Raw genomic sequence first — 72,089 nt, 5'->3', positions numbered from 1 at the left:
CCCTCGCATAAAGAAACTTCATGGACGCTACCTGGAAGTCTATGGGCCGTATCAAGTGATGCTGAACGTGGATGGAATCAGTATCTACACTAGGACTTATGTAACAACAGATAGTGACCAAATAGGGCAGATCTATTTGGGTGAGGAGGAACTCAAAGTCCGCAGGATAGGCCATGACGCCATGATGGAACAAGATGCAGTACACATTGGGTATGAAGCAGATGTGACCGCACATCTGCTCGACACCAACGGAAAGAAAATCGGAGTCACAGGGCTGCTGGACACAGGAGCGGTAGTAAGTGTGATGCCAATAAAAACTTGGGAAAGAATGAGCTTCACGAGGGAAGACCTGATTCCAACGAATCTCCGACTGGCTGCCGCCAATCGAGGAGCAATCTACGTAGCCGGAAGAACACCAATAACGGTTCTCCACATGGGAGGACGGGATCTTTGGATGAGCTTCCTGGTGGTAGAAAATTTAGACGACGCCGACCAATTCATCTTGGGCAGAGATTTCGTCAGGAATTTTGACGTGATGATTGACTTGAACAACGGTCTGATACGGATTAGAAACCCGGACCGGAAGTATGTTAAGAAACCGATTAATAGGATAATAACAGACGAAAACAAGGTACCAATTTTTTTAGATAGAAAAGTGAAACTACAGCCAGGACAGGCTGTGGTGGCGACTTTTAGATTGATAAATTTAAATTCGTTAAGCCATAGTAAACAGGTTTGTTTAGTACCGAATCCAAATAACCAGAGTTCGGTGATTTTAGGCCGAAGCTTCTCGGTAACGCGAAACGGACTGTGTGTCAGTGTGCTATTGAACACACTGGACACCACGGTTTCAATCCAGCGTGGAAAGAAGCTTGGTTACGCTTTGCCGGAGAGGACCGACTATGAGGAGACACAAAACTTGAAGAAACATAGTGTGAAAGACGGTCCTTATCATGCCAATAAAGATAAAATTTTCAAGTGTTTTCAATGAAATCCGAAACGGACGACGGCTTATCGAGCTGCTCGAATTTTCCGGAACGCCCCTCGTCATATGAACTAGAATCTGACAAACCACTTTTGCCAGAGATAGAACATTTAAAAGGGAAAATAGGTGAGGGAGATTTCGAAAAATTGCGGGACCTCTTAAATCGGAACGCAGATGTATTTTCAAAACATAAGGCGGATATCGGTTGCTGTAATTTCGTCGAACACGAAATTGAACTTGAAGAGGGCGCCGTTCCCCATAGGGAGGGCGCAAGACGAATGACGCCACACAAGTCGGAAGCGTGCCGAGCGGAAATAGAAATGTTGCTTGAATACGACATGATAGAACCCTCGAAATTGCCATGGGCTTGCGGGGTCGTAATGGCGAAAAAGAAAGGGGGCAGCTTAGGTTTTGTTGCGACTTTCGTTACTTGAACGCGGTAACGATAAAAGATGCGTACCCGATACCGCGAATAGACGAGAGCCTCTCTAAGCTTGGTGATGCCAAGTTCTTCACCACATTGGACTTGGGTTCTGCCTTCTGGCAGGTCCCTCTGCGGAAGAAGGACAGAGAGAAAACAGGATTCGCGTGCGAATTAGGGTTGTACCAGTGGAAGAGGATGCCCTTCGGCTTGTGCAACGCAACGGCCACTTTTCAAAGACTGATGGCTCAGGCTTTGACCAGAGTGACAAAGAAGTACGGGAACCTTGTGATGTGTTACGTGGACGACGTGGTCATAGCGACACCAACCCTGGAAGACCATATTGATTGGCTCGATGAGGTCTCTGGATGCATGAAAAGAGCAGGCTTGAAGTGCAAACCATCGAAATGTGAAATCCTTAGGGATTCAATCAAGTACCTGAGAAGAATGGTGGACAGGCATGGTGTGAGGCCAGACCCGGAAGCAGTAGAAGCAGTGTTGACATAGAAGGCTCCCAGAACGGAAACACAGCTCCTGAGCTTCCTAGGGTTTGCCAACTACTACCGGGAGTTCATAAAAGGATATGCGGACAAGGTGTATCCGATGCAGAAGCTGATGCGCAACAAAGGGAAAAAGTTCGAATGGAACGATGAAGCAGAAGTTGCCTTCGAGAACATAAAGCGGGAACTGTGCGAAGCGCCAGTGCTAGGCATGCCTACAGAAAATGGCATGTATGTTCTTGACACAGACGCATCGGTAGTAGCCATCTCAAGAATATTGCATCAGGAGCAAGAATGGAATGGAAGAACGGTTCTCCGTCCCATTGCATACGGCAGCAAGGTCTTGAGTGACACTGAGATGAAATATGGCGCACCAAAAGCAGAGATGTTTGCAGTAGTCACATTTGTGGAAAAATACCGCGCATAGTTAGGGAGCGCTCCCTTTAAGTTACGCGTAGACAACAGAGCGTTATCCTGGTTGAAGACCTACTCGATGGATCAGAGTTATATTGGTAGATGGATAGTAAGATTGGATGGCTACCATATGATAATCGAATTCAGGATGCGTGATAAACACCAGAATGCTGACAGCCTCAGCAAGAAAACTGAGTTTTATGAAAGATTGGAGCAGAAGCAATCCAATCAGGCAGAAATAAAGAAAGGATTTTCGTTTCTGGACAAAGAAACTTATGAAGCGCTTCCCTTAACGAGATGGTTGGTTAAGTCTGGACATCCAATTCCAGGGCATCCTGAGTTACCTGTAGAGAAAGCTGCCGAGATAAAGATCCTATCCAAGGTGGACCCGGTCGCCTTGGATCTGTTGCTGCGCTCAAACCTGGTCCAACAAGAACTCTCTCGCATGAAGATAAACAGCCTCTCATTATTGGATAAAACGGTGCAGGTCACACCGCAAGTGATGTGGATGCTGGGTGGATTGTTAGAAAGAGAAGTGACCAGAGATGACCCCGAGTGGAGAGCAGCAGTGGCTTCACTAACAGTCAGGGAGAAGATCAAGATCATGCCGTCCAGACGACAACACGAAGAGAACGAGAGGGATTGTAGGACAATAGTTCAGCAACTAGTATCCTCAATGCCCCACGAGATTTTAACCAGTACTTCTTACGGACGGAAAGAACAGGGGAGCAGTACGCGAAGGAAAACCGTTACTTTTGTGGGCCAGGATAAAGAAGGTGAGAAGGTAGAACAAAACCTGCTGCAAGATTGTTTTTCCGGGGAGACGAACGATGAGAAGAGCCAGCGAGTACAAGATCAACACCCGGGACAAGAAAGTTTGTCCGGGGAGTCTGAGATAGATGAAAAAAATCCTGATGAGAAACAGGACATGGGGAACAAGGTTTTGTCCGGGGAGTTCAGATGGATGCAAAGAAGGCACAGACAAGATCGAGAGGAGCGTGCAGACTCCATCACAACCTCTTCAACAGATGACAATTCCCGAAACTCAGGAATTGACACCTATTCAGACAGGAACTCGAGCTCGGGATCAAAACTGTCCAAACTAGCGATCCACACACTACTGGTGGAAACTCGGGCAAGGGATCTGGACAGAGAGGTGTACCAGGATCCTGACAGTGATCGCTACCTTATACCAAGCGAAAGAGTCTTTGACAACGCAGCGGATGATTTGGAGACAATAGCGGTATCGAAACGTTCGATAAGTCTGTTGCCACAAAAAGAGGTAATCAGGACAGAACTCCAGCCGTTCAAGCAAGAAACACAGCTGCTGGCGAAGATTCGGTGCGTTAAGATGGAAGAAGACACACACCAGCCCAATGAGCTGAATAGTCAGATGAGGGTCATGAAGACGTACTTGAAGGCGAGATACAGACTCTCGGATCTTCTAAGGGCGCAGAGAAATGATCGCATGACAAGCAACCTGAAAAGGTGGATCGAGAATGGTTCTCCGGATAAAGGGGACCTCGAGGAAGACAGTTATCGTATCCTGAGACAGTACTTCATGCAGAAGGAAGGGAGGTTATATTTGAACAAGGACGGGATTGTGGCTTGCAAAAGAAGGGAAGAAGACAGAGTCCTATACAAGTATAACGCGATAGTTTTGCCGCAACTCTATCAGACAGAACTATTATTCAGGTCGCATGATCAGATGGGCCATCAGGGGATCGACAAAGTATATCAGAGGATCGTGAACCGCTTCGAGTGGCCTGGAATGAAAAAGGCATGCGAGAAGTGGGTAACAGCATGTCTGTCATGCCAACAGGTCAAGGATCCAAAGAAGTTGCGATTTCCTTTACAATCGATCGAGTCGTCTAAATTCAACGAGGTGTTGCAGATAGATCACCAAAATATATGCATGACAGACACTGGTTATATTCAGGTGTTGGTCATGATAGATCATTTTACGAAGTATGCAGAGGCCGTGCCCTGCATAACTGCCTCGGCGGAAGAGACATGCGACCACCTGATCAATACGTGGATAGCGAGACATGGTTGTCCGATGACGTTTCATTCGGATAATTGAACAGCTTTCGTAGGAGAGCTTACGAAAGAGCTCATGATACGCTCACAGGTTGCTCAGGCTCACTACACGACATACCACCCCCAGACGAATACAGAATAGGACGTTAGTGTCGATGCTGAGAGTATATTGTTCCAGGTACATGACCGGTTGGGACAGATACCTTCCACAGGTGATGGGAGCCTATAATAGCACGCAACACTCCACCACTGGAGTTAGTCCACACATGATGCTAACTGGACACGAGAAGTCTTTACCCTTAACCTTTTTCTACCCAGAGTATGAGGGAAAGAAAACGTCTCCACAGGTCTACGTGAGGGATGTGATCAGACGTCAACAGGAGTTGAACGATTTATGTAGACGGAATACTCAGCAAGCACAGGCAAGGCAGAGAAAAAAATTCGACAAGAAAGCAGCTGGTGCAAAAGCTTACTCGGTGGGGGATTACGTATGGGTCTTTCAGAACGTTATACCACCGAAGGGAACGAAAAAGCTCCTAAAAAGTGTTATAGACTGAGTACTGGCCGAGCCGCTCATTACGAAAACATTAAGCTACACAATCAATCGACAGAAGACTGGTGTATACCTGCAGACATGGAAGAAGGGGATTATCTAATGATGGATCCTGCTTGTTAGGTCAACGAGAAGGGCACCAGGGAGAAGAACGATTGAAACGAAGTCGTGGAGGAAGGAACGAATACACCGCTGGACCTGGATCCAAACGAGGTGATCGAAGCGGACGATGGAACCTTACCCTACGCAGAGGAGGATTGGCAAGATCCCGAACAGATGGAGGTTCCCAAGAATTTGGAACCGGATCTTCCGTTCACGATACAGACTCGTCAGAAGGACGGGACAAGACCCAGAAAGAAATATGACCCTTACGGTGACGACTTTGTAGTGGATAGGATAGATCTGAAGAAGATAGTGGAAGAAGTAGTGGGTCTAGAAGAAATAACGGTGTCACAAGACATTGACATAGTCAATGATCACGACGATGAGTGGGTCGACGACCGGTCGAAACCCGAGATAGAATTCGACGACGAGCAACAGCAGTCATATGAACAAGACTTGACGAACCTGCGTGTCTTAGAATGGCTGAACGAAATGACGTCGGACCCAGAGGAGACCAGTGTCACAATTCAAGAAGTAGATCGTGAAAGCATAAAATACATGAAGACCGAACGAAATGATCCTTGCTGGGCTGCCCAGGAGGGGCGACTACTCATTCCGGGTTCCAATCTCGATTTGATACCCGGTATGCAATCGACGGGGACGTCGATGGATTTTTTTGTCCGGGGAGTGGGGGTAGGACTTACCCACACTGAAAACTTGATAATAAAAAAATTAAGAATAGCAAGAGAGACAAGAGACTTAGAAGCAGAAACAGGCGAAGAACCTAAGACACCTGACATAGGGAGGGTAGTTGAGTCAAATTTTAACCTACCAAATGAATACTCAAGTAACATAATACTAACAGACAGTGATTTTATACTGACAAATAGAACATGTGCGATAGCAATCACAGCAGACATGAGTTTTAGGACAGCGTTAGTGGCAGATTTTAAGAGAGAACATAAAAACATAGAGTTCCTATGGAAGCAAAGACCAGGGATAGGGGGCGTAGCGGCCTAACATCCGGCGGCCTCACAGATACCGGGAAAATATCTATGCTTCTTGGTAACGAGGGCGACGGAGAAGCAGCACGTGGACCCGGAAAACCTAGTCATGTCCTTGACGAGATTGAGAGACTTCCTCGTGGAAATGGACGTGAAGGAGCTTTCGCTTCCAGTGTACGACCCGAACAGAGGACGACTGCACCCTCGAGAACTGTACGCGCTGGTACACGTGATATTCTCTGATACTAATTTACAAGTATATTTACTTAAGAAATATTATTTAAGTATAGGCTGAGTGACGGGCGTGAGGGTATTAGGCTAAAGACTAAGTTGTGTTATATGTGTGTTATGTTATGTTATGTGTTATGTTATTAAGATCTTGGATAAGAAGGGGTTAGTGACCACGAACAACTGAATAACGATCTTAGGAATAGATCCAAAGTTTGGACTGTCCAATCTTAGGTCGAATTCCAAAATTTTAGAGACCGATTGATTTTAATAAATTTTAGGATAAAAATCTTTTTATCTGACTGTTTTTAAATAAATTTTAACGAGAAATTAAGGTGAAAACTGACAAGTGTGATTTTCGTGACTTCTTTTCTAGATCCTGATTGATCATTTAATTGCTCACTTGAGTCAAAACCTTGAAATCAAATCAAATCAAATCGAATCTGAAGAACAGTATGAAGAATTTCAACTTGGTTGAATTGATGGACCTGGCAGAGGCATATGTAGGACCGATGATAGATGCGATCTATCGTCGGCTAATGGATCGAGACTTCGCTCTGGAGGACCCAGAGGTAGTCAGGTTGCTGACCGCCCTGATCAACATCTTGGGGCATGTCAACCGTGGGGACCGCCACACGGAAGTCCTTTTGATGGCAGCATATAGAGAGAGGGGAATATTAGACCGCCCGAACATGAGAGTGATGAGGTGCAGAAACGGGGCTCTCTCAGGGAGTGACTTGGCGAATGAGCCTGGATTGGGAAGTTCTAGGACTTACCAACCAGGTAAAATGCCTATGCCCTCCAAGCCCGAACCTGGGCTGACGAGAATGCATCAGGAGATGAACAGCGAGGCTGCCTCGTCTGGTTCACCACTGAGAGCAGCTGTGCCACCAAAGTGGGCGAAAGGTGAAAGTAGAACAGAGGGTTCAGACGAACCAAACCATGCAAGATCTGGATGGGATAAAAGACGATCTGGAAAGGACAAAAAGGGAGCTGGACGAGGTGACTAAGACCATGCTCATTGCGGAGGACGACAGAGACATGTGGAAAAGATTGTTCGAAGACTGTAACAAAAAGCAGGGAAGAAGTTGAGCGCTTGAGGCGGGACTACAAGGAGCGATCGGACCGGGCGGCATGGAAAAAGACTACAGCCGTGGAAAAAGCGATACCTGCAAGGAGTATTCCTCGTGGGCAGTCCCCGATGGAGCTATTGACGCCTCGAGAGATGAGTCAGACAACGGAAACACGACTCCCGACAGCAACAGGTCGAGTGACAATCCCGGATCCTAGTGACACCTTGGGTGACCCAGTCGTGGAACAAACGGTGAAGAGGCTGATAGAGACAGCTGGACGACTAGTCGCCAACAAGAATGCACAAGGTTCCGGGGTGACTGCACCCTATGGAACGATCGACGACACGGCAGAGTACGACTCTCCCAAACCGTGATCAGACAGGGAGTTAGCGACACGACGCCACCAATAGGGAGCTCTAAGGCCCCAGAGAGAAGAATACAGAAGATGCCAGCGAAGAAAATGTCTCGAGTAATAGACGTACAACAGAATAATCAGTTGAGATATAACTTCACGGGAGTACCGGAGACGGATCCGAGAGCTTGCTTCAATCGAGCGACTTGGAACCCGGCAGTAAACCTGCAGCAACCGCCACTGGGGACATCACATCTGATACTGGGAGACAGCTTAGTCAGAGTACTCTCGAATTTGAGGAACTCTTGGGTCACCACGGTGATGGCCTTTGGAGGCGCGACGATAGCCCAGTTATATCGGATGGTGGAACTAATGAATCCAGGGAGGATCCCCAATGTGATGATCCTGGTTGGAACGAATGACATCTCTAGAGGTTCGGAGGAGCAGGAAGCACTATGGGAATCAAAGATGGTGTGCTTGTTTACTACTCTCTGGCAGAAATTCAATTGCGCGGTACTGACCGTTTGCACTGTGCCAATGAACACAAGGAGCTTGACAGCAGCAGGGAGAACGCACAACGAAGGAGTTGTCAGGTGGAATAATATCTTGAGGAATCTCGCAAGTCGGAATGCCGGAAGAATTATCCTCATGGACATTGAACATGAGTTGCGAGCTATGGATCAGGCCAGGTTGACTACGGACGGCATCCACTTCGATAGTATAGAAGGACAAGCTTGGTTGAATCGAGTCTACCAAGAGCGGTTGGATGAGTTAGAAGCAGAACTCTTTGACACAGGAGTGCTGAAGGAGGAAGGAGCATCGAATGACACGGTGAGTACCACCTTTGTGCCTCCTAGCCTGGAAACACGCTTGGGGACGGTCCCGGCCGTCACGAACTACAGACAACAGAGCTCAAGCGAACCAGGTCAAAGGACAGACGTTCAGGATCGATTGGGAGAAGCGCCGGTGAGGAGGACCATTCATCCTAGGAGAAGAATAGGGCCAGTTAACCCAATGGAAGAGGCAACTGGCATGTCCAGACCAGACACAAGATCGGAGACGACAAGTACCAGTCGAGAGGAGAGACACCCGGATAGAGGCTCATTGATGTGGTCAAGACCCATACCATCCCCCTGGCATGTGTACAAGGACGAACTAATGAAGCTGGATCTCCAGAGGGTGAGCTTCATCGAGGACGCCAGGAGGATGCTCAATGGAGCGAGGCTATCCGTCAGTAGACTGTATTCAATAACAGGTGTAGACTGTTTAATAGCCGCTGGCATAATTTTCAGCTCGACAGCCTTGAGATTTGCTGACCTAGAGGGACTGCCCTCTATTAATACAATGGGACCAGTGAACGCAAGACCATTGCACGACGTGAGGTTGAATCATGATGAAGGGAATCGAGAAGAGGGACCTGGAAGATTTTTGGTAACAAGGGTGCCGATCGGACAACATGTGAAGATGTTCAGGCAGTTGAGCTCACCCCCAGGTCATGTGAAAGATAGAATATACCCGAAACAAGTGAGTCAAGATGGTGACGTCCAAAGGTACGGCGGATTGAAAGCGATAAAGAAAGATGAGACCATCTTTGCCGCGTACGACAAAGCAGAAATGAGGAAGGCCAAGATTATGATAGTAGCGAATTCAGAGTTCGTGTACACTTCCAAGTCTCTGTTTTGGCCGGATGTCATAAGGTTGACAGCGGTCGACCTGGACCTACTGCAAGCCGTATCTCTGGCAATAGGGGTACAAAGACAGTTGGACAAGAACCCAGTCACGATCGTGTTTGCTGGCATCAATGACCACTTGCACAGTAGAGGTTTTCTGAGCAGACTCAGAGATCCTGCAATGGTAGAAAATGCAGTGTGGCCAGCGATAAAGGATATCCTGGAGTCAATGGGTGAAGTGGTGGATGCGACGAAGGAGGGGTCGTTCAAGAAGGTGACACCGAGAGTAGTGTTCGCGCTGTCTCCGGGGTATGCATGTCTCCCGGATGGATTGAAGTTCGTGTATGCGATCGTGACCTTGATTTCGGAAGGGAAATATGATGTGATCATATCAGCCCCAAATCGCATGATAGTGACGGAGAACTTGAGACCACTCAGGGCAGAACTACCTGCGGTGTGGTCAGATATCTCGAACGCGATTACAGGATTCAAGGACCATGCGCTGCACATGTTAGTGTTTGATGAGGTGCTGGGGTTGGAACTGTCCAACTTCAGTCGACAGCTCAAACTTAAACCGGGAATAGACGACGACCATCGAGTGGTCACAGCGATGTCAAACGACTTATGGTTCCGAGCAATGGAAGTAACAGGTGAAAAAGCGAGAAGGAAGAATTCACAGGAGACTAGAGCTCATTTGGAGGCGATGGTTCTGAGGACCAAACCGGAGGCCAACCAGTGGTTACATCTAAGTCCCCGAATAGCGGCATTGGGTGCAGATGCTTTTGAGCAAGGCCCTATAATGATGAAGAAAATCCATGCCTACTTGTTGAAGGAGGTAAACCTAGCGGAAAATGCTGAAGAAAAGACGGCTGAGTTTGTGAATAGAATGTGCCAGATTACCTTGGAAACCTTCTGGAACCAGGAAGTGAAAGGGAAGAAGGCTTTGAACGAACAGATAGCATGCTGGAAGGGTTGGGAGCCGGATGGACCGCGTCCTTCTTGGCGAAAGTTTACCCGAAAGTTTCTCATTACTTGATAAAGGAATTCCTCCAAGAGGTAGTGGAAATATCGATTGTGGAGCTACTAGCCTTTTTTGTGACGTTTGGAGCTGAGCGTTTTGTGAAAGGACCGGCGGTACTGCTCACCGAAGGAGTTCAGAACCTGCGGTTGGATGGACTTCTAACGTTGATTGCGATTACTCACGGAAACTTGGGAGGATTGTTGAAACTCACACATTTTCCAGAGCAGATGAAGGAAAGGGTGAGAAAATTGGACATGAAGAAAGCCACGGACTCGTGGAATAAGATAAGAGACCTGAGACACACTCTTATCCAATATCTCCTACAACAAACTTGCTTTGGAACGGGAGAAGATGAGACTATCGAGAGAGAGGAAGATGTGAGACGACATGTTGGGGGCATGCCCCTACTAACCGATCTGTGCTTGGGCATGAGGACTGATCCCTTAGCGTTGATCAGAGGGGCCACGGAGTTTGTGACAGTGATCTATGGACCAGCAGTCACATTTGCGTTCCCTGATGTCAAGGTGGAGGCGTACAGGACGGTAGTGCGCTGAACTGGTGTGAGCAGCACGTGTTGCGGGAGCTCATGAGCGAAGATCTGTTGTTTGCGAAAATATCAGAGCCAGAAATGACGGTCATCAAATTTGACGATCACTTCCGTGATCGCATGGGAGAATTAGAACGAGGACACATCGAGGTGTTTCCGAAGCTTTGGAATCTGAGACCCTATGATAAAACGAATGGTGAGATAACCAGAGTGCCTCGTTTCACTGCAGCATATCACAAGGTGAGAGAAGAGACGAAGGATTGGGGTGATTACGAGAAGCTGCCGGAAGAAATCCCCGAATTCCCTCTGATAAGAAGGATGTTTGTCGGAGCAGTCTCCGTGGTACAAACTCCTAGGTTGAGAGCATTTGAAACCAATGAAAGGAGAATAGGGAATTTCGTGGGAACGATGGATCCATACTTTGTGGGGAGAAATGCCGCCGTGTTACAATACACACGATTTGCCTATACGGATCAAGCGACGAGAAGGCGAATAAGCAACGCCGCGACTCCCAAGCCTGGAAGATTTGACGAGGAATGGGCTGGATTAGGCTTAGCGCCTATGAAGATGAGAGGCAGGACCGAACTGTCTGAGGCCTCCTTGATCCTGACAAGTGTGAAACCGGAATTGAAAGTAGGAGGAACACTGCAGGCGAGAACCGTCCTAGCACTCTTCGGCTGCGAGGAAATCAAAGTGGTCCATGGAGAAGAGGAAGATGGATCAGCTGGCACACTGATCATACCGAAATTCCCGGAAGGGGCCGACAATGAAAAGCAAGGGCCCTCAAGCTCGAAGAAGGATATGTCAGAAGGAGATGACGGACAGGGAGGAAGCCGTCAAGCGGAAGAACCCATGCAACAAGATGCAAGTCAAGCTGGTGGGGAAGACGACAGTGCATCGACAGGAGGAGTATCCAGCTTGGATTTTAATATCTTCAGTGATCTTCAGAACAACGCGGATACGTTCGAGACGACTGAGCCAGCGGATGAAGGCATTTCGACACTGGAACCTCCGTCAGCCTTTACGGGAATGAAACGGAATTTGCCGGAGAGCAGCTCTCCTGGCAATTCGAGAAATAATGAACAAAGAATCCTCATGATATCACCTAGGAGAAGAAGAGTAGAGGGCTCTGCCAGAGTACCTTTCTTGGGAACGTTGCCCAAAGAAGAGTGGGAAGTACATCATCAAGACCATGAAGGTAGGACGAGATGCAGATTGGACAGAGTGGCGTTCATGGAAGAAGTCTGGACAGTGGTTCAGAGCCATGGGACCCAGTCCATTTTGAAAACAATTCTCAACCGACCATTGATGCAGGAAGTCCTTGACAAACTTGATGAGTGTGAAGGGAGATTGAGTGAGTTTTTGATTGACTCAGCCACTGATGAAGGTGAAGCGAACTCTCCCATCAAGATGACACCGCAGGATGGTAAAGGAGAGGTGGTGTATCTGTCAAGAACCAGGAGGGGGACGATGCGATCAAAATTGGTGATTGATAAGATCAATGAGATGAAGATGAAGTTAGGCAGCAAGGTGTTGCCGAGGAGATTAGGAAAGACGAAGGTGGATTCAGAGATATCAATGAAAGCTGTCAACTCAGCGAAACGAAAACGAGTCGAAGAGGCCATGGATTTGGGACAAGGTGATTATCAATTACCTGGCACGGACAGAATGTTGACCGATGTAGCGATGGTGCCACCCATTCTCATGGCAGGGATAAATTCAATGGGTTACAAATCCAAAAGGAGTGACCGCACTCTGACTGGAGCAACCTTAGAAATGAAAATAATTAGCCAATGTGGAGAAAGCACGATGAAAGACTTTAAACCATCTCCCATGAACCACGGAAAGGAAAGTGTCGCAGGACAACTAGTATCAGTGGAGTATAACCGACTGACAGTGTCGGAGACTGTGTCAATAGATGAACCCGCCGGTGGATACATGGAGATTTTAGAATACCGAAACTCGACTAGAGGGTATGTGATGGCTCTGGAAGACGAAATGGCCATGGAAGGTTATCTGGAGACAATGTTGCGAGGCACCACCTTCAAGCAGAAGGCGTATGGAACTTTAGCGTCATCCGAGATGCAGGCGGAAACAATCGAGCAGTTAGTGAGCCTTCCATGGAAAGCAGTGGTGTTGAAGTACTTCGAAGAGGAGATGAGGACTGCGCCGAGAATATACGCTCTCATGGCAGTACCCTACGTAAGAACCGAATTACAACTGAGGTTCGCCTGGTGCATGATGGGATTAACTCGCGGGGAATATGACTCAGAAGAAAGGAAAAGGTCAAGAGAAGAGAAAATTTTCCTTATGACGAACCTGAGGGATCTGATAACCCAAGAGGGAGCAGCAGTAGCGTGCGCGAAGCGGAGAGACGCTCTTTGTTTCATTCGATTCCTGATGGAGCAGATTTCAGTACCAGCATTGAATACCTGTGCCAAGATGTTGAGGGAGGGCGATGAACGAGCAAAAGCTTTACTCTTGCTGGCACTGCTGGAGATGCATCAAAGCAAGCCGATGAGGGTGAATATGAAAGAACCTGAGGAGTTAGAGCCCATTGGAAGATAGACGAAATCAGGAGATTTTCAAACAAGGAGCTGAGACTCACTAAAGAATCTATGGGGGCACTACCGAAATCCAGTGAGTACTGTGGACTGATCAAGAAGAAGTCATACAGCTACGTGTCCGGAATCATAGAGATAGCGTACAACCCTTTCCTGAGTGAAGACATACGCGATTGCTTCTTCGATTACGAGCAAGCAGTGTTGCTAAGATTCTGGACGTCGAGAATTGTAACGATTAAGAGCGCTAATAATCCGCAGACCAAATTGGGACTGGTCTTGGAAGAAGAGGTGACAGCATCTTCCGTACCAAAATCCGACGAAAGAGTGGAATTTGGGTTGGGATTCTCAGATGAACTACTGAGAACGAGCTTGATGGTAGTGTGGGAACTGATGAGACCATCATGGTGTCCTAGTCCCAATGCTGACTCGATATTACGGACGACACAAGATGTGCAGAGGGAGCTGAATGCAGATTGTAACCTGCGTGACCTGAACATCATATATAATGTGATGATAACAGCCTCTAGGAGCAACGGGGAAGACAAAGCGGAGTTGCCTGGCTGGGGACCAGAAGACTGGGTCAAACCTGGTAGCTGTCTGGCGGAAGTCTGTGGACTGGAAGGTCACGTTTGTGGAGGTCTGGATTGTGTGAAAACCCTAGAGAGACAACACAAGCAATTGACGATATTGTTTGGGAATGTTGTGATGAAAGCAAAGACGAAAAAGGAACTGATCGCAGATTGCCATGGAGGAACCGAAGTGAATCTAGTGACTGCACTAGGATTCTACAGCATGTTTGGTTCTTTAGAGTCACTATTGAATCTAGAACAGAAACATGAGATGGGCGCAGCGATCAGTGTAGAAGTGTTGCCAGGAGTTCTGCAAACTGAGCAAAAGTACATAGGAAAATGGAGGGAAGCGATCGAGACGGAAATGAACATCAGACATAGTGAGTCTTATTGTAGACCATCAGGAGCACGATATTTGGTGGGATCGACATTGGCTCCAATGTGCAAGAGCAGATACCCGGAGCATTTCGTAGCTGTGGATGTAAAGAGTACGAGAACGATGATGGATCAAGCCTTCTCAGTGCCAAAGTGTGTGCGATTAACGAGAATGTCCAAAAAATCTTACGAGTTGCTATGTAAAATGTTCTCAGCAGTTCCAGAGAGAACAAAGGAGGAGTTGGAATCGATACTGGGAAGGAGGTTCATGGGATATATGAGTGGGAACTTCAGTGACTTTGAAAGACAGAAACAGAGAGGATCAACCGTTACGGATAACAATACAGTAGACGAGAATGACGAAGTCTACCGAGTGATGATGGAAGTGGAGCCATTACTGGAAGCTACGGGAAAACGTAATTGGAGGAGCATCATGTTGACACATGACGAATTTCCCTGCCACTGCTTGCTGCAGACCTGGTGGTATCCCGAGCGTAGTAATCTGGTGTTGATCTGGGACTCTGGAGAGCTGTTCTCCATGGGTTTACCAGACTCATCACGGCCCATAACAATAGTGATAGTGGGAGTTATGATGGCGATACGATGGCTGGAGGCTCATGTGAGAGAAAACAATAGACAGGAGGCACCAACGAGAGAACAGTTGCAGAAATTGGATTGTCTAAAAGATTTAGATCTTTTTGAGACAACGAGCAAGATTCTAAACATTCCGATGGAAGTGAAAAAGATATGGGCAAGAAGACGATTGATGCCATGGTTCAGAGCTAACATGACTGCATGGTTGTACCAATATGCCAAGAAGCATATGTCGAAGCACGGCTGGGTGTACAGTGGGTATCAGCTGGAGATTGGAGCAGAAGCTTTCAAGCGAACTTTCGTGACTCATCGGAATGCAGTGACCACCGCTGTAAAAAGAATTTCCAGGACGAGTGAACGTAGTGGAAAGGAGAAGGAAGAGATGTTGAAGGAAGATCTGGAGAGAAACGTGACGTTGTGTCTCCACAACAGCTTCTGCCGAAACAGAGAATCTAACGTGGATCCCCTACCTTGTTGCAAACAGAGGGTAGAAGAGCAGAAGTATTGGAGGACTGCTTCCAACAGCGTCAGAATAGCTAACGATGTGTTGCGAGACACAGAAACTGAAAATGCAGAGTCAGTGTCACAGGAGGAAGAGATGGAACATTGACAAACGGTCGAAAGAACAAGAGGCAAAAAGAAAAAAATTTAGAAGAATTTAGAAGTTTTAGAACTTCTAAACGACGAAAAAAGAAGAAAACAAAGAAGTGACGTAGAAGAAGGAATTAAAATTCAGAATTGTTTTATGTGTGTGAAAAAACTCAAGTGAGAAACCAAGCAACCAAATTGTAATTGAAAACTGAAACATTTAGTTGAGCTTTGAACATTAAAGAATTTGTTGCATTTATAAATTTGCATTTTGATTTTAGTTGGTGGCTTTAGAGACACTTACTATTTATTTAGAAAGGCTTGAGTAAAGAGTATATTTAAATATTCCAGCCTGCATGACTGTTTTTAATCAACTAGGAGAACTAATCACTTTGTGGTGATATGAAAGGCTTGGGTAATCTCTCGAAGAAGGAGATTGTCTCATTGTTCTTTCTAACCACAGAGTTTCTTAGTTTTAATATTCAGGACAATAAAAAGCAAGATTTCCGAAGGGAAAAAGCATAGTAGGATAATTTTAGAGTGTTGGTTGGCAGGACTGTCCTGCAAACCAACATCTTTTAAAAATCTAGGAGAAATTTTTTTTAATCAGGGCATTGACAATGGAAGTCAGAAAAGATGTTTTTATCTTAGGTCATATCCTCAATGTGCAGATTAATGAAAGAATTTGAAGGCTATAGTGATGTAGTATGATGCCATTTATATTCTGCAGTGAGTCGATATGACGCGGATAAAAGTAATTTCGTGCATTTTGTAAATTCTGTTCGATGACACTGTACCAATTTTACGAACATTGCGAGATTCAATGAGGACATTGACCAGACTGTCCGGGGAATATGTGACATTCGACCAGAATGGACAAAAATGCAGACGCAGCAATTTCGAGTTTTTAGCAGAGAACCTTCCGAATTGACGGTTTTAAGAGATTAACAACGTTATTGGGACCTTTAGTCAAACGGTGAAGGCTAGAATATTCTGGTGTTTCAAATTTTTAAATTTTCGAAGTATGACGTCATATTTCTGAGAAACGTCAGAAACGACCATTTTGGCAGGAAACCGAAATAAAACACAACAACATTAGTTGCGATAGCGATAACGACAAGAATTTCGATTGGAAAACAACAACAAATTGCAGAAGTGGCAGAGACCGTTCCGAGTTGCAACTATTGTGTCGCTACAATAGTTGCAAGGCCGTTGCGAACGACGGTGAAGGGTGGAAGACAGCCTTCCGGAAGGAAGATAAGGGTCTTATTACTCCGGATTCGAGAATCCGGAGGGGTCTCGGGACTGGAACTTTTATCATCTTATACAAACTTTTAGCTTCCCTATTATGTCCTGAATTGATTTTAATTAACATCTGAATTCATTCTGCTAAGATGAGAAGCTAGTAGTTGGGGAAAGGGTTGATCCATCTTCGATGGAGATGATGATTTTTATCTACTGAACAAAAACAATAATAATTCAATAAATAGTAGTAGCCCTGATTTTAGGAGTGACCTCGTGGTCTGGGGATACTGAGACCCAGGCATGAGCTCACTATTTCTGCATGTAATTAAGTTAATCTGAGTGTTTTGACCGAAGCCGAAAGCAGTAACGTTTTTGTCGACCCAATGTTAGAAAGACCACCGAAAGTACTGGCTTGGTAGAGACGGTGAAAAGCATGTAGAGCTCTGTTTAGACGTTGGCCAGTCGATCTTAGAACCTAGCTTTATTTTCAGTCGATTTGTATCTTCCGGGCGAATGTTACATTCAGCGATGTCTGCATATTCAGATTCCGATATTTTACCACACCCTAATCGGTACCAATTCAAACAAGCTTCGCATTCTATCCCTTTAGTCCAATATGTCACCTTTTTCTGACATCTAGGGCAGACCGCCTTCCGCCTTGTTATCCTTTTTTAGCACAGTCAATTTTGGTAATTCTTTCTTTAATGCAGTTTCGTATTCTTTGAGCCACAAATTAGCCAGTATTACTGCAAGGGAGGCGCCCATTGCTAAACCGTCTTTTTGCACATACCACAAACCACTGCATTTAAAATTTACCTTACTCAGTGCCAAATTCAGTAGTTTTTTCATTGTCTTGCGAGATGTTTCTGTAGGGTTGACTTGCTCATATAATCTCCTCAGGGCTATTTCAACGGCTTCCTTGAGCGGGACATTAGTGTACAAACTCTTTACAACAACGAAGATTATACTCTCATCAGAAGAGTCCAGTTCAGTTTTCTCCAAGATCTCCCTGGCCATTTGAGTGTTCATTTCTATGTTTGCCCCCTCAATTTCCTAAAGTACTTTGCCAATGTTTCATTTAGGTTGCCATATGAGCTACCAGGTAAAGAAAGGACGGGACTAAGTGGTGTACCTTGCTTTTGTACTTTTGCTAATCCATGCAGCCTAGCCGGCTGTGCCCCCATTGATCTCAACCTAGTATACAGCGCTTCGCTAATCTCGTCCTTCTTTTTCATGGCGAGTAATTCCTTGTTTATGTCTTTTTCAGTTTTTATGATCACGTTGTTTATCATATTCTTCCTCTCACTAAATTGTTCTGCCTGTAAAAAAACTTTCGGTTTCTTCTCATATGTCTCCTTTTTAATTAAAGAAAAACCCACACCCGCACTGCCATTACACATCAAACGGCACTGCCAGAAGACTGTTTTCCTTCAAATACATTCTGGCTTTTTCAACACCTTTGTCAGAGGGGGTCTGTTTCACATTCTTAGCATATCTCTTTGCAGCTGCTTCAATCTCACATAGGTTTTTTCTCCGGGTAATTTATTTAACTTCAATTCAGACAAAAAACTCTCAATGTCTCTCAAAACTGTTTAATTGATAGAATATTACCGAAGGCCACCATTTCTCATCTATACCCCTTCTCAATACCTCCCTTGCTTTTGCTTGGTTACCCGATGCCTTGGTCCTATCCGCATATGCCTGGCTTATCTCAGATCTCAAGAGTCTCAATTGAAAGCTGTGCACCGCTTGATCCGAAAAAATAACGTTATCAGGCACGCGTTATCGAGACATTTTTTCAGAAATTTAATTCTCAGGAAACTGCTATTAAATTTATTAAATTGTTTTAAATAATCTACCACAAGTTTCTAAGTGAGTTTTCTTTTCAGGACCAATCTAAGGAGTGATGGTGGTAACAAAATTGCGGTCATCTCTTCTTTGCAGGCCACGAGCACTTAAACTCAAATCCAAAAAGGCCAAATTACCGTTACTATCCAGTTCTTTTATGGTCAATGGTCAAGCTCTTCTATGGTCAATTTCTTCTATCAAGTTTTTCTATGGTCGACTAAGTAATGACTTTGTCGACCCGATGTTAAAGGACGACATATAGATTCGGCTTTAACAGAGACGGTTAAAAGCATGTGAAGCTGTGTTTAGGAGCTAGCCAGTCGTTTCATAACCTAGCTTTATTTTCCGTCGGTATGTACTTACCGGCGAATGTTACAATATTCATGAAACAGAAACTTAATTTAAAGATTTTTGTTTCAGAAATTTCCGCATGTCAAACCGCCCGAGTTTCAGAATTGAAGATCGAAAATCTATCTCAGTTGAATACAAGCACGAAAACTGTCTCGGCAAAACACTGAGTAGCAGTATATATAAAGGATCTTATAGAAATGAATCCTGTGCAATCAAAAAGTACCATGCAACATCCGACTTCGATGACAAGGGTTTTATGCGAGAGGTTTCATCTTTGTGTGCTCTTCAGCATGAAAACATCGTTAAAATTTTAGGCTATTTCGTCCCACATGAAGACGCTGTAAATCAACATTTTCTTCTTGTGATGGAAATAGCTGAGCTTGATTTAGCAAAGGTGATTTATCCTTTGGTGAGTACTACTATCTTAGCTAAAGTTTAAACTCATAGAAAATCATTTATTTTTAAATTTAATATTGCAGTTATTGCTTACTTTTTAAAAGAATAGCGTAAAAAGTAAAAAAAACACTTTTTTAAACGCGCTTCCCTTTTTCCTTTAAAATTAAGCTCCTATATAACATCAATTTCTAGTTAAATGTTTAACTTAGACAACAGCAGACGTTTTTATGGGCTTGTTTCGTATATTTCGTTTTTTTTTCGGCGTCATACATAAACATCAGAAAGTTTCATAATTGCTATTTTAGAAGAAGGCAGATTTATAACGACATTTCATCATGATGCTTTCCTTTTGGAACTGATTTTAGACGATGATTGAATCAATGTATACTTTGAAACGTTGCTTACATTGTCGTCACTCTCATTGTGTAAAAAGTTTAAATACCAGATTTAATATGAAGTATGATTTGAATTTATTGGAATTTCCAGGACCATATTTATTGCTTTCGTGTTTACATGGATGCATAAATATGGCGTTGAAACTGCCGTATCGAACCGGTGTACGGACCTTCGTCTGACGTTAGGGCCATTTTTAACAGACTTTTAAAAAGTTTTATTGGTTTCTGCGTAGTCGAATCGTATTGCGTTGTTTGATGAGAGAACAAATTGTTCCGAGCATTGAAAATCGGGAAGAACTTTATTTTATTATTATTATTATATTGGATTTACATTTACAACGTAAATGAGGGGACTGTTAGTCCCGTAGATAAATCAAGTCAATCGAGTCCCGAGAGGTCAATGTGTCGATCTCTGCAATTTGAGCAATAACACAAGAATGTCCAGGTACATGGACTGAGTTCATCATAGTGACTGTGGAAAAACGACCACATGAGTTTGAGTAGACGATACTTCAAGTCAGGCGAGAAGGTTCTGATGTCGATAACGTTTGCTATTCTGATGGCTCTCCAAGGCGTTCTATACCAAAAATTGTTGCGCTGGCGCTCGAGCTTAATGATCGGGATATCAAACAGTAAACGAGTTGCTGTGCGTCGTGAGCCACTGGGTGCGCAGGAATAACAACTGGTGAGATCACAGTCATATAGTCCACTGACAATTTTTGAAAGAGTGAGAAAGTCAGTTAAAACGGCAAAATACGCAATGGGTAAGATGCCAAGGGAACTGATTGCTTCACGGTACGGTGTGTCAGGGAGCATCCATCTGACAACTCGTTTCTGGAAGGTTTCTAGTTGCTTCAAGTCCGATTTGTTTGGAGACCAGCATTGAGAAGCATATAGAATGATAGGCATGAGAAGTGTTTTGTACAAGTGGAGCTTCACCTGCGGAGAGAGAAGATGACTGACACTGCGGCGTATCAGGAAGAATGTTGCATTTGCTTTAGTTAGCTTTTTCTTTATGTGCTCGGTCCACGACAAAGTTATGTTGATTTGTAGTCCGAGATCGTTCACTGATGAGACTAAGTCGAGAGTTGTATTGCAGAAGGTAATGTCGCAGGGGTAACAATTCTTAAAATTTGGTGTGTTTTAGTTTTTTCTTTTTGTTTCCACGCAAAATAATCAGGTAACAAAATTAATTATTGGAGTGAGCCGAGCGATATATCAAATTAAAGCCCGTTCAGTTGTGATTTGAAAGACATAGAAAAAGTTTTCCCAGTGTCGACAAAACCAGTTTGAAAGTTAAGATTTTGGTCTAATTTCGAGTGAATGAGGTGAGCAGGCTTATTTAATTTTTCAAGCAAAAATACTAACGCAAATAATCATCGTAATGGGTGGAGTGGTGTATCATATAAGAGCCCTATCAGTCCTGACTTGAACGACCCTAAATAGTTTTCAAAAAGTTGTCCCAGTGTCGAGACAACGGGTTTGAAATTTTTGAGTTTTAGTCGATCTTCCAACGATTAAAGCCAGCTAGCGGGTTTATTATAGAAGAATAAGCATGAAAATTAATTGAACTACATTAAAATTATTTTCCGAAATTTTATTAGCGCCATTTTTAGAAAAAATTTCCAAACCATTTATTCAAAAAAAAAGTTTTTTTTTCAAGATTCTTTTGTTGATTTTTGATTGTTTTTTGTTTTTTTGATTGTTTCGACTAAAACTGTTGCCTAATTTTAGATACACTAAAAAGCAACACTAATTTGAAAAAAGTATATGAAAAAGCGTTTTACGTATTTTATTTTTAGATTATGGCCAGAACATTCTGTGATACTCGCACAGCCACATGCTATCCTTGATTTTTTGTGCGTTTGTGGGTTTTGGGGAATTAGTTTTTCAAATTAGTGTTTAATGAATCAATGAACGCAGTGAAGACTCTTATGAAGGTCGTGATTATTTTTAAGAGTCGATGAACGTAGTTGACTTTTATATTGGTCGCGATGATTTTTTTGTTTTGTTTTCAGGAAAAGTTCGGGCTGAAGTTTTGATTTTTTCTTTAGTTCAGTTCAGTTCCTTTGTTAAAAGGGAGGCAAACTGCACTATGGAGCAGAGAAAGTGGAAAAGCCACGAAAAACGTGATTGACCTCTTATTGCGAACATGGAATTTAACGATCCGATTTCTCTGCAAACACCTAATTTTACCTATTGATCGAGTTTTCCCTTATGGATTAATTTTATCAAAAAAAAATTGATTTTTTTCTGCCTCCAATTCATACAGTTTCTCTAAAAAAAGCGGCTTGAATTACTTGAAATTTGATTTTAAAAATTGAAACAATCAAATTTATTCATTCTGTCTTACAGTTTCAAAAAAATCTAGATAAACACTCATATCCGAATTCGTGGAAAAAGAGTTGAGTTGAATACTTAAACACCGGCGAACGGGTTTAATCTGATGTCAAGCTCGGATGGAGATGACAGGTGAGGTTAATGAGGCCCAATAGCTGCTTCTTTTTTTAAAGCTTTTTCTCTTTTTCAAAGAGCATTTTTGAATTGAAATCTTAGAAGATGGCATATCGAATTTTTTTTGCCGTATAGTTACCATGGAGTCATTGATATTGTGTTAGGTGAGCGAAGCGAAAAAAAGTCAATGATCGAAGCGAAGACTCTTATAAAGGTCTTTGTTTTTTCTTGTGTTTTTTGAAGAAAAAGTCTTAAAGTGTTTTGGAAGTGGACCTTCGTTTTGAGTTTTTTCAGTTGAATAAAAACTTTGGGCCTTTTCGGTTATAGCCTCTCCAGTAAATTATGTCCGAGTAAAAAATTCAGAAAAAGAGTAACAAGCACAATAAAATAGTTTATGCAATTTTGTTTTTCTTATTCATACTCATAGCCCTATGCAGCGCTAAGTTCTGTAAAAACAAAACATGGATGCTTTTTCGAATGAATGCGTTCACGAATGAAAGCACAAGAACTGTTTTCATGTCAACTAAGATTTGACAAACTAAATTGGATGGGTTATAATTTTTTGCTAATAGGCTGCAGTGGGTCTTGAATGGGGAATATTAGCTTTTAATCCAGTTTTCCCAAACTGAGTTAATTTTAGCAAAAGAAATTAATTGTTCTAGAAATTCAAAGGGTTGTAAGGTCATCTGATTTTTTGTCATCTGATGTTTTTTGTTTACTTGCGTTCCTTGACTCTTTCAACTGACTGTTGGCTATCTTTTCAAGTTTTTTTTCTCCAGAAAGAAGTCTTAGCGCTTGTTCACGTTCAAAGTTCAAGTCTCGCTGTGTCTTTTGCTTTCTTTACGCTTGCGATTAGCAAGCGTTATAAAACTGGAATATAGACTTTTCAATTTAACAACTATTTTTATAAAATCAGTTGAATCATTCAGATCAGCTGTTAGCCACAGCTAAATGTAGCTGATAGCAACAGAACATAATGACTGTCAACAGATTATTTCTGAGCTTGTCTGCCTTTTAAATGGCCGTTCCATTCGAGGTCTTATTGTTGGTTGTAAATCAACTCTTGTTTTTAGTCTCGCTTTTTTCCTTTTAAGATTTTTTTCGGCTTAAATGGTTTCGGCTGATGCATATCTGTTTAGTTGCCTTTTAATTCGTTGCATGAAACACCAAATTCTGAAGTTGCTTTTGTGCTTACGGAAGGGTATTTGGGGGGATCTCCGTGCCTTTCTTTGGGGCTGGCCGCCGTACCATTTTTTGTAGTATCGCGAGTGGAGCGAAGATCCGCTTTGCCTCTGATGTTAAGTTCAGCCCATCTCATTTGTTGAAAAAAAGAAGGCAAACTCCAGTACCGAACAGCGAAAGTTTTTAAGTCACGAAAATAGAATTAAGTATTAGTTTTCCCAGCAAAGTAAAACATTTTAACGAATTGATCCAGTTTTCTCAAATTGTATTAGTTTCATCGAAAAATGATGATAAATTTTTCATAGTTTAAAGGCCATATAAATTTTTTCTTTGAAATTTGAAAGTTGATTCGTTTACGACAGACAAGTCATTTTTTCTGGTTCCTTCTGCTCATTGACTCCTTTCCCACTGTCTTTTGGCTATGTTGTGAAAATAAAGTTGTTCGACTCGACGGTTGTCTGTTCAATTTTTTCCGGCTTTATCGTTTCAAACGCGAATCAAAAACTGGCTATTGCATTTTTTGTTCTAGAAGTCACGCGTTGGCTTTTGCAACCTAGGGTCTGGGGATCGAGTTTCCCTCGACCATGATTTTTTCAGTATGTTAAAAATTTAGAAATTTTTATCCGGGAAAATGAAATCTCGGTTTTTCGTCTGACGATTTTTTGTCGGCTTAATTGACCTGACCTATCACTGATTTTGATTTTTCTGTTCTGAAAAATTTTTTCATCTTATTTGTCAGTGTCGTTGATTTACCCCTGTAATTTGTAAATTTACTAGCCCCGAGTTTGTATTTTTCCTTTTTTTCTTAGTAGCTTAAGTCGACTCCGATTTCAGTGGCTTAGTCAATTTTTAAGAGTAATGAATGTAGTGAAAACTCATATATAGGTCTTGCTGATTTTTTTTTGTTCAGTAAAAGTCCTAAATTTTGTTCACGCTCAATTTTGATTTTTCGCGGTTTGACTTGTGATTACTTTTTAAATTCAGTGCGTTTCTATTGTTAAAAGGGAGGCAAGCTCCATTATCGAACAGCAGCATCGACTTCTAATTTCGGAAATGGAAATTAATTATCAGATTTCCTAGCGAACTAAAAATTTTAACCTACCATTTATCCAGTTTTCTCAAATTGCGTTATTTTAACAAAAAAATGTTCGTCATAAAATGTTTATCAATATCAAAGAGCTGTAAGGCGGCCTTTTTTTTTCTTCGAAATTCAAAAGTTGAAGATTTTTGAGAAAACAAATCGTTTTTTTTGTTGTTTTTTTTGCGTTCATTACTCTTTTCCAACTGTCAGTTGGCTATGTTTTTGTGTAATTTGAAGGGAGGAAGTTGTTTTTAAAATAAGTAGTTCGGATGTGGTGTTGAAAAGGAAAAGCAAAATTCTTAAATTTATTTGCTCAATATCTTATATGGTATTTTTTGTATTCGGCTCAATAAGCTTCTACCCATGTATTGTCGGCTTAGTGGGGACTCGGTAATTAATGAAGGCTTGTTTGATGTTATTGGCTAAGTTTCTCGACTTTTCGACTATCCGTCTCATTTTCTAGTCGCTTTCGTTGTATCGCTAGTTGTATCTCCGCTTCGCTTGTCTCAAAATTTTTTCTTCTTCATTTTTTGGATCTAACAACTTTCGTATAGTTTGCTAGGCTCTGTAGTGTATCAAAAGTTTAATCTGGAACCTTTTTTTCTCGATTGGAATTAAGAATTAATAGGGACGGGCATCGTTTTCAGGTCTGAAAGTGTGAATTGATTTTAGCCTGAAAAGGATGGCAGTACTGCCCTGGATGGTCTTGATCCCTGGACTATGTACAATGTGTACGTCTACAATTATATGCACGTAATCCATTGGGCAAAGCAGATGGCTAGTGCACTGCATTTTCTTCGCAGCCATGACAAGCAAATCGTCCATCGAGATTTGAAGGTAGGTTATTTTCAGTGAGACTATTTATTATTTGACGCTTTCAAGCCAAAGTTATTTGGGCTAAGTTACGCACACGATTCATTAGGTCTTAATTGGTTAGATGGGCGAAGATTGGAGAGACACAGAAAGGAGACTTTTTCAAAGATTCTTTTTGCTGCGAGTTCTCATTTCAAATCTGCGTGTGCAACTGAGTTTATGAGACTAGTACTCCGAGTGACAAATCTTCGAATTACATCTTAATAGTCTAGTCTATTCTTCACAAAATACTTCGAGGTATTTTTGGTATCAGAGGTATTCCAACTTAGAACTGATCAATTTAGATTTTTCTTGTTTACAAAAACAACGCTCATGTTATAGTAGCTGTCCATTTTCTCCAGTAAATCGTACATGTTAAATCGTACACCCGTTAATTTCGATAAATGTAAAGTTAGTGTCACTGTATAGTTTAAGATTTTAATGTTGAATTATGCTAACAACAGTTATTCTTATATTTATTAGTTACACAAGCGCGGCGTAGTGTGATACTACAAGGCTACTTTTTTTCGAGATCCTAAGTCGCAATGATTAGTGCTACTTGTTAAAAAGTGGCTACTTAATGGCACGAGCTCTGTGTTTGACTACTATTAAGTTAACTCAGTTGGTGCATTTTTAATTTACCAAATGAACCGAAGAAAGCAGTTGGTTTCATACAACAGTACAATAATAAAAACTTCATTTCAGGAAATTTCCGAATCAATCTATAGGTGAAATGCACAATTTATACACAATTTGGTTTTTTTACATGCAAAATTAGTTGGTTGCTTTTAGTTCAATACACTCCAAGTTTTTACCAGCAAATTGGGGTTTTTTATTCATTTTGAAATAGTTTTTTTTGTCTCTTACTCGCTTGTCTTTGGTTTGTATAAGCGTTAGTGGCAGAATTTAGTAGGTTAGTCAACTTGAAAACCTGAATGGTTGAGTGCTGAGGTTCCATTCCCGTAGAGTACATGTATTTCTCGAATTTCAGTAGTTTTTTTGTTTTTGACCCCTTTTCAAGCTACTAGGCTTTTTTCGCTTTTGTTTGCGAAGTTCACCTTCGTTTCTGTTTAAATTAATGTTTCTGTCAAATACTAAATTTCTAGCTCATATTCTAACAATTGAAAACTTGGGCCAGTATTTTTTTGTGCTCGTTTGGTACTAATGTTTTTTTTATCTATTGCTAAAAAAATTTCTATCTATTATTTTTCGCCGGCTTTTTTCTTTTAAAGGACTTTTTGAACGTTTTTTTTCGGTACATACATGGAAGGTTTTCAGTCAGCTAATTTTTGCTATGAAAGATGCGGACTATATGTGTGGATTACGACACATCTGTTGTACGGTTTTCTCAGGAAACAATTCAACTGGACGGTTCAGATGCAGATTTGAAGTGTGGACCATTTTAGATGCAGATTTTAAGTGTGGAGCGCGACATCTGTTGTACGGTTTTCTCAAGAAACAATTCAACCTCACGGTTCAACTGATGAATGTTATTCTGCTATAATCTGCTTAAAGTTATGCCACCTTGAATGAGCTGCGACAAAACCAGGTTTTAATGTAGTCACAGCATTTTCCGAGGTATTTTGAGCTAATTTCGCTAATTATGTTCGGGCTACAATATGTTCAGTTGTCAATCATCCTAGTTGTCAATCATCCTAGTTGCTATTCTTTATTTCTCATACTTTAATTAAGTGTGAGTTTGGTACCTGCCTGTCAATCAACTAAAAGCTGTCTAGCTGTTATGTGTTGACCTCTAGTTCACTCTCTTATTTATGCGAACTAGAATACAGTCAATTGAGTATTTAACAGCCATCTTTTTACAAACCCTTGTTATGGCGCAGCCAGTGGATGGTGGGGGGAAAAACCCCCTTGGAATTGTGGCTTTCTGGCCTCCAACTCAGGCGGAACCGCAACTTTTATGGGAACACTGGAAACAACGATTTCATTGGGCGATGGTGGCGAAACATGGACTAGTCTCGTCAGACTACTACTTTCCATAGACATTAACTGAAGCACAGATCGCAGACCTGGGTGACATTGGTGGAAAACCACGGGCAGAAGGTGAACGTACACTGATATCGAATCTGTATTTATGCCTGGGACATGAGGGACAGAGAGCCTTGCATAATCAACATCCACACTTAGATATGGAAACAATACGATACCCACGGTTTTTGGATACCTGTGTAGCTCTTTTTCAGAAAGAGCGGAACGAAACGTACGAGATGTACCAAAAGTTGTCGAGGAAACAAAAGGAGGGTGAGAGTCTAGAATCGTTCTATGCAGAACTTAGCGGAATGGCGGCAAGATGCAATTTGGGCACCCAGGAGCGGAAAATGGTGAGAGACATATTTATTTTCAACATGAGGAACAGGGACGCACAGAACGAGCTGTGTCGGGAAACTAAAACCCCGGAAGAAGCATTGCGAATCGCAATGTCATATGAAAGAGGAGACAAGTACGCAAGGAGCTACAAGGGCGCCGTATCCGGTTCCACGGGAATGGCGCATCCATCGCCAGGGGGTTCCCTACAGATCAAAACGGAACCAGTCAGTAATATTCGCGGATCCAGGGGACGAGGAATGCCAAGGGGACGGGGTCAATATCCAAATCGTGGAGGAGGTCGAACAAACGATCGAATGCAAGAGCGCAGATGTTACAACTGCGATCAACCGAACTTCACCCCAGAACACCGACAACGATGCCCAGCAAGAGCCGTCACATGCAACTTCTGCAAAAAGATTGGGCACTTTGAGAGGACTTGCCGTGGAAAACGACAATCCAGGGGGGGACAACCAGTTGAATTGATCCAAGGGGATGAACTCTTCGACGAAGAAGATACCCCCTCGGATGACGTGGAGCCCCAAGCTGCGGCAAATTCAGTAGGTTTCGTTAAACGAGAACACCACAGCTGGTCATCAGAAAGTTCAGACGATTACATGGTTATGGCAATTCGACGGAAGAAAGAAACGGTGTTGAAAGTTGCTGGGCCTAAACTCAAAATATTCATTAATGGGCACCCGATGAACATTTGGATCGACAGTGGATCGCCGATTTCCATTCTAACACGAGTTAGCATCAAACGGCTGGAAGACGACAGCAGAAGTCCGAGTCATTGGGGGGACCAGAACATCCATCGTGGGACGTGATTTGATGGGGAAACTTGGACTCCAGTTGATGCAAGCAGATCCAAGGGGGGAAGTCATGAACATCCAGGGGGCGGAGGACAATTCATGCAAGGAGGGGCACGATGAACCGGAGGATGAGCAGATGGATCAATGGCAATCATACTTCAGTAAGCTATTCCCAAAACTTTTTACTAGAGTTGGAAAAATTAGGAACTACAAAGTTCAAGCAGAATTTTTCAAAAATCTTGTACCGGTGCAGCAGAAGGGACGGAGAGTGCCGGTAACGCTCCATGAAAAAGTGGACAAAGAAATTGATAAGCTATTAACCCAGGGACATATAGAAAAATTGAAAGAGTGTTCGGATCGATATTTTGTTTCTCCGATCGTCATCACCGTGAAAAAAGACGGGTCCGTAAAATTAGCATTGGAATCACGAGAGCTTAATAAACAAGTGCATAAAAACAAATACCAGATGCCAAATATAGAAGAACTTGTAGATACAATAGGACAACTTATATCCGAGAAAAAACAAGGGGAAGTGTACTTTACTACGATGGACCTAACGTACGCGTATGGGCAACTACCGCTTAGTGAAGAAACAAGCGTGCACTGTAATTTTTCTTTGGTGGGCGGACGGTCGACAGGAACTTACCGCTTCCGAACAGGGTTTTACGGGCTAACGTCAATGCCGGCAGAGTTCCAGCGAGTAATGGACTCAATTTTAAACGAATTCCCACAAGCGAACGCGTTTTTTGATGATATTTTGGTTACAACCAAGGGAACGGAAGTAGAACATATCTCCTTGGTTGAAAAGATCCTCCGGAAACTAAACCACGAAAACATATCCTTGAAGTTACCAAAATGCGAGTTTGCGAAACGCGAATGCGAGTGGCTTGGCCATCGTATAACCGAAACGGGGGTTACGCCTCTTAAACGAAAAACATCGTCGATAGACGCACTAAAAGCTCCTAAAACAGTCACGCAATTAAAGTCATTTATGGGCTCAATCCACAGCTTGCATAAATATTTACCGGCGATAGCGGAGATGTCAGCTCCATTAAGGCCACTCCTCAGCAAGAAGAACGAATATAACTGGACCGCGGAATGTGAAAATGCTTTCCAAAATATTAAAATGGGGGTAGCGAACATAGTTGAATTAAAACACTTTGATATTCATAAGGACATTAGAGTTGTTTGCGATGCAAGTCACAATGGCCTTGGAGCGGTTTTAGAGCAATTGGGTACAGAAGGGTGGCGCCCTATATCTTTTGGATCACGATTCTTAAACGCAGCCGAGAAAAAAATATTCCACTAACGAGCTTGAGATGCTGGCGGTGGTATGGGGGGCCGAGTATTTCAGAAATTACATCCTAGGGAGATCATTTACAGTCATTACCGATCATAAGGCTTTAATTTCATTACTTAACGGGAATAACAAGAAAAACAAAACACTTTTTTCAAGACTGACACGTTGGCTGGACAGACTGATTCCTTGACTTTGTAATAGAACACAAACCGGGCGCCAAGATTGGATTGGCAGATTATTTGTCGAGGCATCCTAGCGAACCCCCTAAACCGATAAGTCAATATGATAATTTGTTCACCGTGGCAAAAATCGCTTCGATCAGAAAATCCCTTGGTTTTACAAATGAATTAAAACCCCTTGGTTAACGAAATTATCAGAATATTCGGGAAACTGGTTCTAAACAGTCTAGACGGTTTTCATCCAATCACAAGCGAGAACGAATAACATGCATACAACCAGCGACGGTTGAGGGCGGAAAGTCATGCGTGAAGACAACGACCAATAGGAAACGATCAATTTGCATAACGCGTAAATCAAAGAAATCCAAGGGACATTCAGTGTGCTCTATATATTGTTCCCTTGGAAGACGGTTAAATTTGCCTACATCCAAACACTCAAACAAAATGGATAGCGACTCTAATTGTTCTTTCCCAGTATTTGAAATTGAAAATGTTGAAAACGATACAATTGATTCCCAAACTAACAATCCGAATATACTACAACCTCAGATCAACTCTCCGCTTAGATTAGATGAAAATTTATTGAGTTGCGACGAAATAACTGTCATTAACCCTGAAATTGTTGCAATTACTAAAAACACGGGATTCCAAAATTAATACAGTACTTTCCATACCTTCGAAATTTCCAGGCGAGCTTTTTCCTACTGTTAATCCGAATCAGCAAATTATGTCCATCATTCCCCGTGATTGCAAGGTTATCAAGAAGTCTCAATCGTTACCAGAACTTTTTAATTTAGAATTTGTTGCCTCGAACATACCAGCGGACGTGAACTTAGTACGAGTAAAAGAAGCATTGGAGAAGAAGACAAACTTGAAAGAAGAACTCCTGAAGATTGGGAAGTACTGGGCTCAATACGCTAACGATCTGTCGTTACGGGACGATTGTGTGTGGTTGGATGGACGGTTGGTCATCCCTTTACCTTTGCAAGTCCCAGTTGAATCGCGGATACACTATTACCATCACGGTAAAAGAAATATGTTCGAAGCAGCGCGTGACGTCTGGTATCCTTACATGTACCGCAGTTTGGCAGCAAAGGCCACGTACTGTCAGCAATGCACGGAAGCGGGTAAAAATCTAAAACCGTTATTACCCAAGGGAGACATGGGCAAGGTCCCAGAACCAAGGGAACCCAATGAATGTTTACAGTTGGATTTCTGGGGGCCGATAAATTACTTGAACGAAAGTAAGAAATACGTTTTGGTTGCTACGGACCGATTCTCAAGGTGGCCGTCAGCAATGGTTACTACCACTAATACGTCAGATAAGGTCTTAAAATTCCTTAATAAGTACATATCGCATCATGGAGTACCTCGGAAGATCCACGTTGATCAGGGATCATGTTTTACTTCTAATAAATTTAAAAGCTTCTGTAACGAAGAAGGCATCGAGCTAATATACTCCCCAGTGAATGATCATCGAGGCACAGGGTCCGTTGAACGGACAATAGGAAGTTTGAAGAATTTTGTCTTAACATATGCGACAGAAAAAGAACATAAGTCTCTAGAATCTATGGTCGATAAAGCGCTAGGCGCTCTACGATTCTCAAAAAATGCAACTACTAAATTAACACCTTTTGAAGCTCACCACGGCAGGGAGGCCAATACCGTTTTACGAAACCTTACGAAAAAACCAAGTTTGAAAAACTTGAATTGGAAGAACGTCTTAAAACAAAAATGTTTGTGTTTAGACGAAACTGATCCTGAGATGAGTAAAGTTGCATTCCCTCAGCATTCGAATTGGGAGGAGAAGTCGGATCTAACATACGCTCCAACTTTGCGAAGGGCCCCTATCACGCTGGATAGTGACCAACAAATGGACGCTTGTCCAAGGGAGGGATCGGAAGTTGGACCACAAATCCAAGGAAGTGGAAACACTGGCCCTAACATCCAGGGGAGTGGAGGAGGACGCACCCTATACCAGCGTACTACCAGCAAGACCCTAAATTGGTATAAATTACTAAAATCCAATGTAATCTCTGAATCCGAACATACTTTAAAACTTAAAAACGGATCCGTTCTTAGGAAAAGTGCAGTGGCATCAAAACCGAAACCTGACCTTCCCAAGAAACGGAAACCGGCTACGCTCAAGGATATGCTAGCGAGCGCAAAGAAAGGGGCAGTCGTGAGCCCGAAATCAAAAAGAGCTAAGACTACGCAGACGGTACAAGTAGCCACCTTCGAGTCCGACAGTTCGGATACTGAAGACGATCAGCCATTGAACATTCCGGCAAGACTACCGGTAGAAATGCTAGCGAGACGCGAAGCAATTGCGGCGGGACAAGGCCCAAGCGGCAGTACGACAGTAATGGAAGGAGGAACGGGAGCTAAAGCCAAATCGAGAGTGACAAGAGCTAAGCGAGGAAAAGGGGGCCAAAGAAAACAAGCGAAGGAAAGCCAGGAACGTCCAGCGTTAGTGGCGCGGGAGTGTCTTGTAAATAGTAGTCAAGAAGAAGACGTTGAATCAGGCAGTCAAAGTGAAAGCTCGGGAACCAGAAGGAGTACTAGAAGGAGAAAGCCAGTAGACAAAATGGGAGGAGTTATGATCGAAACTATCCAGGGGGCGGAACAAACAGGAAAACATCCAGGGGGAGAAGGGAAATGAATCTTATTTCTACATTTATTCAAAAACTCGTTAACCCAGGGAGAGGGATGGCCATAAGCCTAAAACTCAAGTTGTTAAAACTCAAGTGTTTGTTGTATTATAGTTGAGGCGGCAGGTTGAAGGTGTAGTTATTATATTTAAATTTAAATTATGTATTTAAATTTTACATCCATACGGAAATGTCAGGGGCTACAATATGTTCAGTTGTCAATCATCCTAGTTGTCAATCATCCTAGTTGCTATTCTTTATTTCTCATACTTTAATTAAGTGTGAGTTTGGTACCTGCCTGTCAATCAACTAAAAGCTGTCTAGCTGTTATGTGTTGACCTCTAGTTCACTCTCTTATTTATGCGAACTAGAATACAGTCAATTGAGTATTTAACAGCCATCTTTTTACAAACCCTTGTTAATGCTTAGACCTATTTTTCGTGTGTTATCGCGCCGTATTTCCTTTTCAAGCTTTCAATGGAGATAACAAGTTTTGTGAAGTTCGCCTGCATTAGCTGCCACTCACAAAGCGTTTTTTAACGCAAAAAGTCATTGCTCCCACAAAAGTCAAATTTTTTATTTTTTGACCTTTTTTAAACTTTTTGAATATTCTCGAAAACTACCCTTTTGGTCAATGCAGTCACTGATATTGTGTTAGGTGAGCGAAGCGAGAAATTGAACGTAGCAAGGACTCTTAAATAGGTCTTGGTAGTTTTTTTTGGTAATTTTTTTTTCAGGAAAATGTTCTGAAACCTCCAGTAAAAAGTTTAAACAAAAAATAAACAAAGATATTGAAATATCATATGCATATTTTGTTATTCATGCATACTGGTAAGTCTATGCCGAGCTAAGTTCAGTAAAAACCAAAATTGGATGTAGTTTTGTATGAATGCCTTAACGAATGAAAGCACAAGAATTGTTTTTAAGTCAATTGAGAATTGACGAACTGGATGGGCTATAATTTTTTGATAATAGGCTCGAGTGGCTATAATGGGAAAGCCTCAAAAGCTTACCTATTAATTCAGTTTTCTCAAATGGAAATAATTTTAGCAAAAAATGTCAATCATTTATTCGTCTTGAATTTCAAAGAGGGTTAAGGTCTGATGGCTGTTTATCAATGAAAATGGTGCTAGACATTAATAATGGTTGACTCTTTTTCAGTTCTCTTCTTTGACTTTCTGAACTTTGATTAAGATAGACCTTTTAAACTTAAATTTAAGATGTTAGCGTGAGCAGATACAAAGTATTGCGACATTTCTGTTTAAATTCAAGTATGGACAAAAGTATTGCATCATTTCTGTTTAAATTAAAGAATGGACAATTTTAAGACAACTTGAAGTTGTGACGGTACGAGGGTCAAAAAGATCCTAACTGTTACAAATTTTAGGCTAATTTCCATCGCGGGTGCGAAAGAAATAAGACCCGCGATTGTATCAGGGGCCAGCAAACTTTTTACAAATCCAATAATACCTCAGTTAAATCGATCGACCTAAAAAAACTTCAAAGGTTTTCGAAAATTTGGTAAATCCACCCTTCTCGGGAATTGTTAATTCTGTTCCTGCTTCTAACGGTAAAAAAACTTAGTTGACTTTGTTAGAAGATTGCTAAAAAGTGTACTAGACTGTCTTATTGTTTTATTATACGTTTTCATTGTTGCTGTCTGCTTTGTTTCCTAATGCATTTGTTGAGTTTCTCCAATTTTGGGTAGTTTCAAGAAAATAAGAAACTAGTGAAATCACGTTTTCTGTTTTCTGTTCTCTGATAAAAAAGTTATTAGTATGTTTTTACATCTAGCTAATTTTGATCGGTTTTCGGGCATTGATCCGTTTTCAAGTGTTGTTCTTTGTAGGTCCAGGGAGGTGGACTTGAGATTTTTTAAATTAATTATAAATCAATTTTTTTCGGCTCAACAGGTGTTTGTCTGCTTAGTTGCAGCATCACTGATTTTTTTTCTTGTAGTTGTTTTCTTGATTTTTCTTTTCTTATTCCTCATTCTTGCAGTTGAAAGTACAAGTTTTGTTCATTCTAGTCTGAGGTGGGACTTATAACTGTGAAGATTGTTTATGAAATTATATTTTTTCAGCTGAACTTGTGTCTGCTCAAAGATTTGTGAATAGTAAATCAATTTTTATATTGTGTTTCAGCCGGAAAACATCCTCATGTTTCCGAAGACAATAGACGGAGAAGTGTTCAATTTCTATACGTGTAAGATCACAGACTTCAACTCTTCTACCTTCATGAAGAACCAGACACAGTCATGCAGAGGGTCATCTGGGTTCATGGCCCCTGAGTTGGAATATTCTTCTCCTAATTCGTCTGAGGTTATCAGTCCCGCCTTGGATGTTTTCAGGTTGGTGAGGCATGGTGCTGATATAATTGAATGTGTCAATGAGCTCAAGATTGTAAAAAGAAAATCGTATTTGGCTTTTTGTTTCGACCAGAAACTATGTAAGAGTTTTTTTTCACAAAATAAGTCCTGCTCTACCGTTTTTCCCTGCCATATATAAACATGATTTTACGGAGTAAATATCGGTTTTCGAAGTCGCATAATAAGAATTGGACTACGTGAACAAAAGGTAGAAGTATAAAAATGGCATGTAGGGGCATGATAGAAGAACCACAGATGTGACAAATAACCGGCAGAATAAAATATATATATATTTTTTTAGAATTTTCAGTCGTGCTTCGAACTGCTATAAAGATTTTCTAGCCTAGAGTAAAGCGCTGTCTGTTAATCGTTTTAGACCTATTTGTAGTTCAGAATAGGGTTTTGAACACATGATACTGAAACTGTATACAATCCAAGTCAGATTTTTTCAAGTAAGTTATTTCAAATTGTGTGAGAAGGTTGTTTTCAAGTATTTTTTTTTTCAGTTTCGGCAAGGTATTCTTCGCCATGATAGATCGTAGTCCGGGAGACATTGAGGCCAGGGGATTTGCCAATGACTGTAACCCCAGAGTGAGACGTCTTTACGATAGATGTACATGCAGAAGTGCCAAAGACCGACTTGCTCCACTGGACATATTAGAAGAATTGGATGAGGTTTGTATGATGAACGGCCGTGAAATACAAGATCCGGCTTTGTATGAATTTTGATAGATTTGTTTGCTCTCTCCATGCCTCGGCTTCAACCTTCACTATTGTCATTTAAACAAGCGAGCGTAGTAGTTTTTTTTTCAACCAAACTCGCATGCAACTAAAAGTGCTTATTTGGTGGCACTTTTGGTATAATCACAATTTGTAGCATGGAAATTTCTTACCATGTGTTCTCTGCTTTTTGTGACTAATGCGTGCCGTTTTTAAGCGTTCGTGGCTCAGGGGGAACGATATGAGATTCCTAAGCTACTTCTCGGAGTTTCAACGCTGCACTTGTTTTATTTATATTCGTTTTTCTAATCCGACGCAAAGTTTTTACACTAATTTGAGGCTTATTTTTTAGAGCTGCTCTTTGTCGTTTTCTCGCTTGTGTTTGGGAAGCTCAGCTTTGCCTCTGTATTTTTAACTCAATCACAGGAAACTTAAATTTTTTAATAAGGTTTCGAATTCTGAATTTAGTTTTATTCCGATTGCAATAAGCAAATGTTGTCAAATTAGAGCTTGAAAGTATGTCTGTTGACGATTTCACGAAGTTGCAAAAATGTTGCAGTGGTTCTGCGAGACAAGTTTTCGACCTAGAAAACATGTCGTATGCTCAGCTTTGATAACGCTTGGTAATCTTGCCTCCAATTATGACTGCTCATATCGTTGTTGTTTCCGAGATATGACGTTATTTATGATTTTTATTTAATAATTTTCAGAAAACTTGGATTCAAAAATATGCAGAAAGTTAGAATTCCCATTATTGTTGTTAAGTACTGTGAGGGTTTTTGTGTCCAAATATGACTGCTCAAATCTTTTTAGTTTTCCAGATTGGCGTTTTTTGTGATTTTTTCAAAAAAAACTTCAAAACATAAATTTAAAGTTCTGTTTTCAAAATTTGGAATTGCTAGCCCTGTTGGTTGCTGTCAGAGTATTCTCTGGCGTTGCAAATCTTGCCTCCAAGCATGAGTGCTCAAGTTTTGTAGTTTTCGAGATATGGCGCTATTTTTGGTTGTTTCAAAAAAGTTCTTTTTATAGAAAACTTGATTTCTAATTTTTTTTCTTCAAATTTTGACATTCCAAACCCTGTAGTCAACTACTCTGAGAGTACTCCCAGAAGTTCTAAATCTTGCGTCCGAAAGCGACTGCTCGTTTGATTTTAATTTCCGAGATGTGACGTTTTTCTGTCATTTTAAAAACTTACAATGAACTTAGCTATAAAAAACTTCACAAAATTTTACTCTTTTCCATTTTTCATTTGGCTTTGTTTTTATTTAGCGGCTTTCGTTTCAATTTTGATCGTCTAGTTAAGCATGTTCTGGTTGTGCTGTATCACAAGTGATCCAAAGGAAATCGAATCAATGAGGGCATGTGAAAATGATTACGACACGTGAGGCCTAATTAAGAGGTCCGAATTTGATCCTCACTGTGTTCGAGATTTTTAAGGTCCGTTTTTTTGTACTCAATGATTCTTTAACTTTTTTGAAGGTTTGTTTTTTTTGAAATTTCATTGTTTGTTGAAGGTGTACTTCTGCTTTTTTGGCATTACCCTCATTTTTTTTAGAGCTTTTTGACGTTTTTTTTTATTGTGCGTGCCATTATCTTGGAGGTACTTATCATAAAGAGAAAGCGTTCAGCTCGAGAGCGTCAGATCGTGTAATCCACCTCCTGCCATGACAATGGTAGTGTGGGAAGATGAGCTTTCACTTGGTATCTTGTATCAGGTCTGCCACTGTCTGACTAGTTTCGGCTGCATTAGTGATAACACTTGAAAGTTCCAAGCGCAAAAAAGCTCTTAAATGCATAAAAAAGAAGTTACCCTGGAAGCAGATATGTTTAGTCTGGAACGAGGGGAATTCAGACTAACTGATTATTCTTAGACTGGCTGGATAGCCTTCGATAGATTCTCTGCGAATCGCAGAAATCACAATTAGCAACCGATTTCAAATAGAGCAAAAATTATTTTTAAAAATGCTATAAAAGTGCTCTGACGAAAAATATGTAGTATATGGTATGCGACCAATCAATAAATTTACACCACTATAATTCAATTAAACCAAATTTAAGTCTATTTTTAAATTTTTTTGTTTGAACTCACTCTTGTCCTTCAATTAAACATAGGAAGTTTTTTTTTTTCATGCATCTATTGTCTATTGCAGTGGGTGGAGGCGTTCAAATCGTGTGATATGAGTGTGGAGATTGAGAAGGTGCAGAGTTTTCGGGTGAAGTTTGACAGCAGCCACAACAAGTGCTTCTACATCATGAACACTGAGGCAGTCCCCAACGAACAAGTTGGAGAGTGCAAAACCAGCGACACACACGGGTAAATTGTAATGATACTAATGTTGTCTCGATTAATTCTCCAATTTTCTATCAAAAGTTGTAAATTCTTTTTCAGTGATCGTCAGTTAATTTTGTTTCCTATTTTTCGAGATTGATTTATTTACATGAAAATTCGCAATAAGCGTACAATTGCCAGTAAGTGCAGATGTGTAGCTGAAAAAGTTATCGAATGCGGGCGTATTTATGAAAAAAAAAAATGCAGGGGAATTTTTGATGCAGGCGATTTTTTTTAAAAAGAGAATGCAGGAAAATTTTTGATGTAGGGTATTTTTAAAAAAAAAAGAATGCAGGAGAATTTTTGAGGCCGGGGATTTTTTAAACAAAGCAGGCCAAAATGGCGGTTTGACCAAAAAGTGCTTTTTTTCAGCACTTGAATGGGCCCTCAATTAGAGAGCGCGGAAAAATGTGAAGATTGAATGCCAAATAAGGATGTCGAAAATGAGTACCAGACTTTTTTGTAGTCAGGCGGCACAATCCTTAATGTGCGTGCATAAAATCGATTCATGTGTAAAATAACTAAACCATGTTTCTATAATGAGAAAATCACATATAAATTTTGGTTACATGTCAGTATTTAGACAACCGCGTATTCAGACTGGTCAGTATTAAGACAAATACTGTTTCAACCAATCAGAATCGAGACAAAGAAGAAATTAATAAATAATTATGATTTATTTTGGATTATTTATGTCTTCTCGATTCTGATTGGTTCAAACAGTATTTGTCTAAATACTGACCAGTATGAATACGCGGCTGTCTAAATACTGGCTGCACTCCTAAATTTTGAACATTGCACAGGGGCTCATTGATCTTGAAAAACATTGTGATTTGTTTAAGTGGTCTCCGGTTGACGTTTGAGAGTGTGAACAAGGAACTGCAGGATAAAGTGGAGATGAACAAACAGCAGAGAGATCAGGAACAGGCTCTCAAAGTACTTCTTCAGGAATTCGGACTTGTCGACGCATATCGTTAGTGAAAATATGGTCACTTTTCGCTAACCTATCCAATGAGTGTTTTAGTTTATATTACATTTTTATGTGAGCAAAGCTTGTGTGATAGTATGAACTCTTTTTTCAACCTCTTTTTAATGATATGCCAGAAATTCTAGACAAGTCATGTACTCCTGTAATTATTTAAGACCATTTATCCACGGGGGAAAGGACCAACACAAGAGCTGTACAGCTCATCACGGCGAACCGCTGTTGTGCCCCTGTTTAAGAACTACATGCAATTTTTTTGGTTATTTTTCTGGGCTGGGTTATGTTGCTTCACCCTCAAGCAACGAGCAGTTTGCAGATGATACAGCACTGCTAAGTTTCATTCAAATCCGTTATTCGCAACACAAATAATTGAATCCAGTTTCAACAGAATACTCTCATATTTTAATTTAAACCACCGATTGATATATGTAGACAAAACTCAGTTGATCAATTTCTCTGCTCCATCAAAAAAAGAAACTCATAGAAAACTTCAAGCTGCAAGTAGGAAAGTACCAGGTCAAAATATCTGAATCAATCAAGTTTCTCGGTGTTAACATAGATGCATGTTTAATTCTAGCGACGAAAATATTGTTGCCGCAAAATGGGTTCATTTTGATCAATAACCAGCTATTAAGTAAAGCCAAAGCTAAGGATATTAACACAGACTATTATATTAAAAATATCACTTTAGCTTCAAGGTATCATGGATCTGTAGCGTAGAAGTAGGGAAGGAGACCCGCAACAAAACAAGAGGGTTCGAACCTGGGAAGGGTCAAATGTTTTTGATGAACTTTTTCGTATACTAGTTAAACTGCGACCGCTTTATAAATTGAGCCATGTAAGTTGGTATTTTTTTTTTCAAATTGACTGGTACTGCTATTGCGTCATAATTGGCTTGCGTCACTTACAAATTATGTAGACTCATAATTGGCGAGCGTCACTTAAGAAATTTTGTAGACTCAAACTTTTACTCATTCAGTTTTTCCCAGTAGCGTTATCGGTCATATTTCTGCTTGTGCATGCGAAGTGCAACTTTGCCTCTGTAAATCCTTGATATTGTGGATCATTACAGTTTTTTTGCATGTTTCAGATCTTATATGTTTGTTCAACTTCTGATTTAGTAAATTTTTGCGAATATCACAGAGAAAGTATCCTCTTGAATATATCCACTTTGCGTTACATGTCAGACAAAGAACAATTTTGTAAAACGTGTAAGAAGTCTGATCCTTTTTTTATAAGCTTCACTTTTTTCAGAGAAAGAAGAACGTGTGCGAAAAGCTGTTACCGAACACTTAACAGCCCAGAGCTACTATCAGAAACAACTGGCACTCAAGAAACGAGACGACGATTTGAAAACACGAATGGCATATTTGAAGGCAAACCCAGATGAACTAATGCGTGCTCTTCATGTTAAAAAAGAAGAACTTGATGGGCTAATTGAGCGCAAGGCTATTTTGACCGAGAAAATATTGACACAATATATGAAATGTCAAATGCAAGAAGATGACGAATCGCAGAGTGAGTTTTCGCATAATGAACAAGATGAAAGGTTTCATCAATTAGAAAGTCTTTCGATTCCAGAAAATCTACCAAGTAGTTCAAGGAGATGAATTTCGAAATGGAATCTTTCATCAGAGTTGCCAAGCTCCGAAAATATGTTTTAATAAAAATCTTATCTTAAAATCTTTAGTTACTAATAACGACTCCGAACCGAATTTTTGATTCGGTTTTCATTTATTCTTGCGATGTGATTCTATCAGTAGTTAAATCCTCTTTTTGAAACTAGCTTAGAAAAATGCAGAGTTAGATTGATCTAGATCGATTTACTTGAATTTATTTTATGCTAATATCTGATGCTAATTTATTTGTACATAAATGAATTTGTTTATTGAAGTTGAAGCGGAACTATAAATTAGTAAAAACACATTAGTTTAAATTTGTTTTATCGGAGCGTTAACTTATAAGATGTTTGCAGATTTTCATTGAAATTCATTTTGTAAGTGTCAATAAACGTAATGAAGGCACTTTTATAGGTCGTGTTGACTTTTTTGCGTTTAGGTAGGAAAAATCGTCACTCTCAAAATGGATTATTTTTTCGAAGTTCACTTCGTCTTTTTACACAAGCAAAGCTTGTGTTATAGTATGAACTCTCTCTTTTTCCAACCTAAGTCGGAAATATTGTTGTAGATTATTGGTATAAATTAAATCCTGAAGCTTTTTTTTTAAATGAATGATTTCACGCCTCAGTATGAAAACTCCCGGTTCAGATACAAATTATAATCGATTGAAAAATTATTTACACTTGCGAAGCGAGGGTATTAGTCCGAACCTTCTTTTTTCTACCTAAGTCGCAATTATTGGTACCGCTTTTAGGGCACCTTTATAGCTTTTTCATAGCTTATGCTTTGACATTCGAATAGTAATAAGTTATTCATCAAATGAATAGAAAAAAGTGATTTGTTTCAAACAATATAACAATAATGAAAACTCGATTTCAGAAATTTTCTAACACAATTTATCTCGCAATTTTTTTAAATGCATAATTTATACATAATGTGGCTTTATGCTTTCCGATTTGTTACTTGCAAACTCAGTGTGGATGCCTTCAGTTTGTTATATTCCAAATTATTACTTGCAAAGTTGTGTCTATTTGTATTTGGTTCCATTTTTGCTGAATCGCATTGGCTATTTATTAGAATATGAAGCTGCTTTATTTGTGACTAGTGTTTGTACGTTGCCGAGTTTTTGCTAATTCGAGGCTTATTTCTATTTTTCTTATTCACTTGATAGAGCCGCTTTTTGACCGTGTTCTCGCAAGTGTACCCAAAATTTCGAAAGTACAAATACTCCTTCAGAATGTTTAGAGGCTGCCAAAAACTTTAACGTTCACCTTGCTTCTCGCCAACCCTTTGTCAAGACATCTGAAATTTTGATTTTCTCTGAATTATGGCTAATTCCAACTGACGATAACAACAGTTTTGAAACTCCAGGTTTTGCTTTGCAGTTTAGACCACATGCTGGATTTGTTGTTCACGATACCCAAGATCTCAGAAACTGTTTTCAGAAATTGTAAAAAAAAAATGCTAGTTTCGTTGTATTACAACACACAGTGCTAGATTGTTATCTACTTTCCGTACATAGAAGAGCTTCAGTTACATCATTGGTTGCTTTTAAAGCTTCTTTGACCGAAATTATGATTTAGCAGTGGCTGGGAAAACAAATTGTGCTTTTTTCGGGTTTCAATGTTGATATTTTCTCAAACTTTTCTTTTGTAACTTTCATGTTGTCTTTTGATAGTCATCATTTTTAGACACTCATAACTAAAATAGGCAATACTAAAATAGATCTTATATTTTGTTCACCCGAGATACGTTTGTCACTTGACGTAAGTGAAGCTGTGTATAGTTATCACAAACCCTTGATTAGCAATTTCAAAGTTTTTGTTTGCGTAATCAAATTCAGTATCTAACGCTACTTTTTACACAAGTTCAGGAAATAAATAATTGAGTAGTTCAGCCTAAAAAGTTGATTTCCAAGTTTTCATCAATGACTGTTCTTTCGTTTCAACTAAGCATCTTTGATTTAAGCTGAACAAAAGTGGCAGTTTTCAGCAATTTGTAAATTATAGCTTGAAGTGTGAAATTTTTTTAAGCTTGCGAGCATTAGTGTGATAGTTCGGACCTTCTGTTTTTCTAACCTAACTCACAAATAAAAGTGTTCATTAATTGGTCGCAAAGTGCAATATTTGGTTACACTCTTGCTATAATTATGATTTGCATATTGGAAATTTCATAACAACCGCTCTGCATTATTTGTGGCTAGTATTTTTTATTTTTTAAGCGTCCGTGGTTAGTAGGTCCAATTCGAAACTTAGCCGAATTTTTACCAATTCGAGGCTTGTTTCGACTTTTTCTTATCTATCGTTCTATAAAAGGAATTCAAAATACGCTGTAAAATCACGAAGTTCAAGCCCCCCCCCCCCCCCTCCCCCCCCCCCCCAATTGATTTAGGGGAGAGAAAATAAGGAATATTCATAAGCTAACTTTGAGTATAGCCTATATTCGTTCAAAATAAACCCCATTACTAAAAAAATTGAATTTAAAGATTAAGTTGAGTAATTAATAGCAGACAAACGCAATCCCGCATAAAAATGAACGAACCAATTTTTTTTTGTTTGTTTGTATGAAATAAATGCTTTAAACAGATTTTTTTTCAAGATTTGATACATGCTTGGGGAGGGCGTTCTATGGTAGATCACATATGGGCGGAGATTGTACGGTTGATCCTCAGTTTAATAACATGTGTTCGATACGCTTTTTTTGTTCAAGTTTTTTTAGTGCAAGCGCTTATCGCTGAGATCAGGGGACTGTAGACGCGTAAACTCATTGTAGATGCTTCAATTCCGGCAGATCGCAGGATTTTATCAAAGCTAATTTTAGCCTTTTCTTTCCTAATTTCTCGCTGTCTTTTCGTAGCTACTTTTAATAGTATTCTTGCTTGTGTGTGAAGTGCAGCTTAAACTGTGTGAAACATTATATTCTGTTTCAAAGCTTCTTTTGTAATATATTTTTGCTTGCTTTTTTATTCGCCAAAGATATGTTTTTTGGTTTTACCACTTTGTTGGAGGACTGACACTTTTTATGGAGGGAAGAAATGTGTCAAGCACAGTGAACGTAGTAACTCAAGTTTGAATTTTGTTGATTTGACTTAATTAGTGCATGACAGGTGCGAATACTCTTATATAGGCATTTTTTTTTTAAATTTTTTTTTCAAATCTGATTTTTAGCTGTTTGACTTTTGATTTCTTTTCAAGTTTAGTTCAATTCCTTTGTTAAAAGGAAGGCAAACTTAACTATCGAAGTGTAAAAGTTGAGAAAAACGTCATCGACATCTAGTTTCGAAAGTGGGTTTCTCGAATTGGGTTAATTTTTTTTCAAAAAAGCGTCAAGTATAAATCGTTTTTGAAATTCAAAAAGCCCTAATATTGTTTGTTATTTGAAATTTTCAAGCAGTCAGTTTTTTTCTGTTTCTTGAGTTCATGATTTTTTTTCCAATTGTCTATTAGCTATGTTTTTTAAAATTAATTTAATTCTAGTTGCTTTGCGGCATGCAAAATACGAAAGCGGAAAAGGTACGAAAAAACGTGGAATGACTTTAGATTTCGAAATTGGGTTTTCATAATTAAGTTTTATATTATAAGTTTTTCCTATTGATGCAAAAAGTTCTCTAATTGGGCTAGTTTTACGAAAAAGTGGTCTTAAAGGATTCTTGAAATTTAGAGAGCGTGATCCATTTTTCCCTCAAAATTCAAAAAGTGATCAGTTTTTCTGCTTTCCTCTAGTTCATTGACGCTTTTGCAACTTGTTTTATATTATGAAAATTTCACGTCATTGTAATGTAGAATGCCAGTATTGATTAGAATGGCTTATGGTAGAGCAGAATCGGGTTGATTGTCATGGAAATGCGAAACACTTGCGTTTAACTCGACATTCAGTAGTTATTCATATTATAACACTGAAGAGATCAGACTATTTTATTTTTCATCAGCAGACAGAAAATGCTCATTTAGTCAATACCGGGTTGCTTCAATTATCGATCGAGTTCAACCTGATGAAAGTTTAGATAGTCCTTCAATTTTTCCATCTCCCTGCAGACTCCTTTATAATCTGCCTCAATCCTCCCACCAGTTTGAAACCAACTGGGGATTTTACCAGTTGGAAAATAATCGAATGTTCCCATCTAAATCAACTCAACTGACTTAATACAGTTATCGCCATAGGGTGAATTCTGCAATTTTGAGATAAGACCAGCTTTGAAGTGATTGCTTTGCAGGAGAAAAGACGCGAGTTGTTATTATTTCAGGTTTATTTATTTTTACTGACTGGCCAAAAGCTCTATTTAGTCAATTATCGTCTCAATTTAGTAGGAGTCATTATAAGGGTAGAAATCTTTCGACCCACCATAAGTATAGCTAGTTGCTGTGCAAGTAGCGAAAAGTATTTCGACGACATTTGTCTTTGATAAGTTCGTTTGAAAAATAATTAAATAATTTTTTTGAGCGAAGAAACGAGCTCTACATTTCTTCGTGCAAAATTAAGATTCGATGAACGTAGTACAGACTCTAATATAGGTCGCGATAATTTTTTTTGCAGGAAAAATCTTTAAATTTGTTCATGTTCAAATTCACTATTTCGCGGTTTGACTGTTGTTTTTTTTTTTCTCAAGTTCACTTCCTTTTCTTTTTTTGACATGAAGGCAACCTCCACTATGAAACAGCGAAAGTGTAAAGGTCACGAAAAGCGTGATTGATTTCTAGTTTCGAAAGTGGAATTTAATTTTCAGATTTCCCAGATTGTAGTAACGTCTTTCGCCGTTCAATTTATATTTTGACGTTTCTCCCCACTTTTCTTGCTCTTTTTTTTTCAGTTTCGTACATGAGTTTCACTTGTAAGGCTGATAATTGGAATTAATATCAAAGCATTCTCCTTTAACGAGTCAAGTTGAAATGAAAAGTGCTCTTACCTTTTGATTCGAAAAACCGATAATTCTTTGGAATCCTCTGCACAATGAAGCAAAGGAGAAGTCTCTGCAGTTTTTAAGTAGCTGGTTTGGATAGTTGTTAAGCTGTAAGCAAGTTCAATGAAAATAGATGCGATGTAATAAAAATTGATCGAAGAACAGATTGGTTTCTAATGTTGCTACTGAATATTACTTTATCCACTCCTGCGCTGCAAAGCGGTGCTCGTTGCTTGAGGGTGAAGCAACATTACCCAGCCCAGACAAATAGCCAAAAAAATGCATGTAAATCTTAACCAGGGACACAACTGCGGTTTTCCGCGAAGAGCTGAACAGCTCGTATGTTGGTCCTTTCCCTAGTGGATAAATCGCCTTCAATCAGTTGAAGAGCATAAAATTTAGACCAGTTTTCTCGAAATTCAAAGCTTTTTTCTGTCATAATAGATGTCATACGCAATGATGTTATTTGATGCTTTTGAAATCTTTTGAAAGAACGGGCGTCTTAGGGCATATTTTGTTTTCACTTTTTGACAAGTCAGAACAAAAGCGATGATAAAGTAGCCAATGTATCAGGGTAAATTCTAGATAATTTTTGTGAGAACGTGCGGACAAAAACTGTGTAAATATATGAGGTTTACTGATGATATTCGAATAGATATTTCTTTTGAAAGTTATTAAAAATCAACAATGCAATGACAATAATAACTGTATTTGCGATAGCACGTGTATTCAACAGGGTACTACTAGACTTTTTGCCTCGAGCACAACTGCTCCCAGACGAACACAACTGCTCCCAGACGAACACAACTGCTCACCAACAGACATAATTTGAGCATTCTTTTAACAAATACCCCCTCTTTTCAAAGTTTGCAATCCTGATTCTAGATTTACCAACTCCGATCTTGTACATTTTCGCCGTTTTTTAATGACATGTGTTATTAGGCTAAACATGTTCTACCTTATGTTACATCGGCTCAGTTGTCCCATTTTGCGCCGTTTCCGGGAAAAAATATTTTTTCATGATGATAGTTTTTATTCTAAATTAGATCTCATCTCAAATTTTTTTGATTGCTAAGGCCTCTGGAATCAGTTTTTTTTTACTTAACGAGCTTCTACCATAATTTTGTCGGATTAGTTATTGCTGTGGTTCTTTTTTCCGTGGTAGTTTTACGCTGACACTTGTCTTCTTTCTTGAAGCTTTTCGTCAAAATGAATTTCATTCAAGGAAAATCGTGATACGTCGTACATCTATTTTTTTCAATATTTTTGCGTTTTTTCTATTGTTTTGTAAAGCTAGATTGCCGTGCTCTGATCGCGTGCTCAGCTTTTAGTTTGAAAAATTGAATTTGCTCGAGCATCAAATGGATACGGTTTTTAACGGTTCAGATTTCGGGTCATTGTGGTGGGTTTCTGCAGGATTATTTTAAAATAAGCATTGGACGGATTTGCAGTAAATTTGACAGCACAAAAAATTGAGAAAGTTTCAGTAACGGGATAGGTAAGGTTAAAATTGATTAATTACACATGCCAGCTAGCGGGCGTAGTTTCATATTACCAAGTTACTTTTTTAAAAATTTAACTCGCAAATAACAGTTCATTTTTGGTGTCATTTTTACTTCAATGCATAGCATCGCCAATTTAATAGCATAGCATCTGTAGCTGCGTTATCGTTAGCTTGAGTTCGAATACTTTCAGGCTATCTTAGCGCAGATGTGAGGCACCCAATCTTGAGTCGGAGGTTTGATGTCGGCACATAGCAGCAGTTGCTTTTGTTTCAAGGACATTTTACTAGCATATGCAGGAGTTTTATTGGTGGCTATTTGTGTATTGTTTTTTTCCAAGCCAAAGTGGCGAGGCTCCAAATTTTCAGGCCAGGGGCTCGATTCTGGCTCGAAGATCAACTTTTTGTTTTATGTTTCTTATAATTAATTTCATTTTTTTTTACATTTTAGAGCTACTTTTTGTCTTTTTTTGCGTGTGTAAGCAAAGTGCAGCTTTGCCTCTTATTTGAAAAAGTCACGGACGCAAGTTTGCAGCATTTTCTGTTATTGAGCCGTGAAGCAAATTCGTCTATTATTTTTGTGCACTAGCCTTGCGAGCGTCGTTTTATTCAAGATTAGTCCAATTTTGAGTTCTTTGATTTCCTTAAACTATTTAAGACCATTCAAAATGGAGAGGAACTGTGTATTCCTGAGAGTTTTAGTACCTGTGTATTCCTGAGAGTTTGAGAGTTTTCTTTTGTTTTTTCCACGCAAAATCAAGTAAAAAAAACATCATTGGAATGGGTTGAATGATGTAACAAATTAAAGCCCCTTTCATTCGTCACTCGAATGAAATTTACAAATTGGTTTGAAATGTCAAGAAAAACCGGTTTGAATTTTTTGATTTAAGGTCTAATTTCGAGCTAATAATGTGTGCATGCAGGCTTAAAATAGCTCATTTATGCTTAACTGTAGCTGTAAAAACTTAGTTTTACTCGAGTAAACTTAGTTTTTTGGATTTTTGTAGCGCCATTTTGAGAATCAAAACTTAAATTCAAAAAATTTCCGCAAAAAATTCGAATACTTTTTCTACGATTTTTTTTGTTCCTCTAATCATTTTTCTACAGAAATTGTTTTCCAATTGGTAGCCTGTTTCTCTGTGACTTTCGAATATGCCGAAGTTTTTTTTCTAATCGTTTTATCACATCACGCAGAAAAAACGACACTCATTTGAAAAAAAAACTTTTTTTTGTATTTTTTTTACTATGGTCGCTATATCCTTGTTTGAATTGTAGTCGCTTAGAAATAAGGTTGAAACATCCCTGTTTCTAGCAAATATGTCCATTTTCTAGTCCACGTCGGATACCCGTGATCGATCGACAAGTGCAAATCTCCAATATTTGAAAGTAAAAATATGTGGACATAATAAAATTTCTGGCTTGGATAACTTTAGCCATCAACCGTGCACCCCAACAAACTGATTCGAAAAAATGTGCCACCCATTTTGCTAGTATCCCAAACTTTTCGTTTTGGTTTCAAATTTTCAAAGTTAAGGTGACTCTGCTGAAAACAATCTGTGGTGCATGCCATGCATAGCAATTAGTTGTTCATAGTTTTCCAAAGGCCGATGAAATGGAGGAAATTTGGGTTTTTTTTCCACGCAGATCCAGCTAGCCCTTCTGCTATCATCTCGGTTGAGTGAAATATCTGCAAAAAATGTAGTTTGTGGTAGTGAAGAGAATAGTCCGAATATTTTTGATTATCAGACCAATTAAGAGCGTAAAGTTGAATTTGAACAACGCATCGATGGCAGTTCACTGCGTTTATGCCAGTAAAGAGACTCAGTAAAGATTTTTTTTATAAATTTGTTTTTAGAGGTTAATGCAGTTCAAAACTAGGACTTCGGTTAGTCAGTCGCTCCCTCTTCCCATACTTGCGCACACAAAATTTTATCTCGAAGATTTTTTTTCTATTTTTCAATGGTTGGAACATTACGTGATACTTACAACACAGCAATCGAAATTCTTTTATGTTTGAATTTTTTGCGCATTGATTAAAAGACTAGGGTGTAAGAGAACTTCAGATGGATTGGAATTGGGTCATTTGTCGCGCCAGTCTTCAATCTTCTGACTTTTTATGTCATGTGAAGTTTCGCAGCTTTACGAATAGCATAATCATATTATAGTTTCTTAACTCATAAACACCAAACGGCAAAATTGACCTTAATTGAATTTCAGGGGATGTGTATAATAGGGTAATGGCTTGGTGTGAAGAGCTAGTTTGACGGATTCTTAATCTAATCTAGCGGAGCTATTAGGTGAGGATCGAGTTCAGTTTTTTGTTGAATGCAGTGAGACTGCTTGCTGGTGTCTTTTTTGCCATTTACCATTTTAATTTTATGCGGTGGTATTTTACAACAGGTGGCCGTCTCACCGTCTCAAGTATTATACTTTAATACATGCACCATACTCAAATTAACTCCTATTTTCACCCTTTATCCTGAAGTTGAAATAAGAACTGAAAAAGGCTGATACTTGGTAATGATATGTACAGGCCATTCCTCATATGGATAAATCTAATTAATCTCGTTATCTAGATGAGTTTCTAAATATAATAATGATCATTTTTTCATTTTTAGTTCTGCTGTAAGTTGTTCGTTTTTTTTTCATGTATTGAAAACTTCAAAAAGTTACAGCTAAATATATTGGACATTATGATGTCAATTTCCACAATATCTACCTTGAACTACCACCATTGCAAACATTGTAATTTAATGGCCATGACCTCAAGTTTGTGACTAATTTAATTGTCTTTTCATAAAAAATCAAAAGAATATTGGACAATTTTTTTTAAATCAATTTTTCTACTTTTTTTTTCGGATTTTTGAATTTCTTGAATCGTTGTAGACAGAACATTTTGAGCTACTGCACAGCAAACGGACTTACACTTCAAAAGGTCACTTCCAAGCAAAACAAAAAAGCCAATGAACTAATAGCCGTAGTAATTTGTGAAATTGAACTTACATTTCGTATTAGTCTGACATATTTTTGCTACATTTTTCGGTAGCTTTTTAAAGTAATTGCTAGTCCGCATTTTTAACATAGCACTTTGTAGTGGGGAAAAATTGATTAAATTTTGTAGATAAAATTTAAGTGACGTAATTTCCTTTCCTGCTTATTCGATCAATTTAACAACGATTTTTTTTATAATTGAGAAAAACGGACATTTTTCCCCTATTCTTAACACTAAAAGTTGCTCTTTTTTGTTAGCAGTTGCTTGAAAATTTTAATGTGTAATTGCAAACTACCTTTAAATGTTGCACATCATTAGCGACTGAAGGCTTCTCATATTTAGAGTTTAAAGCCTTGATTGATGAAGTCCCTTTGATCAGCAAAGGTTGTCGATTTCATTAAATTCAGCGTTGTTGGTGATTACCTTCAAGTTCTCCACAAGAAAATTCCCGTATTGATTTGGTATCAAAAAAGCAGTCAGCTTGCCAATTTTTCATTTTACAAATGATACATTCAAATTCAGTAAGTTAAACAGGTTTAAAGTTTCCGATACGTCTTCTAAAATTTTAATTTTGTGTTTTGGGAAAATTGTGATGCTTATTTTTGCCTTTACTTTGTAGTACACCTCGATATTGCTTTTTCTCTGTTGTCGCCTTTCATCAAGGGAGGAAGTTTTAAATTTAACGAGATACAACAATCTAGATAGTACATATTGGCCGCTTCCTGTGTGGTAACCTGAGGCTAAATTGCATACAATGCATCTATTTTGCATCATTAGATGTCCATTGTTATCTTTCGGCTTCCGTCAAAATTTTTCATAGATTATTTTGAGGCTTAAGGAGAATTGACTATGTTCTATTTGACTGTGCAAAGCTGACCATTTGGTTAAAATTTGTTTTGCAATAAAGATTGTATAATCGAACGTTGTTGCATTACAGCACCAAACGTGGAAATAATACTTCTTTTTCACTGGTTTATTTTAAATCCGTATTTTTTAAATTGCAGTTCACAGATTAGAGCTGCCATTAAAATTATATGAAAAGGCAAAAGTGTGACTGGTTTTTGATACAGAAGAAACATCTTTGATTAGAACGTCCCGAAAATTGTCACTTCTTATCTTGAATTTCGTGAACAAATTTGGAAATTGAAGCAGAGTCTCGAGTTCCCCAAAAAAGGATATTTGCATCATTTGAAATCCTTCCTTCTAGCAGTTAACAAGGAAACGAATAGCTGTAAATTACTTTTTTTAAATATTACATTTCCTCTTTTCATTTCGAAATCCAACTTGTGGATTGCTCTTGGTTTGTTAATCTAACCGTTTTTTGTTGTTAATACCCAAGGCTTCTAAAAGAATTTACCTTCCACGTTTAACTGTATTCATTGATTCTTCTTTTTATAGCAGCAATCTTTGTTTTTCTGCTCATACCGTTTCGAGTTTGCTCATTTTTCTAATTGTAATCTTCACAAGTTTTTCTTCCAATCCGATTTACATATTCTCCATTTGTTCTACAAATTCGACATTTCTGTACCTTTTTGTTGAAATTTTTGTTTTATTGAAGTGCTCTTCACCATATGACAGAAAAGTACTGAATACTCGCGTTAAAATAACAAACTAGGCTGTAAAACCTCCATTAAAGCGTCAAAGGCTCTGTTATGTGTCACTCCGAATAAATGTCACATGTGTTCTGAAGAAGAAAATTCCTACTTTATGTAAATTTTCCTTTTTTTCTTGACGGAATAAATTACTTTAAGGGTTCGTAGTTCTTCTTACATTACTCCATTAGCGAATCCATTAGTATTTGATATCCGAAGCAGCGTTCACAATTCGGCTTAGATTTTGTCCGTTGTCTTTAATTTATCTGATTTAATTTTTATTTTTAGTGTTCTAATTCATTTTTTTAAATTATCAACTTGATCTAACTTTTTCAAAAATAGTTTCTTCCATAAATTGACGTCGCTTATCGTAGCTGAATTATATTATATTTCAAATTTCCATCCATATTCTTGTTTAGCTCTAAAAGTGTCCAAAATGATTTCCGCTTTGAATTCAACTATTCCCAAAATTACGATGACAGAAGCCTTCAAAGCTTCTTTATTCGGTTCGGCGGTTTTCTTCATCGGTCTGACTATCGCAGTTGTATTTCTCATATTTGCAAAGTTTCTAGACGACTTAATCTTCGGCACTGATGGTTGTGCGGTTAAGATCATGGGCTCGACTGAGATTCTGAACACGGATAACTTTTTCACGTTATCTTCCCCACATGAGTCGAAAAGAGCTAGGAAGAAGTCTAACCCGCAACCTCAAAGCAAGAAAACTTTTCAAATTGGAGCTATGAAATTTTGAAATAAGTCGAGTTGAAAGCGCTCTCAAAACTCGTTTTTGAAGCTAATGGCCACAAGTTTCCCTTCGTTTGGCCATCAGAACTTTTTTAAATGAATATTTTGGATCTTTCGAAAAGTGTCTAAAGCAAGATCGTGACGTGATTTTTCTTAGAAAAAGGCTGTGGCGTTGTGAAAGTTTCTTGATTGCTTTGAAAAAACGATGATAAAAGTTTGTCTGATTTGTGAAATTTTTTCTTAATTAATCATTGTGCTTTACATCGCCGATTTTTTTAAAATCATTATTGGCTATTTTTTGAAACTACTCAGTTGATATAAAGATCCAAATACTTTTTCGAACTTAAAAAGTTATAGTTTTGTGCCGTCTTAGTTATGTTTTTTTAAATTTCTGTACTCTACTCATGCTCAATATAATATAAAATGAAATGTTTTAGCTATGATTCATTGTTCTTAGAATTTCTTAATGACCTAATTGATTATTTGAATGTTCATTATCAGAAGTAACGATTAAGCTTAATTAGATTGACGTCCTAATGCGGATATGTTTACCAAACCATTTCGGTCTTTGAGCCCTCAAAGTCTGGTTAATCAGTGAAATTAGACGCAATTAGTGTCACGACACTTGCCAAATATCAAGAAAGGTTTTTATTAACATACGAACTCAAGACTAATTGATCGCACTAAGCGAAGCGTCAAATTTCATGAACTGATATCGGTTTTTACTGGTTACGTATAATTTTTTTGCAATTTTTGACGCAAATAAAACTTGATATATAAAATGTTCTTAATTTTTACATTTTTCTAATTGTCAGAAAAGCTTGTTGACATATCTTCAGTGCCATTCTGCATATCGAGTTATCGAAATCTTGTTCTCATTTGTTGAGAATTTTTTAAGGTCAGTATCATGAAACGGGCATTGTCAAACTCAACAACATCTTTGGGCAACCAGCAACAGGGCCAAATTGAAGAAAACCAGTCGGCAAATGAACCAAATGCACCAAAAACTGATACGACAGAAAGCGTCGGAATCCACTTTACATACAAAAACACGCAGAGGCAAAGAACTGCAGCGCGAAAAGGAAGGAATCTAGGAGGTTATCAGACTAGAAATCGAGCTCAGGTTGTGAACAATGAAAATGAAAATGTGAACGAAAGTTTTGAAAAGCGTGAACAACAAAACGAGAGTTCAAAAGATGCCAAAAATCTTTCATCACGAGGATCGAAAAATACGCGACCACCCAAGCAAACCCGACAAATGAAACTCAATTTCTCAACCAGCTCTCCGAAACATTTTCCATCTTTGGGTGGAAGTAGAAATAGCAGCGCAAATGATTTGAAATCAGACATGTCGAAGTCGCCAGCCAATGCATGGAATGGGAAACTTCATTTGCCTAGCTCGGTTCAAAACTCACCGCTGACTTCAAGTCCGCTGGCTAAAATGGCTAAACCAAGTGAGAGTCCTGTTCCTTTCAGAAGACCACTGGCGCCAGCTGAAAGCCCACTGACTGTCAATTCGCCCGGTAACCTAGCAACATATACCAGATCTGGATCGAAAGCTCAAACTAAGTTGTTCTCGAAATCACCAGGGTCTGTTTTCAACACGACTAACAAGTCCTCCAAGGCCTCGGACTCTTCGCCGAGTGATATTGACTTGAATCGTCATCAGTTTTCGTCGGCATCGTGGGCAGATATTATGGACGAAGTAGATTCTGTGAAAAGTGGAAACATGAGTTTCATGTCGATGGAAACGGCATCCTCTCTTAACACTACTTTTGATAGTGTAGATTCGGCAGATATGGACGGACTTATTCAAAGAAGAAGCAAGCAAATCGCGTATGGTAAGAACACTAAAGAGTATCAGATGTATATAAACACCGTTCCAATTGAGAAACGAAAACGAAGTGATCCAGTTACTCCGAATAAAGATGAGACGCACAGTAGAAGACACTGGGATAATAAAGTTAAGATCTGGAAACGACAGATTAAAGATTGGAGTGCAAAGCATAACGGAGACTCTTCAGGAGCCGAAAGTGCACCTGGTTCGGCTCGGAGTTCCCTCGCGAAGATCCTTGAAAGTCTTCCAGTAGCATCTAAAATAGATCCCAATTCACCGATGAAAAAAACTTTAGCGGAGCTTGGAAATGTTACTCCTGGGAAGAACCGAGTCTTGGAAGCTGCAAAGGTTGTTGGAAAGAGTCCAGCTAAAAGTCCCTTCAAACGTCCGTTGTGTGTGGCGAATATTGAAAATATCGCAATGGTTGAAGACAGTCCAAGTAAGCGACGAAATATGATCGGAACTACGAGGACAATTTGCACGAGGTCTCTTGTCGCGGCAATGAATGAAGATTCTCTGATGAATGATGACGATTGTCTTACGGTGTCACGGAATGTCATGAGCAGCCGAGTTGACGAGTCGTCGTGTTCGACTCTCGTGGACGAATCGAGTTGCATGTCGACAGATGCGGGATGGACTGTTACGCGCATGCCGATGCCGAAAGTCCAAGAGGCTCCTAGTCAGCTTGAAATGTTCATAAAGACTTGCCAGTCGTCAAACATAGATATGAAATGAAAAAAGAAGAAAACATTCTTTTTAGATCTAATCGAATTGAAATGAACTGGAAATGTTCTTTTAGAAATTAAATTACGAATAGATCTTAATTATGTTTCAAAAGGCAATTCCTAATTTCTGCGAAGTGTTAAACCGTATTAAAGGTGGATTTTCTTTCGGTGTTGTGTTCATTTTTTGACATTTCTGTCGAAATTGGCTATAATTTAATCCGAAATTTGTTGTAAATTTTGTTTATGTTTATTCACATTTTCATTATTATAACAAACATTTCTGTGCAAAAACAACATTCAGCCCAAAATAAGTGCAATTTTGTTGCAATACCTCAAATTTTTGTTTTCCTTCTCTAGTGCCCAAATCTTTTCACATGACCTAGAAGTGAAATAATTTAAAGTCTTATTTTTCAATTTAGGCATTGGTTTCAATTTATTGTATTCATTTTCATGTTCACTTGAATTTGTTTTCTGATAAAAAAACTGAAACCTGAGATAAGTTTAATGACTCTAATGCTGTTCAAAGTTGCTTGTAACATCGTTTGATCTAATGGTGAGTTTATTGCGAAAGTGTTTCGTTTTGTTTTCGTGAGTTCATTTAATGAATTTTAATTCAATTGTAGTTTTGACTTTTACAATTACTGTTTTACTACGTCTATTCAGCTAACCTCTCTGATTGACGAAATGCTTAATCGAATATGGTTTAGTTTGTTTCCACTTTTTCGGAATCCCACCCCTAAAATTATTAATGTGAATCTACACACAGATCAAGTGAACAGTCTTCGCACTAAACTAATCAAACAAAATATCTACCTGAAAATGGAACGCTGGATATCTGCCCCACTTTGAACATGAATCACACTGCTTCTGATCAGCTAAAAATGAAAAATCAGAATTATCCCAAAAAATTAACCAAAACCGCTTTAATTAAGGAGGCAGGTTTGTTTGTTCACTTGATTCTGAGAAAACCACCAAACATTTAAGTAGTTCGTTGCTTCTGTCTTATTTTGCAGCGTCTGTTTTCTTGCCTTGCCCTGCCTGTAGCCCCTGCGTGGCAAAAAATGATGTGAATTGTCGTTTAAAATATAAGATTTTGAATTTACGTTTTATCAAGTTTGTTTTCTATAAGTCAGTCATTGTAAAACTGTTTTTCCGGTTGCTATGAAATGCATGACCAGAGATACAAAATTGACAAATATTTGGCGATTTTTTTTAAATGAAAAGAGGACTTACGTAAATTGTTTTGTCAAAACAGGCAAGCGCAGAGGTTGAAATGGAAATGGGGTCATTGATTTGTGAGGGTTGCATGATTAAAATCAACTTGATTTAGATCAATGATTTGAATCGGATTTTAATCGTAGAATACAAATCAAAAAGCAGTTTTTACATTTGTTACGTATTTCGCTCTTCATAGCATACTTTTAACTGGAAAAGTTTTTCAGCACTTTCGGATTTATCCAGTCCAGTCTCAGAAATTGACTGGGAATAGAAAAATATGGGTAACTTGTGTTCTTCTTTCAGATGCTGAATTAATTTGCGTAAATTAATTGATTCTTGAAACAAAAACGTTTCGAATAAAAATCTAAAAAATGAAGGTAAAATAATAAAAATCGGATTTAAATCAATCGAGAATATGCATCAGATTTTTATGCAACCCTGTGATTTGGAAATGAACTAGTTTAAATAATCATGCGCTCAAATTCTTAACTATTAACACAATTTTTTTCAACGTATGTTTCTTTAGCTTTAAAATCGTTTTTTGTTATTTTGATATTTACATAGAAAAAAATCAAACCAGGTTTCTTGACGAGCTAGTATTTGTATTGGGAACTTCCAAATTTTGCTAATTTCACCTTAAATTTTAGCTTAACAAATATTAAACTAAGTACTGGGGATTGATGTTTTCCAATTCGGTGTCTAAATTTGTCCACAAGTGTATCAGAAATGCTGTGAAGTTTATAAACCTCAATCGAGTTCTTTTTCAGGTTAGATTTTGAATCAACCGTACAATCCCCCCCCCCTCCCTAAATGACCTACCGTAAGGTAAATGAAGGTAAATTTTTGCTGAAGGTAAATTTTTGCCTGAGGTACGTTTTGACTGTGCTTAACCACATTTTGATAAGTTATTGAATGTCTCGGCCCTTCCTGACCAAGTTTTGATACGCTTCGACAACGCTCGATCGATTCTCGATATGTTTCGACCGTGCTCCAAAACCCTGTCTCCACTAATCTTTTTTGATCGAGCGGACCTTCTGTTCGACTTTGAAAGTCAAAACACAAAGTGAGCACCCCAGCCAGAGGATGATGATGTTTTTTAAATCTTTTTTTTTTCATGTAAAAAAATTAATTCTGGCAAAATTGTGAGCACTCTACAACGTTCAGAATTGAAAAGGAATTTTATAATGATTTGGACAAAACTGGAATTTGTTTAAAATCCAATTCGAAAGAAACATCTATTGTGTCATTTATTTAGGCAACATCATATTTTCCCATCATTTGTTTTTAGTCAAAACTTTTGTGTTTTTGTTTTGGGCCTACAAAACAATAACTGTCCAATTGCAAACGATAAATTATGTTTTCATTGTTTAAACTTTTCTGGGTATAAAAGGAAGAAAAATTGCGACGCACGCAAAGTTGAAACTCAGCAGCTATGAAAATGTTTGTGGTAGTGTTTTTGGCATGCTGCTCTTTAACGGAGCTTTGGGCACTTCCAGCATCAACACTGAAGTACCCGTTTGTGGTTCGAGTTCTCAGGTCGCAGGATGAACGGGTTGTATCTTTGAATAGCGGAGTAATTATTGACGACAACACTATCGTAACAGCAGCAGGTCGGGTCGCATGGGAGGAGCCTGAAAGTTTATCGGTTTTGGCGGGGGTTTCAGGCTTAGTAACGATCCCATTCGGCGTCGAGATCAAAGTGAAAGAAGTTATTGCACATCCTCGATATTTGAACAATTCAAATACAGATTTTGATATCGCGATACTGAAATTAGCTGGCAACTTGAAATTTCAGTGGAACGTAGGTCCGGCGGTTATAACTGAACAAGAAAACGAAGACAAACAAGCAATAGCGCTTGGATGGGGAGTAAACCCAGTGATTAGTGATTTAAGAGGAATTCAGTTGAGCGCAACTGAAGTCGCACTCGTTCCCCAAGACCAATGTGAAGACCTTTTACTACAAAAAACTGACACGCTGGTTTGCTTCAATATTGCCACTGACAACTTGGGATTCAAAGAATATCCCTTTGATTATGGTAGTCCGATTACTTCAAAAACAAATGAGAAGGAGCTCATTGGTATATTTTCCAGCCCGGAAATTGGCGGAATACTACACTACATCAAAATATCGCCATTTTCCGACTGGATTCAAGAAAATAAAGGTGTGTAGAAAAAAAACTAGATGTATGTATACGAATCAAATGAATAAAAATTTTGACCGGTTTTAAAAACTTAAAAAATTATATTCAGAAAAAAACAACGATTCTCATTTTTCGTTTTGGAGATAGATATGGACTCACGAAGTTTTAGAGTGATTAGTTAAAGACACCTAAACAAAAAAGTACAGAACAAAATAGTAATAAAGAAAAATGCACATAAACGTGCGGCTATAATCGCCTTCGCTTAACCTGCTAAAATAGCAGCTTGAACTTCCATAAGTTTTATGTTCTGTTTAATGCAATACGTTTCCCGCATTTCCCTACAATTTCACCTTACTAAGCTTCTACAAACCGACACTAGTTTCTTGTCCAATTTCAAGACATCTGAGTTAGGACTGGGGTGTATAACTCATAGAGTAATTTCGGATAGGGTACACCGTCTGCTCGTCACGCTATCTTATTTTCGGCCGGATAGATTCGTGCAACTTCTTAGTCTAATACCGATCCTAATCTTACTCTTATACTATCTAGTCTCAGGTTGTTTAACTAGTCTCTGCTAGGCTCAATAGATCTAGGGTATACTGGTTTATTGCGGCTGCTGAAGTGCTCGGGAGAGTCCAACTAATTTCTAAGTTAAATTCAAATCTCTCTGGTGCTGAAATTACAAGTAACTTCAGCACTTACAAATAAGTGGGTTGTTAGTTAGATGGATCATGATTGGTTAATATTAAATACTTTACATTGGTAAAACATTTAATTTATCCAATCATAAAATATAGTTTAGATCAGGTTCCACCCATCCGGGTTTTACAGAATTTTTTAGAACAGTTCTTCTGTAGTTCAAGGATGGATGATGGACGTTGGTATTTGGCGAACATCATTTTTCTTTTGTTTCCTTTTTGTTAAGGAAGTTCCAGGGATCTGGAATTGAGGACACAAGACGTTGTGTTCTTCTTGTGACAACGACTGAGTCTCTGCAACAGCATCAATTCTGGTTTCAGAATGGTTGGCTATGTCAGGTTTTTCTGTTCTTCGGGGAGAACTTCTTTTGTGTTTGATCTAGCTCGGGAATGGCGTGGAGATTGTGCGTGGAGGGGATGCCTGGTTACTCGGATCTGTACGTATACTTGAACATCGAGGTGGTCATTGGTCTAGTTCAATGAAGTCCTTTTCTGCGAAGTCAAGTCGTACTCTAAATCCTTTGAGTTGTGATTGTGAGCGGCATATCGATTGTAGTTGGTCATTCTCTCTCGAGTGTAGTGAGGTCGTCTTGTCTTTTGATGTTCGTCCTTGGTGTTGTATTCTGATCTATATATTGCATCATGTAATTTTACATTTTATAAATCTTTTATTAGTTTAATATATTTTTTAATAATGATTTTAGTTAGTTGTTTTCACAAAAGCTTTTTGTTTTAGTTCGGTTATTTTGAAGAGTTACTCACCCTTGAGTAGCTCTTATTAAAAATAAAGGTGTGGTCACAAAGCGTGGATGTAGCGCGGTGGGTTAGGCCGGCTATAGAGCATGCTCAGGACGTCCTTTCCTGGTGGGTTAGGCCAGGTGTGGGAGTATGATTTCATGCGGTTTTTATGAGGAGTCCTGTTATGTGACAACATTTTATGTTGGGTTTGTTGTGGTTTTACTTATGTCTTGTTGGTTATGTACTTTGTTCAAAAAGCAAATTGTTTGTGGTATGGGTTTGTCTTTCGACTTTTTTGTGTTTTATTATTTCTTTCTAAGACTTTGTAATAGTCTTCAAAAGAATAAATTATCCAGTTTTAAACTGGGTTAGTCCGGTTTGGGTACCGTTGGTTTCCTTTTCTTAGTCATGCTGTTATTTTATGATTTGTGGTATTTAGTAAGCTGCGTTGGTTAGTTTTGTTTAGTATATGATTCCTTTCCAACCGGGTTAAAGGAAAGTTTGAAACTTGTTATTATATGTTAGAGTTGTTGAGTGTGAAAACTTGGAACTGAAATTCATTATTTTAAACAATTCTTCGTGGGCGAGCTGTGTGAGTGTGGATAGAATTTCTGTGCGAATGAATGAAAATATCAAAAGGTTAGTACTGCAATTGCATTTTATTAATTTACTGCATAGAATTTGGAAATTTACTGCTAGTAATGGGGGAATTTTAAGATACAAATTTTCATCATAATTAGATTTACTGCTTGTGGGGAAAATTTTAGAAATGAATTTACTGCATTGGTATTATATTTATAAATTTATAAGTGTAAGAGATTAATAGAATTTTTGAAATCTGTTTGATGAAATTTGCGATTTTTATTTGTCTTTTGTGGTTTTTGTAGGTGATTGTCGGATGAAGGCTAAAAATCTAAAAAAACATGGATAAAGTATGGTGAGTTTTTTAATATTTCAATTAGTTAGTTATATTCATTTAATTCATACTTACCTGTTAGTCGTCGGGGAAAAAACCGTGGGGGAAGATGTCGTGAATTAGTTCTGAAGTTGTTAGTAGTTTAGCTAAGATGCGGATGATATTTTTAGTCTGAAGCAGTGGCCAAAGCAATTGGAGTGCCTTGATAGTGGTTAGTTCTTCAGTGCCAACTGCAAACTCATAAGGTGTGTTTTGGATTAGATTATATAATTTGTGATTGAATTTAGTGTTGTGGATGAATTCTAAAATGGGGATTTCTATAGGCTGTACAAACTCGTGCGGGATAAGGAAGGGTCGGGATTCTTCGGCGTTGAAGGTCTTGGTGATGGGGCAGAAAATGTACATTTGGGTTATGGGGTCATAGTTACGAAGAATACCATGAAGGTTAGTATCTTTAATACAATATGTGAAATTTAGGAAATACGGTGAAGTGTATTTTGAATTGATGAATTGAAAGCGATGGTGTGGTTGTCTAGAGGGTGTGTGGAGGTCAAAGTGATTTTGGATGAAACGATAGTAACTGTATGTATGTGTTTGTTTAGTTCGCAACATAATATCGTGTGAGCAGTGTAAATCTCTTTCGTGTGGTGCAAGGAAATGAAAGGTTAGTGAAAAGATTTGGAAGCGTTCTTTAAAACTTTCGTACGCTTGTGTGCTTGTTAGTGCTTCTGAAATAATGTGATCAAACTTTCGGTCGAAGATGTTTAGTGTAAATACATATAGTGTCTTGATGAAAAATTTCTCGGTGATTTGTGGGTTAGCGAAGCGATCGTCGTCTAAGAATTGATCTTGGTTAGCTCTGATGATGTTGTGATCGTAGTATTCTAGTGTATATTCATTAGCTCTAGGTGCAGTGTGTATTTTTAGTGATTTTTTATATCCTACGTAAGTAAATTGTCTAGCGGTGAGTGGTGTAGTTAGTCGATATAGCATGTCTTTGTTTCGGTCTATATCGATGGATGTGTTGGTTAAAGGTAAGCAAAGAGGGTTAGTGAAATGATAGTATGAGGTCCAAGAGAGAGTGGGCATTAAAACGTATTCGTCTACAAAGTTGCGTGTTTCGTTAGCGTCATGAGGGGTGTTTAAGGTGTATTGTGGAAATGAGGGTAAAGTGATAGCTAAAAATTCTCTAGTGTTAGTATGCTGGGGGTGGTTGATGTATTCACGGGCTGTTCCTGGTTTTGCTGGGAAAGGATGGTTGGGGAACTTTCTTTTAAAAGTGCGGTAAGCTCTATTAGTGTTGAGTGAGGATTCAGTTGATGTGGATGATGGTGCTAATGATTCAGTATAATTTGAAGAGGGTGTAGGGGGATTGGATGAATTTGTAGTGGAGGAGATTTGGTTTATGGTCGGGGTGTTAAGGTGGTAGGGTTGTTGTTGGAGGGTAATAAAATTGTCTAGCTCTGGGGAGATTCGGGGGGTGTCTGGAGATGATTGGTCAGAATGGTATGAGGAGTAGGTTGGGGTAACTTGGGAAGCATAAGAGGGTGTAGGAGTGATGGGGTCAGGGTTATTTGACAATATGGGTTGAAAAGGAGGTTGAGAAAACTGAGAAGGGTTATGAAAATTATTGGATGGAGATGGTTCTGAGTCGGCAAATTCATCGGGGGTTTCAATATTCGGGTTATTTAGCTGCGAGATGGAGTATAAAACTGAAATTTGTGAGTTAGTGTCGGAATTCATGCCTGATGTTACATTGCTAGATGGAAAATCGGGTGGCGGAAAAGCAAAAAGTGGTATTATTGGGATTGAAGAGGTAAGGTTGGTTGGATGGGAATTTGATCGATGGAGTGATCCAAGTTGGCGGCTCATCGTGGGCTAAAAAAATTATTATTTTGAGATTGAAAAGCGGTGGTATGTGGTTGTTCAATAATTTGTTCGTAAGTATTATCATCTTGTGATTGATGTGTCATTATATGTTGGACGGGACTTTGTGATGTGGTGAGTCTAAAGTTTGGATTATGTGTGATTGCTAAATTTCTAAAATTTCGTGGGACTAGGGATAGTGGATGGTTATTTGGTAGGGGTGGTAATTGTGGTGCCGTTGGCTGTGGGTCGACATTGTTATGTTCTTCGTCGTATGTATTTTGTCGTGTTGTTATTTTTGTGTTATATTCTTTTATTTGTGCGTCTAAAAGAATTTTGTTTATAGATGTGGAAAAAATTCCAAAAAATCCTGCAAAAAGTATGCGTGCTACGCTTGCTTGTCTGTTTACTTGTGTGTGTATAGCACATGTATTGTAGATTCCTTTTAAGAGTGAGAAAAGAAATCCAATAAAGTTAAACATTGCGTATAAAATAGTCAATTTTTCTAAGATGTAGTAGGGCCATCCTAGAAAATCTAGGATCTCATTTTTGAGTGTAACAAAGCTAAAAATGTTAATTGGTGATATATCTTGGGGACGGTATTTTTCGCCGTTTAGATATATATAATCTTTAATGTCTTTAAAATATCCGCTATAGTCTTGCGTGTAGATATCGGCAAATCCTGCAGTTTCTGCAAGTTTGCGTAAATTTTGGTCTATTGATTGTCTTTGTATAGTGTCCATTTGTGTTAATAATTCTTGGAATTGTTGTGTTCTAATGTGATGTTGAATATCTGATTTTGAATAGATTCCTATTGATTGTAAGTCTATATTTGGGTTTCGAGCAATAGCGCGAATGCTTTCTGGTGAAAATTTTTTGAGTGATTGCATTAATGTGGGATATGGAGTGAGAAGATAATATTTGTTTTCATCAGGGTTTAGTTGTACTACATTGTGGCTATTTTCTGATCCACATGGGACTGCGGTATCCCAGAAATAGGTCCTTCGTGAAAGTGTATCCACGAAATGTACTTTATTCTTATAAAAGATAGGGATTCTTTTATAACATCGTTTATCTTCAAAAACGTATAGTGGTGATACTTTTTTAGTACAAGTATAAAACCATAAAATGTTTCCTTCGTAGTCTAAAAAATTTGATCTATTTCCTGATAATAAGTATCCTGCGTAGGGTATTTTTAATACTGCTAGTGCAAGTGATTGTAGTATTTGTGTTCGTTCTAATTCGCATAGTTGATGTAGTGTTTCTAATTCGGAGAGTGACATTTCTTGAAAAATGCGGCTAATTGTATAGTCTAGTTTCATATCCAAATGAATATCATAGTGGATATTACCAAAATATGTAGTATTCATTAGTGATAATTCTTGTAAGCGTGTGCTTCTGGTGTCATAAGGTTTTAGATGTCCACCAGGTTGTCCGTTGCTTTTTTGAAAATTAACTGGTATATAGGATGTTCCTTCGTTTAGAGGATGACCTGTGGCGTATGGGTCGATTTTTACTTTACCAGTGGTCATGTCGAATCCTTTTTCATATTCAACTAATATTTCAGAGTATTGTGTTCTGTGAAGTGGATTCCTGTATTTACATGCAAGTTCTGTTTCTTGATATATTTGAAAACGTGTCAATTTATTTTCTATATTGTCTATGTTTCTAAAATCGGAACTTAGTTTGCGTGATGGATGGACTTGTTCATATGGAATTGATTGTATGAAATATTTTTCGTGAAATTTTATCATACGAGCGTGTATTTTTGCTACTTGAAATGTTGTACATGTGTCTTCGGGGAACCAAACAATTGTTGCTTGTGTTCTTGTTGTAGGGTCGCAATATCCTTGATCGTTTTTACAAGGTAGTCGGATTCCTTGATAGATCATTGTATTATCAGATAAATCTCGTGTGAGTTGTATTTTTTCGAGTTGTATTTTCCAATCGAAAAACATTATTTCTTGGTATCCTTTATTTTTCGTGTCTGCTTTGCAGTTTGATGGGTTATTTATACCAATGTGTGGTATCCAATGTTTATCGTGTAGGTCATAGGTTAATCGTCCGTGTGCGCCGTTATACGGGTATTTTTCGTCTAGTTTTATATGTCCTTGGTGTCTTTCAAGTTGTGATTGATGTACAGAGTCTGAAAAAACTTGAAAATTAACTAATTTTCTTTGGGAGTTTTTATTTTGTGTGATGTTTAGTCTAAGTAATTCATTTTTACAATCGTCAGGATTGAGATGTAAAAGACGTTCTATATTACTTTGGTAGAATGATTCATGGTCAAGTCGGTTTTTGTTTCCGTTCGAGACTTGTGAACAATGTACTTTCTTTTCGGAAAATGTTGCTGTGAATTTATAACCTGTAACTGTTGTAGCTCGGGCTTTTGAATAGAGTGTTGCTATTATATCTGTGGTTTCTATAGCTTGTGGTTCTGTTTCACATTGTGATACCTGATTGATTGCATATTTATGTAGTGTTTTTTGTTCATTTTCTTCGCAATCGTAATGTGTTACTAATAAATCTTGTGGTCCTGTACGAGGGGAAGGGTTTATGTTTTGATTTGAGGTTATTAGAAAAAGGGTTTGGAGAAAAATTAATAATTTTAGAATATACATGTGTATGATAATCCTGAGTATGGATTATAAAATGTAATGTAACCAATTGTGTTTTTGGTGTATCTGTCGTATTTGTATATTACTTCAGTAGTTATAAACGGTGGTGGTAGTGATTGAGCTGTTATGTTAGGTGGATTTAATGGGTAGGGATGTTGGGTAATATTATTTAACTTAACTGTGATTTCAAACTTTAATTGTAAACTGTTTTGTTGGAGTATTTGAATATTGTGATCACGGATATCGTTGTGAATATCTTGACGATATTGTAATCTATTAAGTGCCCAGTTATGAAGGCGGTTACTTTCTTGATGTTGTCCAAATAATGGTGGAGGTGCTGTGAATGTATTCCAATCTAATCTTAAAGGAATATTTATAGATGATTGTTCTCGATATCTGGCGTCGAGATTATTTGGAAAATTTAAGTTAAAGGGTAGTGGTGAAAATTGACTTATTGATGGTGTTGATGGTAGTGATAATGTTTCTGGTAGTGATGAGGATGTTGTTGTATCCGTAGAAATATCTATGGGGTCATTGACTAAATTTGGTTCACCTTGTGTGAATGAATTTGTAGTCCAATATGGTAGTCGTGATGTTAGGTTTGGGGGGTTAAAGGGATTTTCACGTATCTGTTCAGATGTTGGTGTTGAACCTAAGTAGTCTGAAGGTAGACTGGAAGTGCTTCGTTGTGAAAAAAGTGTAGGAGTTTCTGGTGTGATACCAGTGGTGTTTTCTGGAGTGGTTTGTGTTGGGGATTGAGGTATATCAAAATGAACTCGGGGAGTTTGAAAATTTCTATTTCGTCGAGGATGTATAATTTGTCTATTTATTTCTGCTGTGTTTTGGTTTTGACTAAGGTTTCGTATTCTACTTAGTTCTTGTGGTAGTGTTGGGTAAAGATTATATGTTGGTTCACTTAGGGATGCTTGTCGTTGAACTGGTTCTAGTGGTTCAGATAAACGAGCGTGCCGTTCTTCAAAAGTGTATGGATTGTCTTGAAAAGAAATTCGTGTAGATGTTTGAGGGTTTTGAGTAGTTGAAGGTGGTGTTGGATTATCTTGGGATGATGTCGGTGAAGACTGATTCTGTGACTGTTGGGTAGCAATTTTTGATGGATTTTTAAATTGTTACTTTAGTGGGAAGGTTTATGTTTATTATAATATTCTTCTAAAAAAAGAATTAGAAAAATTGTTGCTAGGGCAAATGTGATGATTGCTTTCTTTATACATTTACATATTGTCAAAATGAGGGATAATAGAAATGTTATGAAAATTACAAACAATAAAAAAATATCAGTTCTACTGAAAATTGTTCGTATCATTTAGACAAGTTGTTAAAATCGTACCTGTGGATATATTCAAGGGTTTTGGAAAGTTGGAGGAATAGTTCAATTATTGTGTAGAAAATTAAAAAAATGTTACAAAAAATTATTATGATTATTAGAAAAGATTCAATGATATCAAAAAGAAATATTATAAAGGCTTGAAGTATTGAAAAAAAATGTTTAAAATTGATAAATATTTGAGCGACTGTTTGAGAGAAAAGCATTTAAGAAATGATCTCTTGGTCGAATATTTTTTTGCTGTTTGAGGCGATTTTCTAGTGTGGTCGAATTATTTATTAGTTTTTTGACAAGTGGGTTGAGTTTCGTAAAAAATTGTTGGGGGCAATTTTCATGGTGACTGGGAGGTCGTCGTTTTCTTTATTTTTGTTTGTCAAATGATCCGGGGTATGGTGAGATTTTTATACTTTAGGCTAATTAAAATCTTCATTTTGTGACTTTAGGCTAAGTTATCAAATTTGTTTTGGGGGTATTCGTGGTCTGAGTTGGGGAAATATTGTTGATCTTTGGGTTATTAGATAAGGGAGGGGTACGGTATTATGGTGATATTTATTTTAGCTGTCAAGTTGGAGTGGTTTGCTTATTTTTGACCTGGAGGTTGTAAAGTTATAGTTAGAGATGTGCCTGGAGTTCTAGATTATTCGTCTAATTGATCTTAGTTTGAGTTAGAGAAAGTGGCGGATTGGATGAATCCTATTGGTCTATTTTGAACTAGAATTATTGCGTACTTTGTGAGCATGTTATTTTGAAAAATGTAAATGAAAAATGTTACGGAGGTTTCAAGATTGTGAAGTATAAAATGTTAAAATTACTTTTTAAATTCTACTTTCTTTAATATTTTAGATTGGGGGATGAACATTTTGTAGTTTTTACGTGGTTGATTTCGGAGTCTTGTTGTCTTTCTATGTTCTGATTTGTCTATTTCTTCTTGGGGTATTATTTGTTCTGTCATTTTTCTATTTTTTCTTTGTTTTGGAGATTCTTTATGATTTTGTGTATTGTTTTTGGTGGCGGTTGGTTTTGTGTTTTGATTTTCGGTGGGGTTATCATTTTGTTCTGTGTTTTTTAGATGTGGTTCATTTTGAATGATTTTTAATCCTGTGAAAGAATATAATTGAGTTAATTCGCGGAGTGCGTATTCTTTTGGGTAATAAGGTAATAGGTTGTTTCGATGTTGAACGATTTCTTTTTTGTTTGAGTCGATAATTTTATATGTGACATCTGTGGGTTTTGCAATTATTTGATAGGGTCCTTTTCGGAGGGGTTGTAATTTTTTAGAAATACCTTTTTGAGTATTAAAATTAGGTATTAAAACAAATGTTCCAATTTTTAAATCGGAAGCTGGTGTAAAACGTGAATTGATTTGTTCATTTATGTTTTGTCTTTGTAATAACTTTTTCGTTATTTTCTGGTAAATTTCATTGTGTTTCTTATCTCTATTTAAAATCCATTCGGTGTGTGTACCGGAGGCTAATTTAAGAATTTGTGGGTGATGAAAATGATCTTCATTGTGTGTATGTAAAGGTAGGTTATAACAAATTGAGTCTTTATTTGGTTGACAATAACCTTGTGCGTTTTTATGTGAATTTGCTGTAAACATTATTGGTTTGCGTGGCTTTTGGTTAAAAACCATTTCGTATGGTGACATTCCTAAAGTTGTCGTAATTTGTGAATTATATGCTAAGGGAAATAATTTTACATCTGCTGACCATTCGGTATATTTTGTATCATTTCCGTTGATGATACATCTAAGATATTCTTGTAATGAACGGTTCATACCTTCGACTAAGCCGTTTGTCCAAGGTGCATGAGATGTACGTGGTTTGTGTTTAATGTTGTATAAATGACATAGTGTTATTATTTCATTATTTATGAATTCTGTACCATTGTCTGTGACTAAAATTTCTGGTAGTCCAAATTTTGCTATCCAGTGTTCATAAAGTGTTGTATATGCGTAATAAGCATTACAATGTGGTACTGGGTTAAGTGCTACATAGTGTGTGAATGCGTCAACAATTACCATAATGTAGGAGTTTCCTTCTGATGAGGGTGAAATTGGTCCTTTAGTATCAAATGAGATACGGTGATTAAAGTATAAACTTTGTCCTTTAAAATCTTGTTTTTGTGCTACTTGTTTTTGATTTGGGTAAGGTTTATTTAGTTGACATACTATACAATCATTGCATAGTACTTTTATCCAAATTGGTGCATTTGGGAAGTAAAAATTTTGTATAAAATTTGAATATGTTTTCTCTGATCCAGAGTGTCCTTTAATATTTTGTGTATGTGAAATATTAAAAGCTATAAGAATCATACTTATAGGGAGACAGGGAACTGTAGATTCATTTAGGTTATACTCTAAAAGGTCTGTATTTTCGTTAATTGTTGTGTTGTTAAATTTGCGAAAGTATCGGAGGAGTGTTTTGTTTCCTAGAATGGTTGAATCTGCTTTGATAGGTTTAGTTTTATATTTGTGCCATGATTTCAGTTGTCTAATTATCGGGTCAAGATTTTGATATTGTTTTAGTGTTGAAGTTGTAATCGTTTCTGTTGGAGGGAGAAAAATGTTTTCAATTTCGAATTTAGATAAGGGTATTGTATCTAATGGGTCATGAAGATCAAAAACTTGATTTATTGTGTATTTCGAATCGGTTGTTGGTGGTCCTGATAAATTTATTTTATCAGTTAAATTTTCTTTTTCTATTAGTGGAAAATGGTCTTTTTTAGTTTGGTGTTGTTTTGTTCGTTTTTGTTGGGTGTTATTTTTTATCCATTGGGAGTATGGGATTGGTTTAAAAGTTGATGTTCCAAGTAGGTCAACTTCATAATGATTATTTTGACAATCTAAATAAAGTGGGAAATGTTGTAAATTATTTATTTGTGATTGTTCAATATCAGTTTTAACTGCATATTTGCATTCTAATCGAGGTGATGTTTCGTTTTCTGCAAGGTAGAATTTTATGTTTTTGGGTATTTCAACTGTTGTTTTTCGTGTAAGTAATTCAGGTGGTGTATTTCGACTTAAGGTGTCTGGTAATGCAAGATTTTTTCCTGCAGTCCAAACTATATGTAAGTTTGGAAACTTCATTAGAATTAGTTGAAATCTGTAAACTCGGTGGTTTGGGTTAGATTTCTGTGTAAAAAGAAAGATGATTGGTTTGTGGTCTGTGAATAAAACTGTGGGATGTTTTGATCCAAGTATCAGAAATTCATATTCTGTAAGTGTATATATTATGGCTGTACATTCTCTCATTAGAGTTGAGAGTCGTAGCTCTGCTTGAGTGAATAATCGAGAATTTGCTGATATTAGGTTCATTTTATTTGTACCATTATGTGATTGTAATAATGCTGCGCCGATGCCAAAGTTCGAAGCGTCGCACATTGCATAAAATGGTTGATCAGGGTCTGGAATTGTGTTTGAAATTTGTTCAGTTAAAAGTTTCTTTATTTCTTCGAATCGTGTTTGATGTTCTGTATTCCATTCAAAATTATTTTGTTGTCTAAGGATGTTGTAAAATGGTCGTAGATATAATTGCATTTTATAAACATATTTACTTAAAAAGTTTAACATTCCAAGGAACTCTTGGATTTTCTTTTTATTTGTTGGTGGTTGAAGTTTTTGAATAGCGTCAATGCGTGATTTCAGTGGAGTGATTGTTTTTCTTTCTATGTTATGTCCTAAGAATTTAACTCTTGTCAAAAAGAAATGTGATTTATCGGGGGCGGCCTTCAGATTTTCGTTCTGAAGTATTTGGTGATATTGTTCTAAAACTTTGAACATTTCATCTTTTGTTTGTGATTGCATAAAAACATCGTCTAAATAGGTGATTGCGTTTTTCTTGAGTATTAGTGGTCTAAAAATTTTGCTCATAAAGGCTGAAAATGCTGCTGGTCCTATGGATATTCCATAGAATAAGCGGTTGAATTCATATTGTTGGTTTCCGATAACAAATTGTGTTAAACGTCGTGATTGTTCATCTAGTGGCATTTGATTGTATGCACTATTCATGTCGGCGGTTGTGAAGTATTTGCCGTTTATTTTTGTTAAAATAACTTGTATTGGTTCAATGGGCCAATTACATTTTGATTCATCTATGAGTGAATTGAGGTATCTAGCATCGAGAACGATTTTTAATGATTCTCCTTTAGCTAGAATGATAACGGGGTTGATGAATGTGTTGCCTTTTGGTTGTTCTTCTTTATTAACTGGTGATATAATATTGTACTGTTCTAAAATATCGAGTAATCTGTTTACTTTATCATGTAAGTGAATTGGTACTTTACTTGCTCTTTGTTTTTTGAAAACTGCGTCTGGTTTTAATGGGAGATGTAGTGATGAACTGATTTTGCCAACATCGAATTTTGATGTTGCATAGACTGATGAATATTGAATTAGCTGTTTGGCTAACTTTTCGAATTCGTCTTGTGTTATTTGTGAATGTTGGAAATTAAACATTGTTAAAAATTTCTGTTGGTCCTCTGTGTAGTTACTGATGTTGAATGTAGGTTTGAAATATGGAGTTTTTGTGAAATAATCCGTATTTCTGTTTTCGTTACTTATTATATTATTTATAGATAATTCTTCATTAAGAATTGTAGATTGGCAAATATCTAGTAATTGGAGTATATTATTTACGCGATAGGCTTTTTCGTGTATTGGTGATATTGTAGCGTTAGTTTCACAATATCCTAAAAGTCCTAAAGGTAATGTTACTTGGTAAGGTGTGTTGTTATAAACATGTAAGGAAATAATATCTGAATTCGAATTTTTCAAATATTTTATTGAAGAGATTGTAATTTTGAAAAATTTATGAATAGGTTTGAATTCAAAATCTGACATATAAAATTTTTGTTTGTTTTGTTCTTTATCATATTGATGAACTTGTTTTATTGAAAAATTATAGATGTTTCCTGATAGTGGTTTCAGGTGTTTTCTTTGTTGGTTAAATATCGGATAAAATTTTGAAAAGAATGGTGGTTGTTTATTTAATCTTTGAAAAAATGTTAATGATGTTTCTTTTGTTTTTGTATATTTATCTTTGATTAATATTTTACTATTTAGTATGTTAATTGTTGGTATATACTTTGAAATAAATGGTATACCAATGATGTTATATTTAATATCAGTAATATGGAATATTTGTTTAAATGGCTTGTTTAGAAGTTTGCTTTGCTCCATTGTTCTGGTAGGGAGGAGAAATAATTGGATTTTTCCGTAGTTTATCAATGTTGATCCTTGTGCTGTCGCTAACTTACTGGAGGTTTCAAGAGGTGTTAGCTTTGGGTGTAAAGTTTTTATTTCATTCCATGTGGGAATGTTTAGTATGTTTGATTCTGCTCCTGAATCAATTAAAAAATCTATTTCAAGGTCTGGTGGTTGAAATTCTTTATTTCTTGGGCTTTCTAAGAGAAATGGTATTGTCCAAATTTTTTCTTTGGGTTGTTCTTTTTGTATATTTTGATAAATGTGGTTTGTATTCAAGCATTTTGTTTTGGTATTTTTATTGGTTTGATCTGTAGTGTTAATCTCGTTTGTTTCTTGCGTCGTTGGTGTGGAATTTATGGGTGTAGTGTA

At 38.3% G+C, this 72,089-nt stretch overlaps 3 protein-coding genes across 4 annotated transcripts in view; all 3 read left to right on the top strand.

The window, feature by feature from the left end:
* Positions 1–4,403, top strand: part of LOC134853499 (uncharacterized) — a 4,853-nt gene extending 450 nt beyond the window's left edge. The window contains exons 2-4 of the mRNA XM_063869499.1: positions 2,808–2,964; positions 3,541–3,730; positions 4,016–4,403. Of these exons, the coding sequence (XP_063725569.1) occupies positions 2,808–2,964; positions 3,541–3,730; positions 4,016–4,403 (735 nt within the window). The remainder of the gene's footprint in view (positions 1–2,807; positions 2,965–3,540; positions 3,731–4,015) is intronic.
* A 14,714-nt stretch (positions 4,404–19,117) lies between these two features.
* LOC134853172 (calcium/calmodulin-dependent protein kinase type IV-like) lies at positions 19,118–40,987 on the top strand. The gene is made up of 7 exons (XM_063869128.1): positions 19,118–19,453; positions 25,225–25,389; positions 34,813–35,018; positions 35,543–35,711; positions 37,907–38,070; positions 38,928–39,058; positions 40,325–40,987. Exons 1-7 carry the CDS (start codon positions 19,124–19,126, stop codon positions 40,678–40,680), a joined length of 1,521 nt encoding a protein of 506 aa, XP_063725198.1. The 5' UTR covers positions 19,118–19,123; the 3' UTR covers positions 40,681–40,987.
* Positions 40,988–50,295: 9,308 nt separating this feature from the next.
* Positions 50,296–56,111, top strand: LOC134852874 (uncharacterized). 2 transcript variants are annotated; one of them, XM_063868715.1, is made up of 2 exons: positions 50,296–50,529; positions 51,150–56,111. In XM_063868715.1, exon 2 carries the CDS (start codon positions 53,323–53,325, stop codon positions 54,985–54,987), a length of 1,665 nt encoding a protein of 554 aa, XP_063724785.1. In that variant the 5' UTR covers positions 50,296–50,529; positions 51,150–53,322; the 3' UTR covers positions 54,988–56,111. The 2 variants fall into 2 exon arrangements, with proteins under 2 accessions (XP_063724785.1, XP_063724784.1); XM_063868714.1 differs by having other exon boundaries at positions 50,296–50,540.
* The last annotated feature ends 15,978 nt before the right edge of the window (positions 56,112–72,089 follow it).

This window comes from Symsagittifera roscoffensis, chromosome 8, assembly GCF_963678635.1.
Source record: "Symsagittifera roscoffensis chromosome 8, txSymRosc1.1, whole genome shotgun sequence".
Classification (NCBI taxonomy): domain Eukaryota; kingdom Metazoa; phylum Xenacoelomorpha; order Acoela; family Convolutidae; genus Symsagittifera; species Symsagittifera roscoffensis.
The sequence above is the reverse complement of the archived record's forward strand: the minus strand, read 5'-3'. Positions and strand labels throughout refer to the sequence as shown.

Coding starts and splice junctions, on each gene's coding strand:
- LOC134853172 (XM_063869128.1), top strand. CDS start 19,124: ATGTCAAACCGCCCGAGTTTCAGAATTGAAGATCGAAAATCTATCTCA. Junction 25,390..34,812: donor TCGTCCATCGAGATTTGAAG/GTAGGTTATTTT, acceptor ATTGTGTTTCAG/CCGGAAAACATCCTCATGTT. Junction 35,712..37,906: donor TATTAGAAGAATTGGATGAG/GTTTGTATGATG, acceptor TGTCTATTGCAG/TGGGTGGAGGCGTTCAAATC.
- LOC134852874 (XM_063868715.1), top strand. CDS start 53,323: ATGAAACGGGCATTGTCAAACTCAACAACATCTTTGGGCAACCAGCAA.